The sequence below is a fragment of the Peromyscus maniculatus genome, chromosome 13 (genome assembly GCF_049852395.1).
Source record: "Peromyscus maniculatus bairdii isolate BWxNUB_F1_BW_parent chromosome 13, HU_Pman_BW_mat_3.1, whole genome shotgun sequence".
Taxonomy (NCBI): domain Eukaryota; kingdom Metazoa; phylum Chordata; class Mammalia; order Rodentia; family Cricetidae; genus Peromyscus; species Peromyscus maniculatus.
The window spans coordinates 19086195-19158283 of NC_134864.1; the positions used below are offsets into that span (position 1 = coordinate 19086195).

The following is a 72089-nucleotide window of genomic DNA, read 5'->3' on the forward strand; positions in this document are numbered from 1 at the left end:
TGAGGTTGTGTCTTTTAGTAATGACAAAAGCTATAGCCATAGGCACTAAAATGACTGCTTAGATATGGGCTGAACAAGGATTACATAGATTCAATAGACAATTGAAGTGAGTAAGAGATAGCCTATCATGCCTCATCCCTACACAAAGAACTATAAGCAACTATGGAAAACTGATTGGGAGAAGTTGTCTTCTATGGGGAAGAACACACCAATATCCAATACTGAAGCATCATTTCTGAAAACCTACATAGGAGTGACATTACAGAGACTGAGCTGGTTATATTGAGGATGTATGCATATTTGCATTTAGCAGCAATTAATGGAAAGAGGGCTATGTTTAAAAAAAAGAGTGAGGAGGCATGTATGGGAGGGCTTGGAAGGAAGAAAGGGAAGGGCAAAATGGTGCCATTATAATTTCAAAAATTAGAGAAAAAAAACAACTCTAAGAAAGCTCATCAAACTCATATGAAATTCATATGATCCACAAACTCCTTCCTGGGGTTGTATGAGCAGAGAACATTGTTGGGAATACAGGGGATTTCAAACTGTTCAGGAAACTTCAGTGATGCTGCTTCTGTGAGTATGCTATGGGAGTCTCGATGCTTCTGTAAAGTCACCACAGTTACTCCATTGTTTTCCAAAGTACACTTGCATGGAATAGTTTAGTCTGTTTGTCTCCTGTTGGTTTGCATTTGAGGGAATGCACATTCACTTAAAACACCTTAGGAAAAGTGACCAAACAAGGACCCACAGCACTGCCTCTGCACTGTTGTCTCTTCTATTCATGCCACCCTTTGGCATACACCTATGATCCAGCATAACACATTTTCCAAAATAAATTAGCACTCATTCTCAAGTCAGTTGACTCTTATTTCCAAGCATCATTTTTCCCACTAGTTCTGACATCTCAGTTACAGTGATTATTACTAAATTACTCAGTTTATATATTTACTATATTTTAAAGATTGTAGAAACTTCATGCTATATAAGAAACAACTTTGCTATTCTTTCTTTCCCTTCTAAGTTCAGTTTATAGAATCATGTATACGTACATATGACCTATTTTTCTTTTACTTATTCTGTAATAATATTTCCACCACACATAAAATTGCTCCTGTGCTGAAAATATTTTTATGAATGTAGTAAACTGGTATGCCATAATAACAAAACCATGACTTGCCTTTTAATCCATATCTGACTTTAATGTTGGCAGTAGTTTGAATGAAAATACCTCCCCTAGGTTCAGACATTTGAATACTTGGTCCCCAGTTGATGTGTTGTTTATGTAAGCTGAGGAGGGGGACATTGCAAGAAGCGAGTCACTGGAGGTGGTCTTTGAAGTTTCAAAGCCTATCACCAATGCCAGTTTGCTTGTTGTTAAAGATACCAGATCTCAGGGGTTCCTGCCTCAGTGTCTAATGCCTGTTCTATTGTGTTGAAGTCTCATCCCTCTGGAACAGGAAGCTCTTGTCTGTAAGCTCCCTTAGTCACAGTGTCACAGCTGCCTTAGTCATAGCTGTGATAACAGAGCAAGAGGAGACTAAGCAATGCACCTATTGATACCAAAGAGTTGGCTATGGTCAAAGAAAATCAAGCCTGACTGGGTCTTTGAGGAATGTGGAAGGCTAAACCTTGAACTAGATAAGTAGTTGAATACTTAAGCCAGAGGTTCTCAACATGTGGGTTTAAACCCCTTTGAAAGTCAAAGGACCCTTTCACAGGGGTCACATATCAGATATCCTGAGTATCCGAAGGATATATTACAATTCATAACAGTAGCAAAGTTACAGTTATGAAATAGCAATAAAAATAATTTATGGTGGCAGGTCACCACAACAGGAAGAACTGTATTAAAAGGTCACAGCATTAGGAAGGCTGAGAAACACTGCTGTAAGCAGGGCTTGATGGGTTATCATGTAGGAGCTTGAAAGACAGTGCTGAGAGCAACAGGGACTGTGGAGGCCAAACTCAAGTGGTTTCAAAAAAGGACCAATATAAGCAACTGTGGTAAAGACCTTCAGTAGGAAATTTAGGCAAGGAGGGTGACTGAATTTTTCTCTTGTCCCAAGTACTTGCCTGAGAACAATTTCAAAAGTAATGGAGTCATTTCTTTGCTGGAAATTTCAAGACAGCCTAATTTTGACTCTCTTATGCAGATCTACAAAGAAAATGATTGAACAGGAGAAAAGTAGAAAATGAACAGTTTGAAGAGAAAGGCACCAGAAAATTTAATGTTGCAGCCAAGACTTGTGCTAAAAGAACTAAAGAGATTAAGGACAGGCCAGTTGGACTTTTCTGCACCTAGAAAAGAAGAAGAAATAGAAGTCACGGCCAATGCAGTTCAAGAGACTCTGGGTCCCTGCAAAGTGACAGAACTCAGCAACATCATCCACATGGTGTTGGCTTTAGAGTAACGAAGGAAAACAAGAAGAGGACATGGAATCTTTTTCTGGGATTTTGGAGATCTGCTGATGGCAGGCAATGCATGATAGTGAAATTCAGCACGAAGACCCTGAGAGTGCAAGAGGCCATGAGAGGCTGTTGTGTAAAGTCGTGGAAATGAAGTCTGGGTTGCCTTTGAGACCCCAAGATATTATAAATGCCAGGCCTATGGGTTATCTGCCAACTGGAGCCCCACACAGAGAATGGAACTGTTCCAAAAGAGTGAATTATTTAGTGGGCAGTGAAGCAGTGAGGACAGAACCATCTAAGCCTTTTAACATGTGACATGGAGCTGCAGGATTTGGCATTTGCCCTGTTGAATTTCAGTTTTGCTTTTTTCCAATAGTTCTTTTTTTTTATTTTTTATTATATCTTTTGCCACAATCATCAGGCGATGAAATATTTTCTTCATGCTAATATATGTTAGAAGTATATTATTTGCTTTTTTGCTTTCACAGTGGTGTACAATTAAAAGACGACTTTGAGTCTCAGAAGAGAGTTTCTTTAATAAATGTTACAACTAAACTAATACTCAAATTTACAAAATTCAACAGATTATAAATCTTTGTGAATAATTTTACTATTTACACTTTTTCTGAGGTTAAGACATAAGTAAGGAAAAAATCCTTTTTCTTTCCTTCAGAAACTCAATGCCAAAACAGCAGTTTTATATATTAGAGTAGACCCAATTCCACAATATTTTACTATCGATATGGATTAAACATTCCATTATCAGTCAAAAGGGTCTATTATTGTGGGCATCAAATCAGAAACTATTTTATTATAAAACTATCAATTAAAAATGAAAAGTGTAACTTACATTTATGAATCTATAATATAATTTTAGAATAACTATTTCTTACTTTATGTTGCAAAGAAAAGAAGGAAGGAAGAAGGGAGGGAGGGAGGAAGGGAGGGAGGAAGAGAAGGAAGGAGGGAGGGAGGGAGGGAGGAAGAGAAGGAAGGAAGGAAGGAAGGAAGGAAGGAAGGAAGGAAGGAAGGAAGGAAGGAAGGAAGGAAGGAAGGAAGAATATGTAGAATTTTCTAAATAAGAAGTAAATCTCCAGGTGAGCATCATAGTCCATATAATGTGTCAGTTTCTTCAGAGATTGAAACAGTCCATTCTGAAGGGCAGTTCAATAAGTAAGACAGGAAGTAAACAACTCAAAATACCTTAAGTAAGCCTCTGAAATGAAATCACTAGCCACCTCCTCCCCAATAGTCTATAAACAGAAAAGACTGCTATGAATCACTTCTAGACAATACATGATATAAAGAGGATGCTCAGACAAGCCTAGCTGCCTGGAAGAAGCAGAAACAAACTGATGTACATAGAAGAAACAAAGACAAATAGAGCTGCTTGGAAGAGTCTCAGACCAACTGAGCCAACTAGAAAGGACACTCTCCAACCTATTGAGCTGCCTACCTATATTCTGTGCAGTTTGCTCCAGGTTTCCAGTTTTGGTGAGCTGTCAACAATGCTAGGGAGGCTTTGGCAATGCACCTGTCTTTGAGTCATTTCTACAACTGTAAGTGATCCCTCACCCATATTCCTGAAAGAAACCTCAATAAAATTCAGTGGTTCACCAAGGCAAACTTGGGTGATACTCATCCTTTGGTCTGTCCCTAATTCCCTATTCATGTGAGTAGATGTATGTTTTGTATCTCTCCAGGAAATGTCTGTCACACAACAGCCTACACCTTATAATCTAGTATTCTAGAGGGTCAAGCAAAATTCCAGCAAAGGGTAAAAGTAAGGCCTTGCCTCAACAAACAGACGAAAATTTCATCACAATTAGAATTATTAGTTCCAATATAATGATAAAAGCTTCAAAAATATTTTCTCATCCCTTACCTCTATTAGATTTCATTTTCCATTAAAATAAATTGTACTAATTGAATATAATCTTAAAAATGTATTTCAAACTATTCTACTTTTAGTAACTATAGTTATAATTATTATGAGAGGAAACTATATTAAAAATATTGCTCCGTGGGTTTCTTTTAGTGTCCCTTTATTAACCAATACCAAGGTGAGAAAAATTATCAAAATCTATTATCACCACTAGGTAAGTCTTCTGTATATCAATATCCACATGTTTTGACTTCTGTTGATTTCTTTGGACTTGTCCAATCTACAATGAAGTAAAAAATGTCAATCCTTTTTTTAGAGTCAGTAATAGCAACTTCAAATTTTTCTAAGTCCTTTTTTTCTCTTCCCATGTACAAAGAACAATAAGAAATTTTCTTTAATCTTGAATTTGCCAGCAAAAATCTACTCTCTGTGTCATTCAACAATAAATATAAAAATACACAAATATCTAGTGTGTGGACAAATCTCATTCATAACAGCTACTGTTTATGAAAACCATAATTTGAGTATATCAATGCTGATATCAGTCCTACTAATCATCTTATGTGAATGCATTTTTAATGATTTCAGACTTTCTTCTAAACAGATGTTCCTTGAAGAGTGTTCACTTTTTTCTGGTGTTAGAATGCTTAAATAAGTTGGCACCAATTTGTTAGGTTATAAAACTGGGTACTTTGCTTGAACCAATTTTATATTAGCATAAAACTTCTGCATACTCAGCCTTGAGTGTTTCCCCATGGAAAGGAAGTAGCCTTTCTTACCATTTTATTACCTCATTCATCAGTGTTTTATTTGCAAATTGGTTGCTTTCCATGGATGTCTTTCCACACTAATAAGCAACAACTTAGTGCTGCCCAAGAATTGGGCAGCCCTTAGGGTTAATTTCAGAGGCAAAGTATTTCAGTACTCTAGCAATTCCCTGGAAGAGACTAGGATGGGACAGGGTTAGTGCAGACATAAAAGCAAGCTTTAAATAGTTCTTCTGAGGTTGCTACTCATATATTTATCTCCACCCTTAAGCCTTAATTACAATGACTGTTAGAAATAATGGCAATATCATTACTTGTACTTGTTGATTTAGGCATAGTATGCAGGTTGTGAAGGCACAACTGTGCAATAACCCAGGTTGATTCTTCACAATAGGCAAGATAATTTTGTATCTGCTCTAAGTAATTGTTGATCATTATATACTGTCTGCCTTAAAAGGAAATACAGGATCTCACCAAGGCCACAATATTGATGAAAGACACTCTTACCTCATCACTTGTAACACAATACCAAGGTTTTATGATTGCATTTAGAATTATCTATTTCTCATTCCTCAATTATATAATAAGCAAAGTCAGAACTTATTATAAAGGTAATGTGTTCAAGGAAAATGTAAATATGTAAAGAGAAAGACATTTGTCTTTGAATTTGTACTCTCCTAGATACTACTGTCATACTAAAACAGACCCATCTGTTACAATGGTCAGACATAGAAATAATTCATTTCTATGGTATCTCCTACTATCATTACTTGAAAGTGATGGATGTAGTGTATTCAATAAGCTCTGTATTCCTTATAGTGTGCAATGTCCCTAGGTGTTTGGAGAAAATGCATCTTGAAATCAAACTAACATTTCTTTATGACATGGAGAAATTGTTTTAGCTAAGTGATAAAAAGTCACTCTATCTCCCCTATCAGATTAAAAAACTCACAAAACTATAACTCTATTATAAAACATTATATTATTAGGTTATAATCTAGGTAAAAATAAATCATTACCTTTTAGCTTTTCTGTGAGTTTTAAACATTACCATATTTTAAAGAGAATAATTGGTCAACTGTATATTTTTTCCAAATTTCAAAATTAATGGTAAATGTACAACACAAAATTTGTTTGGAAATATTTACCATGTCCATGTTCCAAAACATGCTTTTGCTCAAAAGAAAGAATAGAAAATTTATTCTGAAGTCAAATATGAGTGACCACGACTAAGGAACAATGATTCATATAATACCACATCGCAATGAGATAGCAGTTACTTGAAGTTTTTATAGTCAAAAACAAAGAAAGTCATAAATCAACACACTTTCAAATGCATTGGTGTCCACATCAGGTAGGCAGCTGACAGTTTTACTTAAACAAAGCCTGAAAGCTATTATTCTTTTTGAGAAGGCTTAAAATATCTTAAGACGTTTTATTACATAGCAGCTACATCTAGTCACATATTGTAATTATTTAATTAGTGTAAGTACCATACATGAAATTGCATAATCAAGAAACATAATTAAGTAAAAGTTAAGATGCATAATTAATTGACATCCATAATATCTATGTTTACACTTAATACCGTTAGTAACAACGGTAACTTGGTAATTCATTTTTATACTGAGAATTTTAAGAGTCTGATATGTTAGATTCTAATTAATCCGGATGTTAGTCATCAAAGCTATTTTTATATGAACAGGAAAACATGATTTTTCTTTCATTTTATAGGAATATTGAACAATAATTTGTTAGTGAGTACAATTTGTTCTTCTAAAATTTTTGTGACTATGTTATGCAATTTCTTTTGGAGAATCATTATTTACTTCCATATATCTTAATCTTAGTTACAAATGTTATAGTGCAAAACCAGAAATAAAATATTAACAAACAAATCTTTGAAATCCACTTAATTGTAATTAATTTCCTTTGGAGGATGGAGGGTGAGAGTACTGGGCGAGACAATTGGATTCTGGGGGCATCTCTAGGATGAGCTAGAAATCTAGAACAATAGAAACTCCCAGGACTCTCTGAGGGCAACTAAGATTTCTAGCAATAACGGATGTGAAGCCTGAGCCTCCCATCTCTTGTAACCAGGCAAGACATCCAGTGGTGGGACGGGGCATCAACCCAGACACAAACCCTTCAGCCTGTAATTTGTCCTGCCTACAAGTTGTGCTGCAGTAATGGCGGCACAAAAATTGTGGGAGTGACCAACTAATGACTGGCACAGCTGGAGACCCATACCCTGAGAGGGAGCTCCCCCTGAGGACCAGGAACCAGAAGCAGGATACCCCAGATACCTAGAATAGAACTAAGCATGACTGGAAAAAAAAGAAAGAAAAAGAGAGAGAGAGAGAGAGAGAGAGAGAGAGAGAGAGAGAGAGAGAGAGAGAGAAAGAGAGAAAGAGAGAAAGAGAGAAAGAGAGAAGAAGAAAGAAAGAAAGAAAGAAAGAAAGAAAGAAAGAAAGAAAGAAAGAAAGAAAGAAAGAAAGAAAGAAAGAAAGAAAGAAAGAAAAATTATTCCTAATGATATTCTGCTCAAAAGAGAGATTGGTGACTATCCCAAGTGTCATGAGAGAAGTTTCACCCCACAACTGATGGAAACAGTTGTAGAAACTTAAAGTGATACATTAGGCTGAGTTTGGGGAGTTCCATGGAGAAAGGGAAAAGAAGGATTGTGGGAGCCAGCAGTTTCAAGGTCACAAGAAAACCGACAGAACCAACTACCATGGGAACATAAGAACTCACAGAATCTAAGCTGAGAAACAGGGAGCCTGCGTGGGACTGACCTAGGCTCTCTTCAAATGCTACAGTTGTGTTTCTTACTCTTCTTTTGGGACTCTAACAGTGGGAGCAGGGGCTGTATCTGACTCAGTTGCTTGCTTTGGGGACCCATTTCTCCTACAGAGTTGCCTCATTCAGCCTTAACAGAGGAAGAGATGCCTAGTCTCACTGCAACTTGATATACCATGGCTGACAACATCCACGAGAGACCCATCTGTTTCTGAAGAGAGACAATGGAGGAGGAGTGGATGGGGGGGAGTTTTGGGGGAATACTTCGGAGGAGAGGAGAGAAGGGAAACTTTGGTTGGTGTATAAAAACAAAATCTAACAAACCAATATGTGTGTGTGTGTGTGTGTGTGTGTGTGTGTGTGTGTGTGTGTGTGTGTGTGTGTGTAGAAATGGCTCAGTGTTTAAGAGCATGGTTGACATTCCAGAGGAACTGGGTTTGATTCTCAACCACTCCCAACCATCTGTATACCATTTCTAAAGGATCTGATATTCTCTTCTTTCCTTCTTAGGTAGACACATGGTACACAGATATAAATTCAAACATGATACCTGAGATCATCTGTTAAGTTGTTGTATGTTTTAATGAAGAACAATGAAGCATATTTTCGTAATATAGTCAAACATTCAAAACATACTTCCCCAAAGTACATGTTCACATACCATTGAACACGAAAACGCTGGTTTAGTTAGTAATATTGAGTAGAATGGTTTCTCCATTGATATTTATGAGTTTTTAAATACCCAGGTTGACTTACATTTCCAATCTGATAACTATCTCTGGGGGTATGAATAAGATTGATCCCCAGGGGCTCATTTTTGAATGCTTAGTCACCAGGTGGTGGCACTATTGGAAAGGATGGGAAGGATTAGGGGGTGTGATGTTGTTGGATGGGGTGTCACTGAGGGTGACCTGCCAAGCCCAGTGACTCTTCATCTCTGCCTGGGATCAGGATGTAGCTCTCAACCATTTCTCCATCACCATGCCTGTCATGCCTTCCCATCGTTATGATGACGGACTAACCTCTGAAACTGTAACCAAGCACCCAACTAAGTGTTTTCTTTCATGAGTTGTCTTAGTCATGCACACTTCTATTCACAGCAATATTCACAGAGTAGTGACTAAGTCACTATCTTTGTCTATTTTTGTTGCAGTGTTAGAATATCTGAGACTGAGTAATTATAATGAAGAGAAAATCATTTTCTCAAAGCTCTGGAAGCTGTAAAGACTAAAACAAAGACTCCAGCGTCTGGAGAGTGTTTTCTTTCTTTTTCATCACATGGTAAGAAATGAAAAATGGAAGAGCACAAAGAGGACTAAACAGCTTTTATGAACTCATTATTTCTATACATGAGGGTAGAGTTTTCATGCCCCTATAACCTCTCGATAATCTCACTTCCTAAAGAGTAACTGTATAAAAAAATCTAGTTGTGATAACTAGACTAAAATATAATTAAAAAATATATTTAATTTCCTAAAATAAGATGGTTCCTACATAAGGCAATTGATCAGATAAATATTTATGTTGAACATATTTCTCCCACACCCTCTAGTCTCTTATTTTACATTTTTCCCTCTGTTAGTCTCCTTTGTCCATTAGATAGTTTTGCAAACATTTTAATGACATATATAATATAATATATATGTATATATTATGTTTCTCCATAAAATCTTGTATTCAAAAAGTGGTAGCATACAACTAAGTTCAAAAACAAAATAGGGTACTGCAATTGCTAGGATAATAATAGAAAAACAATTATTGTAAAAATTAGTTGGATAAGGAAACACCTAAGGCATGAATGAGCTATAAATTTAGGCATTTGCGGACATCTGTATAGATAATTAACTGTGGGGGAGAGACTTGCCTTCAAGGCAAAGGACACCATTCCTATGGGGTGGAGCTGAAGACTGAGTAAAGCAGAAGAGTGGGAAGGTCTCGCAGCCACTGGCATTTACTCCTCTCCTTTCTGAAACACAAGCAAGCGGTTAGCTGCCTCCCACTTCTCCACTGCAGAGCTACCAGCTGTCATGCCTTGTCCACCATAATAGTCCACATCTGCTCAAACCATGAGCCAAAATAGACCTGACCTCCCTTAATCTGTTGCTAACAGGTATATTGTCAGAGGAACAAGAAGTGTAGCTAGTAATATAATTCCTATGTTTTAAATGGAAAGTAAATGTAGATGTGATACAGATGCATAAAATAGTGTTCTAAGATATAAGAATCATCTACTAGGAAAATGAAAGTAGTATATGGCCTGGAAATATATCTTATTATAATTTAAAACAATGTCAGAAATATATGCACAAAACAAATAAATGGAAGATGATAACAAAAAAGTTGTCAATTTGCTTTGAGTACCAAAGTTTCATTTTTATCCTGTATCCTTCCTATATATTAATTATACAGAAATGTAGATTCATTTTACAATTAAAAAATCCTGAATATTTAAAACTTAAGCGTTCACTTTATATTTGCAGTTTAAATGGTGTTCTTACTATAAATGACAGTAAAATGTGCCAAACATTTTGAAAAAACACTAATTCTTTATATTTACAAAATGTTTCACTCTAGTACTAAAACTGATGAGATCTCAACGTATTTGCATTCCAATAATCCTGTGAATATAGTGTCCTTCTCATGTGACAGAGACCAGACTAGGCTCTGCTAGTCTGAGCACCTAATTGCACTAAAAGTTGGGTTTTAAAAGACTTATTAAATATAGATCTAAGTGTGGTTGTGAGAATCAAACTCAGAACTTCATACATTTTCAGCAAACTTCTGCTACTGAGTTATGTTCTCATTTCCATCCAACTAAAAATGATCAAGTTATCATGTAGGAAACTTGATTCTGTTCAAAAGAAAACAAAAATAGTCTATTGCAAAAAATACGAGAACAAATGCAGCTTCTGCACCTTTTTCCTGTCATTTTAAGAGAAATATGCTTCTCGTGACTATATTAAGCACACAGACAAGTTCTATATTGTGGCATGCATGTCCTTTCTATATTTTCTTGTACAAATGGTTGTATGCTTTAGGAACAACCAATAGGCCAATTTTCAAACTAATTAATTTTATATGTTAATAAATCTAATGCTAAAAAGACGAAATAAAAACTAAGTGAAATAAAGAAAAATGTTTAATGTTGATCACTTTCATCTATAAATCAGTATGTGAATGTAATCAAAAAATAAAAAAATATATATTAAAAGCTAACAATTTCCCATGGAAAATATTTTAGGAAAATTTTGATTTAGCATATTTTCATGATACTAAGAATATGATATTTTTACAAAGTATATCCTAGTATAAAGGTTGTTGAAATGTTCACTCACTTCAACATGCCAATATAGGGTCTCTGAATGATTTCAGGTTGAACATAATAACTTCTACAATTTCTAAAATGGTTGAACTTCTAAGCCAAGAATTATCAGCCTATCTGACTGACATTGTAAACTCTATGGTCTTTTAGTATATTTCACTGACTTACTTTTTGTGTGATCCAATGAACATTATCAGAGTTAGTTACAAGAATATGTGGAGAGGTTACTTATTAATACAATTAAATAATTAATACAATTTAAAAATGGGCTATAGAGCTTAATATAGAATCTCAATAGAAGAATCTCAAATGGCTGAAAGGCACTTAAGGAATTGCTCAACATCCTTAGTCATCAGGGAAATGCAAATCAAAACAACTCTGAGATACCATCTTACACCTGTCAGAATGGCTAAGATCAAAAATACTGAAGACAGTCTATGTTGGAGAGGATGTGGAGAAAGGGGAACACTCCTCCACCATTGGTGGGAATGCAAACTTGGACAGCCACTCTGGAAATCAGTATGGCAGTTTCTCAGAAAAATGGGAATAAGTCTTCCTCAAGACCCAGTTATACCACTCTTGGAATATACCCAAAGAATGCTCAATCTTACCACAAGAACACATGCTCAACTATGTTCATATCAGCATTATTCATAATATCCAGAACCTGGAAACAATCTAGATGTCCCTCAACTGAAGAATGGATAAAGAAAGTATGGCACATATACACAATGGAGTACTACTCAGCAGTAAAACACAATGATATCATGAAATTTGCAGGCAAATGGATGGATCTAGAAAATATCATCTTCAGTGAGGTAACCCAGACTCAGAAAGACAAACATAATATGTACTCACTCATAAGTGGATACTAAATGGGAGGGAAGGGGTGGCCAGACTGCAACCCACAACTCCAAAGAGGCTAGCTAACAGGAAAAGACCCTAGGAGGGACAAATGGATGATCCTGTTAAGGAGAAGTGGATGAGATCTACATGAGTGGATGGGGTGGGGGTGGGGGGAAGATGGCAGAGGGCGAGGAGTGGGGGATGAGAACATAGGTAAATGGGAGGGTCAAGCTGGAACAGGGACAGAGTGGGAGGGCAGGAAGGAAGATACCATGATAGATGAGGACATCATGGGAATAAGAAGAGGAAGGGTGCTGGGGAGGCTCTCAGGAATCCACAAGGTTGACCCCACCTTGGTCTACTGGCAGCTGTCCAGAGGGGGCCTGGACTGGTCTACTCTGGTGACCAGCCCAGCAAATAACCTAGCTGTTATCATAAAGCCTTTGTCTAGTGACTGATGGAGGCAGATACAGAGATCCACGGCCAGGCATCAGGCTGAGCTCCAGGAATCCAACTGATGAGAGAGAGAGATACTGCAAGCAAGGGACGTTGAGATCATGATGGGAGCATGTGCAGAGATGACTGGCCACACTAGTGGAAGCCCATGAACTGTGGACTGGTGGCTGTGGAGCTCCCATGGGACTAAACTAGGCCCTCTGGATATAGAAGATGTTTGATCGGCTTGAACTGTTTGGGGGGCACTCAGGCAGGGGAATCGGGATCTGTCCCTGACGCATGGGCAGGCTTCTGGGAATCCGGTGCCATTGGTGTGATACCTTGAACAGCCTTGGTGCAGTGGGAAGGGCTTGGGCCTGCCTAGGCTCAGTGTGCTGGGCTTTGCTGACTCCCCATGGGAGACCTCGATTTGGGAGATGTGAGGATGTCGGGTGGCTTGGAAAAGAGGTCTGGAGGGTGGAAGGAGGGAGAAGGGAGGAGGGGGGTCTGTGGATAGCATGTGGAGTGAGTAGAAAATTTCTTAATAAAGATAAAAAAGATCTTAACTGACTCAAAGACAGCTGCATAAAAAAAAACCCACCCTTACCCTAACATGTGTCACAGCTCACAAAACTTTAAAACTTAGAGCACAATGTACAACCTACAGTGAGCTCAACATTTGGTCTGAGCTTCCACATGGCAAGCAGGTCTGTGTTTCTTTCACTCACATTGGCTGGTCAGAATGAGTCATTCAGCTGTCCATAACTTAATAAACTTATTTATTCTTAGGGAAAGAGGACTGATATATCTCGTCAGTTTCATGGACTTTCTGGAGCATTGAGTTATTTACTTCGTGCTTTTAAGCATTTCCTTGCAAGAGTGAACACTTCACCACCTTTAGAAAACTCTTTTGTGACCCCCTTAAACATCCTCTCTTAAAAGATCCTATTTTTATCCTCCCTTTAACATCCTGTGTCTTACTGCTGTGTAGCAGTTTCCTCTGAGTTTAAAACCTTCTGTCTTCTTTACGTGGCTTATTAGGTGTCCTAGTTACCTAATCAACAGTGTGACAATAATTTGTGGCTTTTAAAAACATTTAAATTGGCCCATTTTTCTTATTCTTCTTTTTTAAACAGTATCATGTCTAAAATTTGGCAACATGTTAAATCTGTTATCCAATGTCTGTGTTATTATTCTGGAGACTTGAAACTAATCAGACTAGTAAGAAATTGTTACCCTTATGAAGCCAATAAAATAGTCCCATACAATCATGACTGTACATACAGAATCACACACACACACACACACACACACACAGAGAGAGAGAGAGAGAGAGAGAGAGAGAGAGAGAGAGAGAGAGAGAGAGAGAGAGAGAGAGAGAGAGAGAGCCTTGGAAGAACAATACAATTACTTAAAAATATTTTAGATTTTATTATTTTGATTCTATGAGTATATAGCCTGATTATATATTTGAATAACACATACATGTCTGACACATGCTGATATCAGAAGAGAATATTGAAGCCTCTGGGAGTGGAGTTTCAGGTAGATTTGGACCACTATGTGATTGTGGGGAAATTGTGCCCAGATCCTCAGCTAGATTAATATGTGCTCTTATCTACTGAGACAACTCTCCAGCCCCAGTGAAATTTCTTTAATTCTGCCTTTTCCATTCTGTCTTATCTGTTCTTTTCAGTTATAAAAAGCAAATGTAAAATAATATTTTCCCTTGAGTCTAGTAATTGATTCAAGATACATTAGTGGATCATGGCTCCAGCTCCAACTCTGCAAATCTCTGTTGATATTTAGCCTGATAGTTAAAAAGGAATTTGAGTTCTGGAGATGTGTTTGTTTACTTTTTAAAAATTTGCATCCCATCATCAACTTCTCTCATTATCATTTAGTACTATTTGATGAGATGTTCATAAAATAGGGATTTCAATCTTCACTTATGCAGCCAAATTTTAACCTTCATAGATAATCTCATAGTGATTCCTGTTCAATTCTTCTTTATTGGTTTGGTTCATCATTGCAGCATATCAAGATATTTGAACTATTCTTCTGTCATGAAATATAGTAGATAATCTTCCTGCATCTGTGTTGTCCCCAAATGTATCTCAATCTAAGTCACTGATAGAATTCCTACAAACTCCTGGAATTCCTTACTAAAGTAATTCACTCACTGGTATTTTTTCATGAGCCAACGTTTTAGTGTTAAATTTGCTTAGCAAACAGAGTTTCCTGTTTTATCCTGTGACTAATTTGTGTTTTGCTATTTTAAAAGATCTTAATAGGCACTCTAATAAGTCACTGGGTTCTTGATTTATATTTCTCTGACATATTAACCTACTCAAAACAAATGGGCACTCATGTTTTTGTTTATCCCAACTCCATCACACTGGAACTAATAATAGTCTTCAGTTTATAAGTTCAGCATCAGAGGAAAAGAAAATGATATCATGGGATATTGTGAGTCATTCTTGGATGTGAGGGGTGATCTAGAATTAGCTGTGGTGCATATTCTGCTTGGGTCAAGAAAGTTCTTAGTAGTCAGAAGATCATTTAATTGATCCTCTTGAATTTACCAGTGATGCTCAGCTGATAAGGCTCTGTCGTTCTGGTTGTTTGTAAGTACAATATTGATGAGACTGAGAATCTGTCTTTGTGTTTCCAGAGAGGTTTCACTAGTGCTTACAACACAGCAGGTATGAATATCTGAGGCAACATACTATCAACGTTTCTGGGGCCGCTGTGGCTAGAGACAAACCCCAGGTGATGCAGATCCCAGGTAAGCACTCTGCTACTGAAATACAATCCAGATTGGTTTAGAATTTGTTTTTGCTCTGTTGCTCTTCATACTCTTCTGTGCCAAGATCCAGAGTAATTTATATGTGAATGTGTTTTGTAATCATTTGCTGAAAGTACCCAACAGGCTGGAAGCAACACAGTACAATTAATGACTACTTTTAAGTGTTGGAAATAACATGGGAATACTACTTGATAATACTTGTTTGAAGTACTGTTTGCTTTTCTGAGTGCTTTGAAGACAGTAGGGGTCAGTGAAACAACTCGCCCTATATAAAACCCTGTGAAATATTTCTATAAAGTGTCTCTCATTCCTTTACCATGTGAGGCTTGCTGAGCTCCTCACTGCATACAGACCCGAGACATAGGAACAAGCATTAGAAAGCATTCACACAGGCAAAGATATATACAGAAGACACAGTACAGATAGGCCAGAAACAAACTATAGACAGACAAAGGACACTGAGAAAATAGAGAATTCAAATTTGGACTCACTTTTGATCAAATTAATCCAAAGAGAAATGTATGGTTTTATTCTTTAATGGACTCCAATATATTGTGCCTCTGAAATCATTTTCAATACATTAACTGGCATAGACCTTATATCTATAAATCAATGTTCTGTTATTCACGTGTTATATTCATATATTTAGCTCTCAACTACAAGAAAGCAATGTAGAAGTTATTGTACTTATTATAACCATTGTATTAACATAATTTCTGTCCTGGTATTTGTGGTATTATGAATAGAGAGAATCTGTGTTAAAAGACATCAGAGATTTCTCAATGAAGTGAAATTTCAGAAACTCTTAATACCCCTTTTGGACTTTTATAATTTCTCTATGTGATGACAAAAATCTATCCTTTGACAATTTATTTGGGCAATTTAGGCAAGCTGACACTGACAGAGATAATTTCATAACTGCATCATCATCATTGAACTAAGATTTATAAACAAAATTTCCCCACAAATTTCTCTACTTCAAAATAAATTTGTAATGGGAAACAGACTTGCAGTTATTGTTCTATTATTTTAACCAATTTAGTTACCACTCAGATGCAGAACCAGGGCTATGAGATGGCCCACCCAACATTCACCTCATGTATGAACTGCTGGAGCATGTGAAAGGGCTCGGACCTGTACATCCAAAGCACTATGATCTCCACAACACAGAGCAACACCAGGATATCCAAGAGGAGCCCCAGGGAGGACCCAGTATCAATACTGTAGCAGAAACCAGAGGCCTCAAATCAGACCAAGGACTCATTGCAATGAACACTTGCAAGTACAGATGTATGGGCAAAAGGGTATACTGTGAGACTCAGTGTGTAACACAGTACAGCTTCCACCATGCGAGTTTTTTTCTTTTAAATTTTAGTTAATTTTATTTTAGGGGGGGTATTGCAAAGGCAGAAGGACAGATGCGAGGGACAGGGTGATGAATGGGACAGAGATGCATGATGTGAAATCCACAAAGAATCATTAAAAAGTTTTTTAAAAGGTTATATAATTATTTGAATTTAAAAGCTAAATCAAAAATCTAAACTAATACCTACTAAAGATGCTGATGGGCAAGCGTGCTTAAAGTTTAACTTTACTGGGTCATTTTTAAGTAATTTTTCTAGAAATATTTGGGCAAGTCTGTAAAATTAATTTTAAAAAGTAAATGTAATAATGCATGTTTAGTTTAAAGCCAATGTATTCAGAGAAATGAAGTTTATGAAGGCAGTTGAAAGCCTTCATCACATCTACATGGTCCAGTTGGTTATTCATCTTTCACTTCATCTTAAAGCTAAATTGACTACATTATAAAGCAGATTTTTATAGATTATCAAAAATACTTCATATTATATGCTATAGCCAAAGAATAGCCTTTAAGGTCATTTTTCTGTTTTATACTAATAAGTTAGCAATTTCTCATACCTTTTAGCTAATTGGGACAGAAATATATCATCAGTCCATTTCACTCTAAGATAGAAGGTCAGCGCACATTCAGTAGCAATATGCTTTTTTTTTTTAATTTTTAAAACTGGCATGGATTTTATAGCTAATGATTTTTCCCAAAGTCAGCATACTACAAGCTCAGACATGATGATATTAGCATTATTGTATTAATTGTTATGAGTGGATTCCTTTCCCTTTGAGTTCTTATGCATATAGACATAACAAATGGCAAGCAAACATTTACACTCATTGATTTACAGTTCAAATTTAAATTTATCCATTACAGTTTTAGTTATTTTGACTTATTGATAAAAGAAGTTTATTTCTGTAATTTGCATGAGAAATGAATAAGCTTCACCTGAGAAGGTGAAGATTTGTGATTGACAGGGTGATGTAAACTATGTGGCCCAGCAACAAGATTAAGATAAGCAAAACAAAAATAACTTTTCAGTTATTAAACAAGATAGCTTACTGCCAAGAACATGTAAGTAACTAAGAAAAACCTTCAATCCTGCAGTCCTTCCTAATTTGAGAATTCTTCCTGCTTCCAATAATGGAAGCAGAAAGAAAGAGTTTCTACATGGAAAAAAAATGCAAGCACACAAATCAGTACTGCAGATTTCATGAAAATACGTGCACTTTAAAAGATGGTATGAACTCACCGAGGGGATTTTCTGTTAGATAAAGTTAAAATTATCAAGGTAAAATGGATCAGCTAACTTTAATGTGTTATATTGGACTGCATGAATTAAGTTAAACAAGACAAATTTGTCAAGGAAGAAAACAACAAAAAATTAATAAATGTACCCAAATCAAAGCAGCAAAACCAAATGTCTTCTTTGGGGTTTCTAATGCTACAATGAAACACCATAACCAAAAAGCAACCTGAGGAGAAAAGGGTTTATTGGGCTTATCCTTCCACATTGCTGTTTATTACCAAAGGAAGTTAGGACAGGAACTCAAACAGGGCAGGAACCTAGAGGCAGGAATTGAGGCAGAGGCCATGGAGGGGTGTTGTTTATTGACTTGCTTCCCCTGGTTTGCTCAGCCTGCTTTCATTATTATTATTATTATTATTATTATTATTATTATTATTATTATTATTATTTATTAAGAAATTTTCTATTCATCTTACATACCAAACACAGATTGTCCCTCGTTCCTCCCTCTTCCCTCAGTCCTTCCCCCCAACACACTCCCCATTCCTCTGGATAGGCAAGACAGTTGTTTAGCTTGAACTGTTTCAGGGGCCCCAGGCAGGGGGATTGGGATCCATCCCTGGTGTATGAGCAGGCTTTTTGGAGCCCAGTGCCTAAGGCATGACACCTTGTGCAGCCTTGGTGCATGGGGGAGGGACTTGGATCTGCCTCAACTGAATGTGCCAGGCTCTGCTGACTCCCCATGGGAGACCTTGACACAGTCTGCTTCCTTACAGAAGCCAGAACCACCAGCCTGGGGATGGCCACATCAACAATGGGCTGTGTACTTCTCCATTGATCACTAATTGAGAAAATGCCTTACAGTTGTGTGGTAGTTTGAATTTAATTGGCCCCCATAATCCCAAAGGGAGTGGCACTGTTAGGAGATGAGACTTTGTTGAAGTAGGTCTGACCTTGATGAAAGTGTGTCACTGTGGGGAAGGACTTTGAGATTTCTGGTGCTCAAGGTACCACTCAATGTCTGACACCATTTTCTCTTGCCTTCTGGTCAAAATGTAGCCAGCACCATGTCTGCCTGCATGCTGTCATGCTTCCTGCCATGATGATAATGGACTGAACCTCTGAAACTGTAAGAGAGCCACCCCAATTAAATGTTTTCTTTAAAAGAGTCATAGTGGTCATGGTGACTCTTCATAGCAATATAAACCCTAACCAAGACAAGCATGGATTTCTTGGAAGCATTTTCTCAACTGAGACTCCTTCCTCTCTGATGAGACTAGCTTGTATCAAGTTGACATACAAAACCATCCAGTACACTAGACATTGCCAAGCAATATAAATATATAAAAAGTTCTTGTAATGATATATAACAATTTGAATATGCATGAACATACAAAACATTACATGGAGAATGATGATTTCTGTAATCAAAATCATTATGAGAAATGAAATCAAGGCACATGTATGCTATTGAGTAGGAGGGGCCTTAGAAAGAGATTTTCTTGTGACATATGCCATCCCTCCTGCAATTACAGTCCCAGCTCACTCCAAAGCCACCATTCTAACCGCTCAGCCACTCACACACGTAGCCCCTTTTCCCTCTTAAATATCCACACTCCTCATTCATAGAAAGGTTGTAACTTAAGGCTCAAAACTCTCATATACAAGGAGACCTATTAATAATGGATGCCATCATAATAATCATCTGTTCCTCCTCCACGAATCAAGAAATAAACATAAAGGTGTCCCAGGAGGGCATTTGACACGTACCAACTGGTATGGATTGTTGTCATACCTTTTGATTACAACTAGAGCTTCCTCACTTCCTAACTCTGTGTTTTGGGGTAAAAGTGTACAACTTTTCTTAGCAGTTAAAAATTAAAGTCTACCCTCTGACCACCTTATTTATCCTTAATATTTATTCAATAAATAATATTCTATGCTTGTGGACTATATGAAAAAATGTTAAACAGATCCACATAGTCAAGGTAGAATAATAAAAAACAACAACAAATTACTGGTGGTTTTTTACTGCTGTCTTATTTTCTGGTTATTAAGTATAATCTTCTACGTACTTTCTGATAGCTCAGTGGAAATAGTTATTTGAAAAAGTCAAAGTTAAAGAAACCTGGATCCCAGGAACTAAAATTTTATGGAAGGGAATACTTGTTAGAATACTTGCTATTGACAAGCTAAGCACAAGTCCTCCATATAAACATCAAGACATATAAGCGCCTACACTTACTTACAGAACAAGGGTGACCTGATATGGCCGTGAAAAAGGAATCAGGCTGTTTGGAGGGGCCGCAGCACAACTGAGGCTGTGATAATTTTATGGAGAACGATTGGACCTTTTATACCTTTATCAGAAACAGAATATAATGGCCGTTGCCAGGATCAATACAGTTGTAGTTGCCGGGATATAATGACATTTGCAAGCTATACAGAATACACAGGATTCATGTCTAAGACCAATTGTCCGGTCAACTTTCCATGCTTCCTTGACATCTAAGGGAACATATAGAGAAATACAAAGTGGTCTGTAATGCTTCATTACCTGAGGGAACTAGAAGGGACATTGTGCCCCAGGAGCCATAGTTTCTAACCTGAGAAACCAATGACACATGCCTCTCAAGGCAGGTAGGCCAAGCCAACTTCATGGTTTTCTGCAAAGACATTTCAGCTCTAATTGTTTATCCAGAAATTCATCAAGACATTTTCCATTTATTTAATTTGTTTCAAGTGTGTGTGTGTGTATGTGTGTACATGATCATGTGTGTGTGTGTGTGTGTGTGTGTGTGTGTGTGTGTGTGTGTGTGTGTGTGTGTGTGTGTGTGCAGAACTGAGAGGACAGCTTTGAGAAGTCATTCCTTGCTTTTCCCTCATTGAGCCATGTCTTTCTTCATTCTTCTGTCTCAGGAATCTAGGCTAGCTGGCCCAGCTCTCTCCACCTCCCATCTCATTGTAAGGAATACTAGAATGGTAAGTTTGTGGCCCTGAGTCCCACTTTTCGTGTAGATCCTGGGGACTGCACTCAGGTTTTATGCTTGTATGGCAGCCGCTTTTACTTTCCTCATCATCCTAATGTCCATGGCTTCTCTTTGCTTTTTGATTTATGGGTTTTGGTTTTTGCTTGTGGTTTTTTAAAATAGAACAAAATAAACAATTTGTGAGTTAAATTTATAATACAGGACACCATAATTTCCGTACTGAAGTTCACAGCAATAATGATAGGGAAACATACAAATTTCTCCAGGGTTTTGTGATTTTTTTTAAATGATTCTTTCCTTGCTGTCTTGCTATTATTTTCTTCTTACAAGAACAATAATGCGGAGATAATTTTACTTTCGAGTTTCATATTTTTCAGTATCATACCCTTTAGGATCAAATAATCATGCATAGTAATATTACTTTTAAGGCAAGAATAGATCAGATCTTATTAAAAGGATGGAGGTTTTATTATAAGACAGCACAAGCCTTCTGTAAAGGCATATATCCATAACCCTACCCCTATAAGGCAGGGGCAGACAAGTCACTATAAATATGGAGGCTGTCTATTCTACAACATGAGTTCTGAGCCAGCCAGGCCTTAATAGCAAAAATATCAATCTAACAAGCACTCAATAAATGAATGGAAAGAATAATAAAATAATAATATATCTTATTATAAATATATAATTATAATTTTATTATAAATATATAATTATAAATATAAATAATAATAAAAGAACAAGGAAAGGGTGAAGAATGTGAGGCTGGTGTATTACTCTCATATTCACTTAGCTGCCCACAGACCACATGTTCTCCTTGATTGAGTAGTTAGTTGAATTAGCTGCCTGTTTAATTCCATTGGATAGAAGACTTGGGAGAAAAGGAAGTGAAATAAATGAGGGATATCATCATTGTTGCCTCTCTATCCCCTTATGAAAATTCCCAAAGCTACACCCAAGACAGGTACTGTAAAGAAAAATAGGAAGGATTTTTCTTATTAGATTATACCTTCAATTGTTTAGTATTTGCTTCCAAGAGATCGGTTCCCTCACACATGTCAGTTGTATTATCTATCCATCCTCTCAGAGCACTTACCAATGAGTATTATTTCAACATAGCAGTGCCAGTGCCAGAGAATTACCAAAGGATTCAAGGGAAGCCACAGGACTCGCGAGCTGCAATGATCCACAGCATTATCGAGCTCCAGGACCTGGAAAGGATATCCTTTTCTAGCTTTATTCTGGGTTTCTTCTCTTTTCTGGCAAATGGGAGCAGAAACTCCACTGGACTGCAGAACCCATGAAGACAGTCCAAGCATATAATTGCTGAGTTATAGTCCTGAGAACTGAGAGAGTTTGGGAACAACTGTCTTGCAGAATAGGGCCAGGCACACAGGCTGATGGTCAGGAACTTGGTCCTCTGAGGGATCCATACTATCCACCACCAGTGTCCTTGGTCTACTTCCTGGTGCAGGAAGTCCCTTCTAATCCTTAGAACAACCATCAGAGAAACATCACAATGGGGAATCCACAGGGCACATAATCTGTGCACAGAAATGTTGAGTTTTTATAGGTGAGAAAAGAGTTCAAAGTGTGTCCTTTCAGTTTCATGAAGAGTAGAAAAGATCTTGAGGGTAGTCTTCTCTTTCACCAGGCAGGCCTGCAATGCATTCTGTGTATGTGTGGTGTACAGCATTCATGGATTATAAAGGAGGTCATTCACAGAACTGAAACAGAAATAGACAATATGACATTTAAAAATTATTTATCATATTATTATTTAAATATATTCTCCATTATTTGTTGATAGAACCCATATTATTATTTATCATCTCTGGTCACACAAATATTTGAGAACTGTGTATAAGCTTTTGCATTATTTTGTTTTCATACCTAGCTATAAAATCAGATAGGGACTGGACACATAGTGAAGTAATTTCTTTAAATATCTAAATGTTTAAATTTTTTTGAGGAAAAACCTTCATACTTTCCAATAACAGCTCTTTTCCCACAGGTTAACTTTTCAAGAATGGGCATGAGCAGAAGGAGCCAGGATCTACTGCATGAGTCACAAGTTCAAACTCTTTTGTGAAGAAGCTTATTTCCCCCCCCCCCCCCGCAAATAAAAAGGTGAAGGCATCATCCATACTTCTCTTACTGTGAATAGAACAGTAATAGTGCTTGTGGACAAGAGTTGCCATGGTCTCTTGTCATAGCCAATAAAGACTGTGACCCAACAAGCTCCCTTTCTTCCTTTGTTATTAACATCCATATATGGAATGTGTCTAAAATTTATCTTCTGGTCTTATTGCTAAATGCAAAAGAAAACAACAAACAAACAAACAAACAAAAACAGGTGCACAGTCATGCCTCCAGGGACAAGACTGGTTTGCATTTTACATTTTAAAATAAAATACCTTTAAAGCATGAGAAAGAAATTTCTTTGTTTTTCTTTATTAAGAATTTTTTTTAATTCATTTTGCATACCAACCACAGATTCCCCTCTCTTCCCTCCCACTCACGTTTGCACCCCCAGACCCCCCCTCCCCCGCCCAAGCCACCTCCCATTCCCTCCTCCGAAAAGGTAAGTCCTCCTACAGGGAGACAGCAAAGCCTGGTAACCAGTCCAGACCTTTACAGGATGCTAACAAAAGCCTAGGCTTTTCTCAGTGGAGGTGAGGCTGAATTTCCTAGAATTAGTGCTAACACATTTCCCTCAACTTCTTTTGTCTCCCGTTCTAAATCTTGTCTCAGAATTCGTGTGTACTTTGTGTTCATTTAATCACCAGGTTAAACTTTCTTCTATCTAGGATCAGCAGTTCTCTTGCTACCAACCAATTGGAGATCTCACATGAACAGTGAACTCCTGGCCTCTTTACCAATGAAATTCATCTTTTGTGCAAAATCCTGCTGCCCTCTCCTTGACTTCTGTATACATTTGGGCATTAAACTTTGAGAACTGTTATAGAAATAACCTTAAACACCAAGATAATAATGTTTTAAATATTTATAACATCTATTTTAATAGTAGACAAATGAATAGTCTCCTCTGGTGCTCTGACTTTTGAAATGTTGCTTAAAATTAGGAGCTTTGCCATGCTCAACATAATCCTGAATAAAGCTGAACTATAACAGATGACAAGCACGCAGTTACAACCAAAACAGGAGTTACTTGTCATTTTCTTAGCTCACTGTAAACTCAATAGTGGGATAAATATTAATGTGCTTTAATTTTATGTGTTTCTGTCAAGTGCTAGGCATAAAAGCCTTCCCACTCAAATGCTAATACAACCTGGGAACTTCCTTTTAGAGAGAATCGCTCTGCCTTTCCATTTACTCCCCAGCTAATACTACTTTTATCAAGTTACTTTTTTAAACTCCCCTTTGAAAGAAAAGAGGATTCATTCACATGGGCATTGTCTCTGTGCATTCCTGTGTGTTTCCAGCGAGGAGCAGGATGGAGATTTGATAATCCTAACTCCTGGGCATCCGGAGAAAACTGTTTGTTCCAAATCCATACAAATGCTGAATCACAACATCTAAGGAGGGTGATGGTGATTTTGCTATGGAGATTCAGTGAGCAGTAATCTTAACATTGACTGAGGATTAAGTAAGTGGTGAGAAAATGGAGATCCCCTCATACCCAGCAGTCCTTATAACTGCTAATTTACTGCATGATTCTAATTAAATGAAGCTGGCTTCATAATGGCAAAGTATGGTGCCTGTGTAGGAAAGCTGTTAACATAATTATATCTCTAGCACAGGGAGCAAAGCAGATTACAATTACTGGAGAGCCATGGGATACAGATACCATGAGTGTTACAACATTAGCAAGGAGATTTACAGGCTAAATATCCCTATGACAATGGGCCTTTTGTATTTAAGTTTCTATTCATTAGGTGGCATCTAATAGAGATATTTAAATATTAAGTATCCTTCTCTTGGTAATCAATTTTCATATTCAGAGGAGAGCCAGCTAGGAAGAATGTGTATGTGTGGTATGTCTGTGTTGGGTTAAGTATCTTTCTATATTTCAGAGAGCAATTTCCTGCCTTGTCAAAATATTACCTCCTTTGTAAGAGATATAATGTGGCAGTTATATATCAACCTACAACTAAAATCGGCCGTAAGAATAAAAGAAAGCTAATGTTTAGTATTGGATCCCACTTTTTACATACTTTTGGCTGTTTATATTCCACTATAGTAACATACTATTAAATATCAGACTAAAAAAAGGACAAAATCTAAATGATATAGGTATTTCCAAAGCAAATTCCAGGCCAGCGTGGGCAAAATAAAAACGTGTAGTCCAGCTTAGGCCATGGAAGCATGATGCAGCCTCAAAAATGAATAGATCAATAGCTAAATAAATAAGAAATTAGGTCATCTGACTTGTTTAGATGGGCACAAAGAGCTACCCCTCGCTGAAGTGTTATTTGCGATTGCTATGCGCGAGGACACATAGAGCTAATTTTCTTCATAGTTGCTGCTATACTGACCATGCTCCAGAATATATAGGCAGCACAAATCAGACTCGGTATGTTTCACAGAAAGACAGGAGGACCCTAAGTCTGGTGCGTAGGTAAGGATGTGGTGGGTGTGGAAAAAATTGGATGAGGGGTTAAACCCATTCAAACACATTGTATGACATTCTAAAAGATCTAATAAAAAGTACACCTCAAAGTTATAACACTCCCAAAGACAGACACTTTAGAGAAACTTAAGTGAACCAGGCATTTGCTTTACTTTACTATTTACTATGAATAGTAAAATTGTTGAAAAAATAGTTCTTATTTAATTCAAAATTTATTATATTAAAATTGTACCTTATTTCCAATGCTAAATTAGTAGAACACATACTGTAAACAAATTAGAGTTCAAGTGAGAAATTGACATGACAGATTGGGATGCTTTCCAAAGGTGAGCTATGTTTTCTTGATACATGAGGACCTTCAGTGTTACATGTGTGGCACCATGTAAAATGGTTAATTCTCCATGTGTATATTGCAAACTGCACTGGACAAAAGGCATGTATATGCTTAGGAGTGTAAATGCTCAATTTGTAAGTATGATTTCTATAAAAATTCTGAAGCAATTTAGAAATAACTAAAATGTTGACCTGATGTTTTAATCTATCAATCAACCTCAAATGTGTATACACATGATGAATTCTTTAGAATTTAGAAAGCATGTATGTTGCATTTGAAAAATGCAGAGTCCTAACATAAATGAATTAATGGCTCTTAATTGCAAAGATCTGTAGGATTTAATTTTTCAAACATTGGTTTTATATCACTTATGCATTCCATTTTCTAAGTACTGAAACTACTGTTTTCATGAGGTAGCATATATTCCTTAAAATTTGCTTTGCTTTTCATAGTATATGAAAATCACTGCTAAGTCAGATCCAAATTTGTGTTACCAAAGGGTATCTGTGGCACTTTACCCCTTTCCCCCCCCCTGAATTACTAGTCTGAAAATTACTGGAAAATATTTAACTCATCTGACTAGGACTAAAACTAATTATTTTAATGTGATTGAATGAAATTAAATTTAGTGTTTCCTTATCAGCTTTCTGTGAGTGTATAATATTTTGTAGAAAAAGATATTTACCCAATTTTCTAGACCTGTGCAATATAAAATACTTTAAACAAATCTCTATTCGAGTATTTTAAAGTGTCCCTTCAATGGCTAAAATGGAAATTGATATTATACCAAATAGCATGTTCAAAGCCACATAGTAAAGAGACAGGTATATATATTAATGAAAAATATGGTCCATCTTCTTAGAGGACTTGATTATCAGCTGGAAAATTGAGACTTGGCAAAACTCAATGATTCTGTCAAGTTTCAAATTTATCTTTTAAGAGAAAACAAAACAAACAAACAAACAAACAAACAAAACAGGCTGCCAGAAGTGATTAACAGACTTTAGATGTTGTCAATGAGTCCTTAAAGACCAACTAAATGGTAGGCTTGGACTCATTGGAGAAAAAGTGTGATTCAGATAATAATAATAAAAAAAAAACTGTGCATTCCATAGCCTACCAGAGTTACTCAGAGACTTAAATAGAAGCAATGCCTTGAGTTAGCAAAACCAGTGCAAGGTCCTGAGGGCGAAAGCCTCTCAGCTTGAGTTCATGTGGAAGAAAGGTGGCACCAGGCTCAGTGGAGAGCGCGACCTCTTGGGAATTAGAAAAGTTGGATTTTATGTTAGGCACTTTTTAATTTTCAGACTTTTAAATAAAACTGATCATCACTTTTAAAAAACACATTGGAGCCTTGGAGTAGAGAAAGGGAAGTGGGAAAAGATGAAATTATATTATAATCTCAAAATAAAATAAAATAAAACACAGCCCTGCCAAGGACAAAACTTTGGAGTAGTAGTTCACCACTTCCAATCTGCATTGTTACTGGTATGAAATGTCACATTAGAATGCATAACTCCTCTGAGAACACCACAGAGGCTAAAGGAAGAAACAGTACTCTAAGCACAGCAGGGGTGCACCAGAGAGGGACACAAACTGGCTCTCTTAGGAAACCAGCTGCTGGGATGTGAATAAGAAACCATTTTCCATTAAATTATAAGAATGGTGATTAAAACATAGTCTTTCTTTTCCCAAAAATTTCTGTAGTAAACAAAATTCATAAAGAAAGGTATTGAGTCAAAATCGTCACCTTACAGAAAACAGTAAGATATTTTTTTCCAGCAGAAACAATTTACATATAAACTTCTAGAAGAGTTTTGCAGAAAAATATCTGTGTCACTTAATGTAAATGTCTGTGTACGACTTACACAAGATTTCTCATATTATTATGTGTCTTTCATTTAGTTTTTTTCCCCTTTATTCTACCTGAAGCCTCTTGGTCAATATTTAGTTGAAAAGAGAACTTTAGCAATCATATGTAAATAAAGCCTTACTGGAGGGCTGCTTGACCTCTGCTCCTACTCATGTGTCATAGTGATGAATAGGGACATCCATCTGCCTTTATCACTTCCTTGAGAAAGTCCCATTGACCTACAAATTTGTTTTGCAGACAGACTTATTTGTATTTTTTAATCCCCAAACTGAACACTTATATTTATTAGATAATAATGATAACTTATAAATCTTAAAATTATACATTTTCAGCTAGAAAGTAGTCGGCAAAAAAGAAAAAGAGGTGAACTTCCTAAAGAGTAACCAAACTGTTGCTTTAGAATAATTAAGATTTCTATTCATACATATTTGGTTTTGTTCAACATCTATTGTTTATTATATTTATTACATCAGATTGTTTATATAGGTACGACTCAAAATAGAGGCATATAGGTCATTTGATCCTAGAAGAATCCTTCTAATAAAAATGACTTTTAATAAATTTATTTAAAGGTCAGCTTCATTTTTATTGCTGCATATTCTTTTGATATTTGCCAGATTTCCCTTATGAATCCAATATTGTCACATTCGTATTAAGAGTTTAACTGTTAAAAAATGGTTGGTACAAAAACAAAGATCATATCTCCAGGGTAAAAAGAAATGGTTGATTCTTAAGCAAAAAAAAAAAAAAAAAAGTGAGGAAAAGAGATTCAAGTTTTCAAGTTGATCTCTCCCCTGACCAATATATATATATATATATATATATATATATATATATATATATATATATATATATATATATATTCCAAAAACAATTTCACAAACATGTTTTTACTAACAGAAATAAAAAAATACTTATGAATAAACACACTTTTTGAATACATTGGTGAGAATATCAGATGGGTTACACTGAAGCAAAGAAAGCTCTGTTGTAGGCTTCATTTTATATTTTTCTGACAACATTTTTAGCTTTGAGGTTGATGGGAACTGCCGATCTCTTGGTACCTTCAAAGTAATTTACCTACTAGCCATAAGGGGATTAGGTACATACAGTGGTCGGCAGTAAATGACTGTTAGGTGGGCGAGATGTAACCCAAATTTATTTGTCTCTGGACTTGCCACATTTTGATGTCTGTACATCAATAACTTTCTAATCTGTCAGTAGCCTTTGTAGTCACAGGTTTAGTCCACAATATCCTCTTCCTCCCCTCCCTCCCTCCCTCCCTCCCTCCCTCCCTCCCTCCCTCCCTCCCTCCCTTCCTCCCTCCCTCTCTCCCTCCCTCCCTTCCTTCTTTAATCTTTTCATTTTACTTCCTCATTATTGTAGGAATTCGTTCTGCCAGTGGCTTTGGGGGTACAAACCCTAGGGCATGGCTTTCTGTGTGCTTACATGACTCCTTAAAAGTGGAGGGAGTCCAGTGTTGTGCTCTTTCTTGGGTAGTGAAGACCAGGTCAGGTGGTGTGAAGCAGCATAGGATCGGTCCCCAGTTTTCCAAGGATTCTGCATCTGGATTTACCGGATCCTGTACTCATGCATGTATTTCCCCACTTCATATCTTAATAAATTCCTAATAAACAGACTCTCCTGGATTTCTCTTACACTCTGTTGGTCTTTCAGTTTCTTCCTTCTTTGTTTCTTTCCTGTTGTCAATGCTGTAGAGTGTGAGAGACTGAACTCCCATACTTTGTTCTTGAATTATATCCCCACGATTACTAACCCATGCATTGTGTCTAAGGTTTAGTGTATAAAATTACTGGAAATTTGATTCAAGGAAAATTAGAGACAAAACTGATGAATCAGAATAAACCAGTTGGAAGATGAACTGAACGCCTGTTGACAGTGATGATTTAAAGGATATTTTACTAGATACAAAAATAGAGATTGCTAAGAGTGTACTTTCATACAGTTCCACTCCCAGGACTAAATGCCTATATAAACACATGCATACATACTGCTTTATGAGGAATTCAATAGCTAAAAAGGTAAGCAAATTCACTGAAAAACCTATACATGATTTGAGAGGTGAGAACAAGGAAGGAACCTCAGTGGAAGCATCAGAATTGAAAGCAGAACTTGAACAAGTCAATCAAGGATGTTATTTACATCAGAGGCATTTGCTAATGGTCCTATAAATTTACTGGCTATGGTACTAAAGAAAAAAATAAAATTATTAAAGAAAAACAGCATAGCTAATACAAATTAGAAAAATATATAAAAAGATAATATTTTCAAGGATGAATAAATATTTATAGACATTATAGAATTTTTCAATAGCTCTGAAATGAATGGAAGGACATAAGGGAAATAACCAGATAAAATGCAAAAACTTTCTGTGTTATGAGTATAATCCAAGATGTAGTTCTGGGTATGTGTTTATGAGGTGCATACAAGGTTACAGCCCTGAAAGAGCTTAGAGCTTCCTCCCACTGTGGCTTTCACATGATCAAAACTGGATAACATGTATTCACGCAAAGTTGCTTCAGGTAGCTCAATTTCAGTATATTGCATAAGCTTGTAAAAAACAGTAAAAATAGTTTTGCAATAAAGTTAGAAAGCATGATTTTTTTTGCCCAGCATCATATTTTTGGAAAAAGGATTTTGCTGTCGGCATACTGAATATTTCCATATCCCTAATGGTGAGTAGATTGATTGGAAAGAAAGATGGCCAGGTGCAGAAATCGAATGGCATTATCCAGCTGCACTGAATTATGTGCTTTTAAATAGAGAAGAAACTATTTCAAAGTAAAGAGTACCTATACATGAGGAAGAAATGTATACTGAAATTGTGTAAAAAATTTGGCTTGAGTCAGAACTCTTGATATTGCCATAAATTAAGTATTAACAGCATTCACACTATTTAATGTTGACACTCAAGGATTATATATATATATATATATATATATATATATATATATATATATATATATCACATACAATTGTGTGTGGATGGGGCTGAAAAGTATGCAAGAGGCCAGTAGATATTAAGTCATTGTGTAGACATGAAATAATGATTGGCAATAATAACAAATGTGAGATGCATATTAACACATGCTACAGTTTCACTATGTGTCTTAAATTCAGCTAGCAGCATTTCACTTTCTATGTGCAGAGCTGTGGAAAGCAACGACACCAGGAGGCATTTGAGTTATGGAGCTTGAAACCTCCTGGGTGAACTGATGCTTTTCCAGACTAGTGGTGGACTAGTTACCATGTGCATTTGGTGCACTTTTCTCTGTCTTTTTTCCTGTGAGAACTTGCTCTTAACTACTTGGATATGTAACTCTGACAAGTACTCTTAATAAAAGGCAATATATCTGTATGACCTGCAAATAGAAAAGCTAACACATAGGATAAGATGTATGATCTGTGTTACAGTTTTGGTTCAGGATAACACCAAATTACTCTAAAGAAAATTAAGATGTAAGTTTTATTTAAGTTGTGTAGTGGGCACAAGGTACTTATGTTCACAGGTAAGCATTAGGAAAACCCGGAATGTGAACCACACAATGTTTTCTCTTTAACAAAAGAGGTGTATACCTGTTCTCTGCTTAGAAGGTTGGGAGTGGATTTAGTTAACAGCCTGGTGACCTGCACTATTTGTAGGGCTAGGCCACATTGAGTCTCCTAGATTATTACGTTTATTCTAGAGTTTTCCTCCACAGTCCTTTATATTGAGCATGGTTTCTTAGCCAAGAAAACCTATCCTTACGGGAGATGTCACATGTCCTTTATAGCTCGATGACCCTCTATGCTATCTGTATGACTGAGACTGCCCCAGATATTCCCCATAGATGCTTAAGCTAAATAACCCATCTTTTTTGGAAGAGATCACATGTACCTTGCAGAAAAAAATTTCAATGTAGTCATGCCTTAAGCTTTATTACACACCTGGGATTGAAATAATTGCTACCAGGAAAGGTCCCCCCGCCCCCCCGAAATTGTACTGTACTTAAATATGCCTAAAATAAACTGCCTGGAATCAGACTCTAGAAGTTGAACCAACATTGGTTACTGAGTCGTATTGAACTGGATTTTCTTCTTATCTCACACCAACCCCTGTGTTTGCAGAGACCCCCACAAAGTTGCCCTTATAATAACACTATATTTAATAGATTACTGTAAATTGGTGCTTTTGAAACACTAATTTTAAAAGTACAGCATCGTCATAGGTTTTATAAATGGTACTTTTATATTTTGATAGCCATGTTCTTATATATAATGATCATAAACTTTAGACACAGTGTTTACAGTGTGTGAAGTTAAATTCTTACTAAGGACATGCACTAATATATTAATGATATTTGAGCAGGGCCATGAGAATTCAAGGTACTGAAGAAAGACTAGGAGGAAAAAAGGACTCTACATTTATATATATTTATATGTCCTGATTTAGGACAGGAGGAAACTGTGGGAATGGTTGTTAAAATGACTTACAGTACAGATACATATGAGAAATATTTGTGAGCTGACTTAGTTGATTGCCATTGTTGTGACTGACTGACACTGACCAACCCAACTTGTGGAGGAAAGAATTTATTACACATTACAGGTTAGAGTCTATATTGAGGGAAGTCAAGACAGGAACTAAAGCAGAGATCATGGCTGTTTACTGGCTCCCTTTTAATGGCTGGATCAGCTTGCTGTCTTTTACAACTCAGGACTATTGCACTGGGGGTGTCATCACCCACAGTGTTCCAGACCCTCCAATATCAATCACTAATGAAGAAAATGCTCCTTTCTACATATCAACATGCCTATGTTACACGGCAATTTCTCAGTTGAAGTTCTCACTCCATGCTGGCTCTAGTTTGTGTAAAATTGACAAAAACTAACCAGCACAACTTGTCAACTTGACACAAAAATACATTACTACTAAGTTATGTTTGTCTTTCTTGTTTGTTGCCAAGATCTCATGTTAATATCAATATCATAACAACGGCATCGTCCAAATTTGAGTGTCCCACAGTCTTCAAAATCTTTAACACTTAAAAGTGCAATGTCTCTTTAAAATATCCAGTTTCACTCAAATGTGGGCCCCTCTCAACCCAAAATCAATTACACTTTCTTATTCTAAGGGGTATAATTATAATCAGATCAAAGAAAACCAAACTCAAAAGTATAAGCAGTTCACTATGTGACATTGGAGACTCACTCATAGTCTTCTGGGCTCTGAAGAGCTTTCACAACACTGCCCTAGCTCAGCCATCTGTAATACACACTTCCTGTCTTGAAGGCTCAGTACAGCTTAAGTTTGCGTATGCTGCTGTCCTTGGTGGATACCCCACAGTCCTGGTGTCCCCAATATGTTGGACTCAGCTGTGACTGAGGCTTCGCCTTACCAGTGGCCTTGTGGACTCTCATAATGCAGGCCGCAGCCCCTCTCCATAAATCCTTCAATCCTAGAGTCTTCACTGGATCCGGAGGCTGTACCTTCACCAATAGATTGAACTGGGGTCACTTTAGGACCCTGACTCTGGATCACAATGCCAAGCCTCAACTTTTGTCCATAACCCCTTCAAACCTGAGCTTTCGGTTGGCCAAATCAAGTAATGTATGGAGACTGTTAAGCAACACTATTCAGTAAGACTATTAAGTTTGACTCTCACCTTAACATAGAGTCAGGTCCCCTGTTAGGTCACAACTTCCATATACTGATCCTAAGGAAATATTTCTCAGAAGACTGCACTTCAACAATGTTGGTTTCATCTTAATTATAGCTGATTTTTCAACATCAGCTAACCAGCATCAACTGTCCCAGTAATGTAAAGGTTTCACTTTTGCAATGTTGGTCTCTTGTTAGATTCTCATTCAGCCCATGCTAAAAGAAAACCACAAATTCTTAATTTAAATATTGCATAATTTTATCCCTGGTAGAGTCTTTCATTTCATCTGAAACTTCACATGCCAAGGCTATATTGTCTGCATTTCTGTCAATGTTATTATATTCCAAGCTCCCACAGAGTAGCCTGTAACAGAGAGAACTCAATCACTTTTCCAACCCAAAATGTTAAACTTCCAGTCTTTACCAAAACAACTTGGTCAGGTCTGCTACAGCAATAGCCAAAACTCTGGTATCAATTTCTGTTTTAATTACTTTCATTTTTCTGTTGCTGTGGGAAAACAAACAAACAAAACATTCACTGTCCTAAATAACATACAGAATAAAGGTGTAGGCAGAAGTTTCCTGTCTTGACTGCCTGCTCTCCATCCCAGCAGCTGCTTTCCAAGTATTTGACTCAAAGGCTTAATATTACTTATAAATGCTTGGCTCTGTGTCAGGATGGGGACTCCTGACTTCACGCTTTCTCTTCCCAGAATGCTCCTAGTTTCCTCTTGCCACCTATACTTCTGGCCTGGCCCATCAGCATTTTATTAAACCAATATGAGTGACAAGTCTTTACAAGAGATTATTCCATAGCAGAAGTGTTTATTTGGCTTGTACATCCCAATCCCTGAGGAAAGTTAGAACAGGGGCTCACTTATGAATCTGGATGCAGGGAATGAAGAAGAAAATATGGAGGAATATGATGCGTACTTGTTTGTCCTACAAAGCATACACAGCTTTCATTCCTATACAACCAGTACCAACTGACCAGAGGAACCAACACCTACTGTGATTCGGGCTCTCCTACATAATTATTAATCAAGAAAATGCCCTTCAGACACACCCACAGGCCAATCTCTAGATGCAACTCCTCAACTGATGCCCCTGCTCTCCAGGAACTTTAGTTTGAAACTAAGGAGCATAAAGCCATAATTTTACTTTGAGAATATCAGATTCAAAGAGATCTTTCTTCATTATCTAAACATTGTTTGGAAGTAATGAGTAGGTCGTGGAAAATTGGCCTCACATAACTTCACATCACAGTGGATATTTAAAAGTATAGCCGGGCAGTGGTGGCGCACGCCTTTAATCCCAGCACTCGGGAGGCAGAGCCAGGCGGATCTCTGTGAGTTCGAGGCCAGCCTGGGCTACCAAGTGAGTTCCAGGAAAGGCGCAAAGCTACACAGAGAAACCCTGTCTCGAAAAACCAAAAAAAAAAAAAAAAAAAAAAAAAAGTATATATATAAAAACAAACAAACAAACAAATAAATAAATAAAAAGTATATATCTACCAGCTGTCAGATCATGGTAATAAGTCCTTCACATCATAGCAATTATGTAGAAATATGGATATGTGTTCTTTAATACTACTACATAATACCTTATACTGAAGAATGGACAGTTAGTTTGACTCATAGAAATGAATAAATTTAACAATATGACAGTAATTAAGAGGAACTTAAGCTGTACCTCGATAGATGAAGAAAAATTACTTAACTAAACCCTACATGCTAAAATCGTTTATTATTTTTAAATCTTTCACCGAAGTTAGAAGGAATCATCCCCAACCCAGTAAAAGATATCTATGCAACCCTATCAAATCACATGAAATAGAAATTTACTCATGTATGAAAGGTAAGTCAGTATGTGTCCATTCCTTCTTAACATGCTCACATCATCACCAGATAAATGAGTCAAGAAAAAGAATAAGTAATACACATTAACAATTAAGAAGTTAAATATATACTTTTTAAAAATCTTGCTAGAACTAACAGCCCCAGACATTATTGCTGAGAACAATAATCACTTTGGAAGATAGTTCCCTGGAATTAAGCACTTACTTGCCAAATAGTCTAGTAATTCACCTCACAAGAGTTTCCTTGTGTCCAAGTAAACAAAATAACCATTGCAACACTTGCACACTAATATCCATGATGGATTCATAACTGCAAACTGGTATTGACCCAAATGCCTGTCACTGGTAAATGGGTAAACAAATTGGGAAGCACTTGCCCAATTCAACACCAGCAACAAATTAGAATAGATCACTCAAAATGTTGCAACATGAATAATGATCAAATATACAAAGCAAAATTTGTCACAAAGTCTACAGAACATGCATATTTTAATGAAACTTGAAAAAATTAATAGTGGCAAAATATTCAAGGTTTACACTGAAGGAGAATATCATTCTTTTGAAAATAAGTATGATTTTAAATTAAAGGTTTCAGATCATAGGAGATGTCAAACAGCTTACACTGACAGTAGAAATACAGGAGCAAATATTTATTTAATGTCTATAATTATGTCTTAATAAGTCAGATTAAAGCAAAAATATGCTACAAATCACTGAATGCAAATTAAATGTTTATTTCTTAAAAGTTTTAGAAATGTGATAAACTTTATGTAGAATAAATAAGTACAGAAGAAAAAGGACAGAAAAGTGCAATTCCTGAAAGAAAAGGTTACTAATCAGTACTGATCATTGCAACTAAGTGATAGGCAATAAGTAACTTGATAATTTAAATAAAATAACCTCATGCTTTGAAAGATTCCATTTCCTCAAACACACAATCAAAGTAGCTAAATCCTGATAAACGCATATATAGTGAATAAATTGAAAGATAAGTAATATAAAAATAATAGTATTAAGCCCAGACTCACTAGTTAATTTTACCATGCACATGAGAAGGAGTTTAGGGAAACTGAGGCCCCAAAAGCCAAAGTCCATAATACTGGAGATGGTTATTAACTCTATGGCATGCTAAAGAGAGTAAACACGTCTCTGAACACTGGTAGGACATGATACTTTATATCATAAAATAGCAAAAATATCCAGAGTTCATGATTTATTTTTAGCCATTATGTCTTATATAGAATTTGCTTCATGTATGTATGCGTATATGTACATATATGTGTTTTTATGTAGATATCTATCTATATATATTGTGTTATAATTATGTAATATTATGTATTAATAAAATTTTTCATTTATCATCTATTTCTTTTTTATTTCTTTTCTTAGGTTTTTGAGACAGGGTTTCTCTATGTAGTTTTGGTGCCTGTTCTGGATCTCCCTCTGTAGACCAGGCTGGCCTTGAACTCACAGAGATCTGCCTGGCTCTGCCTCCTGAGTGCTGGGATTAAAGGCGTACGCCACCACCGCCCGGCTATCATCTATTTCCTTTTATTCTTGTGTTGATATTATAAAATGTACACTGTACAGACCCTATCATTTGTCCCACATTGTCGTTATACTACAATGTTCAACACAGTCACTGCACCTATGACAGAATACATGCATACATTCTGAAGTGGCTCTTAATTGACAACTACACAGTTCCCAGTGTGTGGAGACATATGCTAATCTTAATAAGTAGAAGTTCACAATTTCTGCATATCCAGAACTTATTTTCTGTTTTTTTAAATTAAGTATATTTTGTTTTATTTAAAGCTATAAGAAAAGAGAGTCTACTAACTTTTTCTAGGCCATACAATCCTCAATATTAAAATTATTCAGTAGAAATTGGCCAACAAGTAATTCCCTATTTCACTCAACATGATTTAATTCTCCTCTATCTCTTGTTGCCTCCCTAGTGCGTCCTTCTTCGTCCCAGTATTCTTCATAGTCAGAGAGTCTTGTCTTTATCCCCAATCTTCTTCGTTATATTTTCTGTTTAATTCAAGGTAGCCCAATAGATATTTATTGACTATGGAATATTCCAGGATGTTCAGCTGGGCACATGTTCTTTTTACTCAATTACTATATCCATTTCCTCCTCTTATGCCATGCCAATCAAGAATCCTGGATCATTCCCTTGAGACAGGAGAAAAGTTCAATATTTCATTAAAATGTTACTCCATTTTCTTTAAGATTGTTTGATGACTATATCTGTATAAACAATTGTGTGATAATTTATCCGTCATTATCCTCTCATATCATATTCATTTTCTACTCACAACTTTCTTCTTACCAACCTGTAGTCTCTTATTTTCCTGTGTGTGTGTGTGTGTGTGTGTGTGTGTGTGCATGTGTGTGTGCATGTGTGTGTGCATGTGTGTTTACAGACAAACACAACTTTAAGTGTTTGTTTGTAATTGCAGTGATCTTGTTATATCCAGAAAGCACTGTTTCATAGTACCCTTCAATATCCTCCAGCTCTTAGAATCTTTTGGCCTTCTTCTCTGTGGTGTTCCTTGAGCCTTGGATCTTATGGTAAATATCCCCCATCTATAGCTGAGAACTCACCTCTAATTTATTCTCAACAATTTGACTTTTTTTTTTTCAGAATTTTTTATTTTATTTTATTTTACAATACTATTCAGTTCTACATAACAGCCACAGATTCCCTTGTTCTCTCCCTTCCTGCCCCCCTCCCCTTTCCCCCAGCCCACCCCTCATTCCTACCTCCTTCAGATCAAGGCCTCCCCCGAGGACTGAGATCGACCTGATAGACTCAGTCCAGGCAAGTCCAGTCCCCTCCTCCCAGATTGAGCCAAGCGTCCCTTCATAAGTCCCAGGTTTCAAACAGCTAACTCATGCAACGAGCCCAGGACCTGGTACCACTGCCTAGATGCCTCCCAAACAGATCAACTGTCTCACCTATTCAGAAGGCCTGATCCAGTTGGGGGCCCCTCAGCCTTTGGTTCATAGTTCATGTGTTTCCATTCGTTTGGCTATTTGTCCCTGTGCTTTATCCAACCTTGGTTTCAACAATTCTCGCTTATATAAACCCTCCTCTTTCTCGCTAATTAGACTCCTGGCACTCCCCCAGGGGGCCTAGCCGTGGATGTCTGCATCCAGATTCCTCAGTCCTTGGATGGGGTTTCGGGCACAACTATTAGGGTATTTGGCCATCCCATCACCAGAGTAGGTCAGTCTCGGCTGTCTCTCGACCATAGCCAGCAGTCTTTTGTAGGGTTATCTTTGTGGATTTCACAATGGAATACTACTCAGCAGAGAAAAACAATGACATCATGTGGTTTGCAGGCACATGAATGGATCTAGAAAAAATCATCCTGAGTGAGGTAACCCAGACTCAGAAAGACAAATATTGTATGTACTCACTCATAGGAGGATACTAGATGTGGAACAAGGATGACTGGACTGCTACTCATATCACCAGTGAGGCTACCTGTAAAACAGGACCCCAAGAAAGACATGGGGATCACCCAATGACGGAGAAATGGATAAGATCTACATGAACAGCCTGGACATGAGTGGGAACAATGAAGGGCGAGGGTCGAGGGAAAAAGTGCGGGAGATCCCAGCTGGATCAAGAACAGAGAGGGAGAACAAGGAATAGGAAACCATGGTAAATGAAGACCACCTGTGAAAAGGAAGAAACAAAGGACTCAAGAGGCCCACAGAAATTGACTTTTAAATAGTGGATGTCATATTTTTGAACAGTTTCATATTAAATTGAGATGATAATAGAATGTACATAGATACTACCAGTATTTCCTAAAACATCAAGACTTTATAGTCATTCATGTATAATAAATCAATATATGATACACTATTATGATAAAAATAAATAAATTCTAGGTATAATGAGAGCTATTATTTCAAATAATAGCAATGAATTCTGTACCTAAATTCTTTGCAAATGAACTGGCATGCAAATATAGACATTGAGTAGATATGATATAATCATTCTATGGGATATATTCTCTGAAGATATTTTGGTTTATAACTTAGAGTTACTTCTCACTATAGGAAAGGTTATTATCTAGTTTTAAAATGCATTGAGTATCTATGGAGTACTTCCCTTTTGTTCAGCTATATAACATTACTCCTGTGCTTTTCTGACACAGTTGTTATAGAAACTGTATGTTATCTAATAGTGAATTTGAAAACTCAAAATCTTTTGGAAATACAAAGGTTAGAAATCTTGTTTGGTTTGTTTATGGTTTCAAATGCATCATGGAAAAGAACTGAATGATTCTAATCATGAAAGAAATATTCTTTTTTTATTAAGAGATTTCTATTCGTTTTACATATCAAGCATAGATTCCCCTGCCCTTCCTCCTCCCATCCTCCAGCCTCCCCCCCTCCCCCCATCTCATCCCCCATTCCCATGTCCTCCAAGGCAACGTCTCCCCTGGGGAGTCAGCAGAGCCTGGTATATTCAGTTGAGACAGGTCCAAGCCCTTCCTCCCTGCACCAAAGCTGAGCAAAGTGTCTCAGCATAGGCACTAGATTCCAAAAAGCCAGCTCATGCACTAAGGACAGGTCCCCGTCCCACTGCCTACGGGTCTCCTAAACAGTTCAAGCTAAACAACTGTCTCACTTATCCAGAGGCCTAATCTAGTGCTATGGGGCCCCTCAGCTATTGGTTTACAGTTCATGTGTTTCCACTAGTTTGGCTAGTTGTCTCTGTACTTTTTCCCATCATGGTCTCGATATCTCTTGCTCATATTATCCCTCCTTTGTCTTGTCGATTGGACTCCTGGAGCTCTACCTGGGGCTTGGCCATGGATCTCTGCATCTGCTTCCATCAGTCACTGGATGAGGGTTCTATCACGTCAGTTAGGGTGTTCAGCCATTTGATCACCAGAGTAGGTCAGCTCAGGTACCCTCTTGACCATTTCCAGTAGCCTATAGTGAAGTCATCTTTGTGGATTCCCACTAGCACTCTGCTAGAAAATATCATCCTGAGTGAGGTAACCTAGACTCAGGAAGACAAATATGATATGTACTCACTCATAAGTGGATACTAGATGTAAAGCAAAGGATAACCAGACTGCAACTCACAGCTCCAGGGAGGCTAGCTAGTAAAGAAGACCCTAGGAAAGACACAGAGATTGCCCAGCGATGGAGAAATGGATGAGATCTACATGAGCAAGCCAGGTGTGTGTGGGGGGAGAGTAATGGAGGGCAAGGGTCGGGGGAAAAAGAGCTTAGGGGAGCAGGAGGTCCTAGCTGGATCAGGAACAGAGTGGAAGAACAAGGAAAGAGATACCATGATAAATCAAGAAAGCAATATTCTTATTGTTACTGTTTTTCTCATGCACTTGCTAACACAGAGAAAATCAGAAGACAGTGATGAGAGAACAGCAAGTAAAGAAATAATATTACATGGACAAAGTCTAAGTTTACAAATAATCTATGCATGACTGTATGTTTACTTTTATATCTTCAGTTGACTATAATGAAAGATTTACTTAATATATTTATGAACATTCTATATATTATACAGATGAAGGTTCAAAAACACAAATAATTAACCTGTTATTAGGCCCTGGTATACATATTTCTAATATGTTAATAATTCTTGTTATATTAGTCTTTCTATTTATTTCTGTATTTTATAAGAGATATATACAATGATGTTATATGTGAATTTAATTAATACAGTTGACAAACATAAGATTATAATGGTTGTAGCAGTCTATTATCCATGAAATTTTCTATTCCTTAAAAGTTAATAGCTCTCTTTTAAATACCTACTTCTAATTCAAAACACACAGATCAAGCCTATACTGCCTCAGTGAAAGGAAGGTAACATAATTACCCGATGAAATCAAAGCCTGCTTTTGTTCCTTAGTAAGAGAAAGGAGCCATTTAATACCTTTGAGGCAGCTACAACAATAGCATAGAGAAAAACTAAAATGGACAGAAAATTCAATGGAAAGTAAGAAAATATGAAAATTTACTAACTAAATCTGGGACGTTTTATGCCCATTAAAAAAATTAATATTAAAAACTTGCCAGAATCACAGAACTACAAAGTAAAGGAAAACCTTAGCATATTATTAATATGTCTATGAGCATTAACATGTAAAATAACTTTCTGAAATGTTACAGAAACACACAAAACATATACAAGCATAGATTCACTAGTTAAGCGTTTCTTGTCCAGAGCAACCGTCATTCTCAACTGTATCCCTTGAATGATAGATAGTATCTTAGAACAATCTAGTTTTGAAGAAGTATAAACTGCAATTACTGTTAAGACATAGAGCTGTTGTTTGCAACTCTGTACTCCAACATGGAAAATAATAGCTGATATCAATTTTCTGTTAACAAATGGGAAGTGATATTTATTACAACTAGATAACTAGATGTACTGGAGTTTGACTTGGGGCAACCAACTCAAACCAGAGTTTCCCGCCCCCCCCCCTTTTTTTAGGATTACACTTTTGTCTGTTTTTTAATAGGAAAAAAAAAGACTTTTATACAATACATTTTGGTTATGTTTCACCTCCCAAGATCCTCCCAGATCCTCCCCACTTCCCTACATACCCAACTTTATGTTCTTCATTTTCTCTCTCTCCTTAAAACAAAACAAACCAAAACAGAGAGAAATGCACACACACAAACACTACAAAAACACAAAAATGGAAATCAAAAGAAGGTTAGAGTTAGGGTTAGGATTAGATCAATAAGACAAAACCCGCAGAAACAAAATGAGATGAGTCTACTTAAATAACAGAGTATATTTTGTGTTGGCCAGATACTCCTGAACTTAGGGGGCTGCCCTGGGGAGTACATTGGGGAAAACTGGGTTTCTTTATCCAATAGGTACCAATTGTAATAGCTTCTTAAGTAGAGGTGGGAGCATGTCCACTTCCCTGTATCAGTGTAGCATGACATCTGGTTTGAACTTGTACAGATTTTGAGCCTGCCGTGACAGTCCTGTAAATTCATATGTGCATCAGTTCTGTTATGTCTCAAGATAATTTTACTTGGAGTAACAGGATCAGATCATTCACTTTTCTTTCTGCCTTATTTTCAGTACAGATCTCTGAGTCTTGATGGAAGGAGTGTAATGAAGACCTCTGCACATTGTCCTGTTGTGGGTCTCCCATCGATTTCAATAGCCTCTGATGTTTGGAAATGTCAATGGAGTAACTTTGGCCAACAACTCAACAAGATGTAATCCATTCCTAACACTGGAGGTTTTACTTGGTGGCATACGATGATGAGGTGGGACATTGTCTCCCCATATTTGGTAACTCCATTTGCATTATTTTCATATATGAATATATTTTAAGGAACTTCTAGTGTAGAAGGTTTCCATATGGATTTTCTTTTTTTTTTTTGGATTTTTCGAGACAGGGTTTCTCTGTATAGCTTTGCGCCTTTCCTGGAACTCACTTGGTAGCCCAGGCTGGCCTCGAACTCACAAAGATCCACCTGTCTCTGCCTCCCGAGTGCTGGGATTAAAGGCGTGCGCCACCACCGCCCGGCTTCCATATGGATTTTCAAATGGCCTGTGATATTAGTCGTCCCTTCCATTATTCTCTCCTTTAGTTTTCTCACTCATCTATCTTTTTATTTAATCCTCCTGTTAAGTTTCTCCCCTATCTCTCTGTAACACCATAATCTCTTTTCCCTTCCTTGAGAAATCTTTCTTCTCTCTGGCCCCTTTCTTTGTACTTAACTTCTCTGTTTGTTTGGATTGTAGCACACAGATGGAAGTCATAAATGGTAACATTCACATATAAGGGAAAATACAACATTTGTCTTTTTTGGTCGGAGTTACCTCACTCAAGTTGATTGTTTTAAACTTAATCCATGTAACTGCAAATTTTAATATTCCACACAGATGAATAATATTCCATTTTATGACTGCACCATATTTTCATTATCCAGTCATTAGTTGATAGACATCTAGGATGGTTCTAAGGTCTGACTAATATGAATAGAGCTGCAATGAACATGGATGAGCAAGAATCTCTGTAGTTTACAGAGAGAGGCCTTTGGGCATATGCCCAAATGTAGTGGGTAGCCATTCCAGCTTTGATCTGGAAGTTCCAACCCCCATGGAGACTTCGGCAACTGTCACACCTACAAGGCGGGCCAAAGGAGGTGCCTGGAGACCCGAGATCTGGATGAGTCTCCTCTTCCTATGAGTGCTGAGCCCTTACCCACCCCAGGTCTGGGCTTCTGTAAGGAGAACTGGAATGAACCCGCGACCTTGGCGTGTTCAGCACCATCCAGATCTCGGGTCTTCAGGCTCCTCCCTTGGCCCCACCTTGTAGGTATGACAGTTGCCGAAGTCTCAATGGGGGTTGGAACTTCCAGATCAAAGCTGAAATGGCTACCCACTACACCCAAAAGCTATGCAGCTAGATCTTCAGGTATATCTATTCCCAGATTCTGAACAAAATAACACATTGATTTCCACAGTGGTTGTACAAGTTTGCACTCCCAGCAGCAATGAATAAATGTGTCCTAACATCTGCATACTTGCCAGGATTTGTACTCATTTGTTTTATTGATCTTGGACATTTTGACAGGTGTCAGATCATATCTCAAAGTACTTGGAATTTCTCTGATGGCTAAGGATGTTAAACATTTGTTTGGTTCTTAGCTATTTGCATTTCATCTTTGAGAACATTCAACACTGCCTGGTCCCCATTTTTAAATTGACTTCTTTTCTTGCTGTTCAGTTTTTTTTTCCCAAATTCTTTACATACATTAGATACTAATCATTCATCAGATGTGTAATTGTTAAAGAACTTTTCCTGTTCCATAGGCTGTTGCTTGACCTAAGTGAGTATGCCTCTTGCCATACAGAAGTTTTCAGGTTCATTGGGTCCCTGTGCTTTGATGTCCTATTCAGAAATGTTTTTCCTATGACAGTATATTCAAGCTTATTCCCAGGTTCTCTCTTATCAGATTCAAGAAGCCTGGTTTTATATTGAGATCCTTGATGCATTTGGTGTTTTGTTCAGGGTGATGAATGTTGGTCTATTTGTATTCTTCTACCTGCAAACATCCCTTTGGATCACGACAATTTGCTGAAAATATTGTCTTTTCTCTAATGTGTAGTTTTATTTCTTTATCAAAAACAAAACAAAACAACACAAAAAAACCAAACAAACAAAAAATCAAACAAAAAATAGTGTCCACAAGTGTGTGGAGTTATGTTCAAAGATAACTGCAATTCAGTTCCACTGAACTGTTTTATATTCAAATACCATAGTATTTTTATTACAAAATCTCTGTAGTACAACTTAAACTATGGGATGGTGATACCCTAAATCAGTTCTTTTATTATTCAGGATTGCTTTAGCTTTCTGGATATTTGAATTTCCATATGAAGTTGAAATGTTTTTTAATTGATGTAAATTACAGGGATTTTATTAAGAATATTTGTATCTATATTCATAGAGATATAATTTGTGTCTATATTCATACTGGTCTATAGTTTTCTCTTACTGGGGTCTTTCATAGTTTTTGGTATAAGCATAATACTGTTTGTGTAAAAAAAAATGAGAAATGTCCCTTCAGTTTTTTTCATAATAATTTGAGAATTATTGTTGTTAATTCATCTTGTAAAGACTGGTAGAATTCTAGACTGAAGCTCTAAGGCCATGTGCTTTCCTTGGTTGAGAGACTTACACACTACATCAATTCCTTAGGATTTATGGATCTTTTTAAATTTCTCACCTGATCTTCATTTAATGTTAGTACAAGGTTTTTTGATGTTGTTGTTTTGTTTTGTTTGAGGGACTCCTGACAGTGGAGGCAGGTGTGTCTTTGACTCTTTTGTGTGCTCTTGGGACTCTTCCTTCTACTGGCTTGCCTTATCCAGCCTTGATATGAGGGCTTTCACTTTGTCTTATTTACCTTGTTTTGCCCTGTTTGGCTGCCATTTCTTGGAGTCCTGCTCTTCTGAAAAGGAAATGGAGTGGTGTGAATCTGGGGGTGAAGTAGGAGGAAGCTGGAGGAGTTTGGGAGGGAAAACTGGGCCCAGAACGTATTCCATGAGAGAAAAATCTATTTTCAATCATCATCATCATGATCTTCATCATCACAATATTCACTTTTTCCCAAGTGTGGTGAAGTAGATATTTTAAGAGTATGACCTTAAAGTTCCCTGAATTTCCTCAATGTCTATAGTAATGTCCCTTTCCTCTCTATTTTTATTAATTTAGACCTTTGCTATCCATCTTCTGTTTAATTGGCTAAATATCTGTTAATCCTGTTGACATTCCTGAAAGACAATATTGTTTTATTTGTTTTATTTATTCTTTGGCTGTGGTGTGGTGGTGGTGGTAGTGGTCGCGGCGTGTGTGTGTGTGTGTGTGTGTGTGTGTGTGTGTGTGTGTGTGTGTGTGCATGTGTTAGCCCCAGCTTATTTCTGGTCATCTAATTTCTTTCAGTTAATTTCCTCTCATGGCTCTAGAGCTTTCTACTGTGTGTTTCTAAGTTTCTAATATGAAATCTGTCCATGACAGTCATCATGTCATGCTACTCATTGATGTGGTTCATAGACATTTTAGCTGAATAGGACTTTTGGCTGCCTCCCTTCTTTGGAAGCTTATAAGCATATTGCCTTTTTGGCACCATGAAGCCCAGTACTTAGGAAGGGAACATTTAGGTCAGTTCCATGCCAGGTGTTGCTGGATCCTGTTTCTGAAGTGCATAGTTTCTTTAGCCATAGAGACCTACCTTCCACCTCCAGGAGTAACCAAGGGCAACAGCAATAGGCTTTATGTTTTGGGAATCTCTTGGACAGCCCTGGCCAACAACTCAAAGTAGAGCTGATCATGTCTGGTATTAGGGCTTTTTGTTAGGTGGTCTTTTGGATATTTCAAGGTGCACCTTCATCCCAGATGAGAAAAGCTCATTAAAACTAAATATGTATATTTATATGCTTATACCTGTGTTATAGGTGTTTTAGGTTAAATATCTAGTGTTTAAATATTTAATGGTATGGTTTCTTGTGATTTTTTTAGAAATTCTTATTGTTATTTCATCTACCTACCTCCTTCTTCTGTATTTACCTCTTTCCTACTCTTTAAGAGGCCCTCTTCTCCCATTTCCCTGATGAGATCACATTTATGCTGCTATTCTCTATAAAAAAGTGTTAATAAAAGATAATTAAATTAGATGAATTACTAATGAAGAAAAATAAAATAAAGATATGGATCCTAACTAAAAGGTAGGCAGAACAGCACTACAATTGATCTTTAGTTAATATCCAAAGAAAAACAAATTGTGAGTGCTATATTAAATCATATTTATCTAATCTATTTTTCTGTTCTTGGATGGTGCTTTCTACTAAAGTTATTAAGCCCAGTGAAAACACACTGGTAAATAATAAATGTCCTTTCATCTAGACAGAACTTTCTCCACAAATAAATAAGTAAAGACACATTTTCTCACAAAGGAGAAGATATCTGATCAGAGTTCCTCCAAAAGTCACCGTTATTTGTTTTTATTATTTCATTCTTATATCCTGCTTCCCTTTTCTTCTCTTGTGGAATAAGAGTGAGTCTACAATGCTTGGAGGTGAAAGAGAAAAAGCAGCCACAGTCCCTCTGATCCAATTATATATGTGTTTTCCTATTTCTGTCAGGCTAGAAGCTGAAAGAGAAATGCACTTCCTGAATTTTTAATAGTATATTTGTTTATTTTTCACTCTGGACCTTTTCTTCATACATTGCTAAATGTTGCTATAACTAGCAGGAACAACTTTCCATTACATGTTCATAATTCTCATCAAAGGAGAAAAATACAGAATAAACTTTTCAATATTATCTATTTCTCACTACTTACCTATGGGAAATTATATGAATCATTTTCAACAAATGAAAAATGGTGAGAACTCATTTTAAAAGCAAAATTAAATATTGCCTTCTAGATTTCTGTCAGAGTCCTTTATTTCTGATTCATGTTTAAACACATTCACACTCAAAGGGGTACTATATCTAAAAATAAATAAGCTTACCGTGTATGCCAGCAAACACAAGCACTGACGGATGCCTGCATGTACACATGGCATGAACTCAAGAATTATGGCTCTGCTATGAAGCACAAGAAAACAATATAAACTTTTGAGGCTAGATTTTCTTATCTGTTTAGAAAAGTAACAATTCCTGTCTACACCAACGAGACAGCAGTCAGTCCTGAGTGAGATATAAACTTCATTGTCCAATTCCCCAGGACAACAAAATTTCTGTTGACATCAAAATACTGCAAATGTATTCTCTAGGGTATTTTTTTTTCTTCTTTGCCAAATTGCATTGAAAACAATGAATAGTCCTGTTGTGAGTTACAGTGTAAAAATCTTTAACAGGATAACCATGTCACAAAGCATGATCAAGGAACTAAGACAATTATTACACCTTAAGCTATCTTTATCTAGTAAATGCGATTGTTCATGCCACATGAAATAACGAGGAAGCAGTTAACAGATTATGAACAGCCAGCAGGAAATTCAAGTATAATAGTCTTCCTCAGGGAAGTGCACACCAATTGGTTACCCTATACCAAGTGGTCTGCATCAAAAACAAACATGCAAGTAACGTTATGTACACTGAGCAAGTTACATTTAGGGATATACATATTATATTATATGTACATGTATATGTATATAGTATAATACAATATTATATTATATATAAAATGCAATGTGTGAAATAAACAGTTGTCAACAAGTAAGAAAATATTTATACTTTCATATATATCTATAGTTCTCTATAATAGTAAATTTGGCATTAATTTATATTATGTATCTACTATATAGTTTGACATAGGATGCAATTAATGAAAAAGAAATCCAAGTATAACCTAAATCACTTATTCTAAGTAAATACAACATAAAGTAACTACAAGGTATTGTCTTCGGTTATGACACTGGCAACAAGTAAACTTCATAATGGCATGTTGACTATAGTTTGGAAAGTAACCAATCACACATACAGGATAGCTATGCCTTAACAGTTTATCTTGTGTCAGAAGTGCTATTTCCTTTAACTTATCCTAAAGATAGGCTACAATAACATTTTGAGCCTCTACCTACAGAGAATTTTTTTTTTGAAAATCATTAATAACATGCATGGTTACCACCGTGATAAAGGCTTAATTGCTGTAGCATATTACGACCTTGATGCAGTCAAACTTAGTACTGTGCAAACATTCAAAAACGTTAGAAAAACCATCTACTTCTCTACAGAAAGAGGGATGAACCTTGGAGCTCAACGAAAATTGTGGGAAACTTAGAAAGTGCAAGTATAATAATACCTTACTAAGAATGTAGCCTATTTGTGCTTGATTTATTCCCTTATATATTAGAAAAAAACAGTAATAACAAGACTCAAATGAGGGTTTGGTAAAACTATTTATGAATAAACATAGAGAGCACTTACCCTAGTATCTGGATGTACTCAGTGAAGGTTTGAGTGGTATTATCATCATGATTATTATGTCTATACACTTGAAGCATACAAACATGTAAGAATAATGGTAAACCACAGGAAATGCCTGAAGAGAGAATAAAGAATTTCAATTTACCAAGTTTTATACTCAATGAAATATTAGTAGTAAGTGTAAATCATAAGTATGAATGCTAAATCTTCGTTTCTCAAAATATTTGTCCAGGGTCTAGGCTGAACAAGGAAGAGTTCAAAACAATAAATGGTATAAATTCTACAAAAATCCTCTGATCTAATTTTTTTTCCCTTTTCAACTTAATCAAAGCATCTCATTTAAGTTTCTAAGAATGGGAAGCTGAAATCTTGTGTTTGTTTATGTTGAAAAACACCTATGAATAATGCAATCATGTGTGAGAAACCTAAAAGGCTGAAATTAACAATCGTGCCTGCCCATATTCTCTGTTCCCAGACTCCTTCCCCTCTTTGTATGACATTTATAAGACGTTTTCATATTCTCATTTTGCTGAATAAGAAAAATGCAGATGTAAGACTCTAAACTACAGCATGATTTCTCTTTCATTACCACAACTCTTACACCTAAAAAAAAAAAAAAAGATCCCCCAAAGTATATTATCTTTCTTCCTTTGAAAACCTTATATGAACGGTTCTTCTTTCTAAAGATAGAACATTGTTTTCCAAGCTGAGCTGATGAGGCACTTTTGGGCACAAGACTTCCCTTTAAGTATGCTCAGGTAGGGCTTTCTTCTGCAGTTTATAGTGATGCAACTCAGCTCCCAGTCAGCTCATGTCACTTCCTGGATCGGCCTTAATAAGATATATTGACACATCCCTCCTCAGAGCACAGCACCTGGACAGAAGAATACTTGCAAGTTGTGATAAGCTCTCCAATTCTTTGCTTTAAGTGTTGCCAAGGCTTTTATCCACTCTTCTTTGTCCACGGAACAGCCTCCTGATTGAAATCTGCTTGATTACACAGGGCATTCAAGTATGAGGTGAGGCACAGTGCCAAGGTTCTAGTCTATCCCTGGTGTACTGTTAGCATTTGTGTATGTGTTTCTCAGTAATTCACTGAACATCCTATCTGTTGGCCAGCTTCTTACAGGTAAACAGGTATGTTGTGACTATATTTAAATATTGCAAATGCTGACAGGTTTTCCCAAAAGAAATTAAGGAGAATTTTAAAGCGACTGTGACCATTTATTTGGCTTACAGTTTTCTCTAAAGTTGTTTCTGTCAAAAGCAATACTAAAAATACGTAGTTCAGCTTCTAGACATTGATAGTGATATAACTCTCAAATCCAAGTAAACAGAACTCCACTAGGAAATGATGGGTTCCAGGATTGGGCCAGAAGATTATGCACTTTGTACCTCTGGCACAGCTGGTCCCGGAGCAGTTTGGACTGTCATATTACAATGTGGAGCCACACATCATTTGACACCTCCACATCTCCATTTATGCAGAGAGAGGCAGAGACAGAGACAGGGAGATAACAATATACAGACAATTCACCGTACAATTATGATAAAGGTGATGATGGTGATGAAGATGATGATGATAATGGTGAAAACTGGGGAACTAAACAACTTGACAGGTTTTCCTTGCCTGATAGGCAGCTCAGCCGAGAAATAGCCTGCCTTGCAAGCAGGAGAACCTAAGTGTGACTTCCAGAGCACATGAAAAGCTGCTGAATGGTAGGGCACACTCACAATTCCAGAGTTAGTTAGGTAAGAAAAAGCAGATCTCTGAGGCTCCCTAGTCAGCTAGTCTAGACTAATTAGTGCCCCCCCCCCATGTCATGTCATGAGGGAACCTGTCTGAAAGGAGTTTGCTGGCTGGCATTTGTGAGGACGACACCTAAGGTTTTCTTCCAGTCTTCACACATGCACAAAATGTGCAATCCCCTCCCCATGATGAACACCTTTACACACATATATAAACAGGCATAAAAACGCCGTCATTGCGACGATATGAACTCTTCAATCGAGAAAAGAAGGTCATATTATACTATAACTCAAAGTACCAAGAACTATCCATGGGCCTTCCTAGGTTATATAACAGGAGATGAAATAATTAAATTTCAGAGAAGAGAAAAATCTTCATAGGCTTTGCGGATAATTTATTTAGTAACTTTGTACAGTAAACGAATGACTCCTCAGCTTAAAAAAATAAAAAATAAAAAATAAAAAACCACAAATATATCTCTCTTCTTGCCCTAACAAATGCCGGTCAATATTTTAAATAAGTGTAACACCACAGAAAAAATATTTGCTGATATAGGACAAAAGAGTTTTCAAAAAAAAATGTGATAAATTAAACATGAGAGGAATGATGATGCTTTATCACATTTTTTTAATGGTAGAAAAAAAGAGAGTAAAACAAAAACAGAACCTGCCATTGACTCCCAGTATCAACCACAGGAGCATGGGGCAGGAGTACACATGATACTCTTCAGAATCTCAGATCACTTCATTCTGCCTGACTTTCAACCATATGCCTTCCCAGTGGCCCTGGTAGGGCCCTATCCACAGAACTGCCCTGACTCATGAGAGTCTGCTGGGATCAAAACTGTGTTGCAAAACACTTGCCACTGTAAAATGTAGGTTAGGCCCTCTCTTCCTGGAGCTCACAGATGAAAGAAATACCTATTCTGTAGCTTAACCTTTGGATAAGTTTATAACCAGGTTGCACTCCTATGATTTATCAGACATGGAACTTTTCCCAGTTGAAGATAATTCAAATGTAGAAGTTATAAAAAGGAAAAACATCTTAAAGATCTCATTTGATATAGCTTTGTCTCTCAAAAAAATCTAGAATAATGACAAATAGAAAAGATAATATAAGAAAGATTTTTTTCAATCATACCTACATATCTCTGGTAGGAATTTAGTATATTGAGTGAGCTAAATTTGATCCATTGCTTATTTTTGCAAAGGCAGTTTTATTGAAAACTGGCTATGACAAATCCTTATCTATTTTCCATGTTTTATTTTGTTTTGTCTTAAGGTTGCAGAATCAAGCACCTGATAGAAACTATGTGGCTGTCGGAACCACACATATTAAAAGCAAGGTTAAATTTCTAAATGTATTTATAATCATTTACAGAAAAAATTTGAACCTTGGTCTAAGTTATGATGTTATATAAACTAAGAAGGTCATGAGCTTTTCAGACATTGAATTCTAATCATGACACTCATGTTTTACTCTGTAATGATTTAGTGGATGCCTTATCACACTGGACATCAGAAATACTTGATGCCTAGCTTTTCTACACTGGGTAACCTTAAGTCATCTCACAAAAACTGGTACTTCTTTGAATGTAGACAAAATTGTAGAGACAATCCCCCTCCAATGAAAATAGTAAGGTTTCCAAACTGGGCCTCACTATTTGCTTTACATTCAAGTTTCCACTTGGAGATAAAGACCTTGACATGCAAATCAGCAGCACAACATTTAAGCTGTTATTGTCAATAAAATTTGTGACTGCTGAAAGATACCCAACTGCAAATTCTACATACATTTTATCATATATTTAGATAAGTAAAACTACAATTATTTATCCTACAATTTAAAGAAATGCAGAAATGTAAGGCAGAAAACCACAACAGAGAAGTAAAGAGTTGGTGCTTGCAAATAGTTCTAAGTTTTATAAGCAAGAAGAAATATTTTAAATATTTATTAATAATCATTATCTAACAACACAGTAATGTATCCTAATTTTAATTATAATAGGGAACAACTAAATAATTCATAAAATTTTCAAAAAATGTACCATATAATTTAAATCCATTAACTTAGTTCAAAGAAGTCACATATGAAATAAAGAGAAGACATGGAATAATTGGGATAGAAAGGAATAAAATCAAAATCCATTGCCTGCATTTTAAAAGAGATACATGAAACATAAATTATAAAAGAATTTTCAACAAAAACATAAAAAGAAGTAGTCTAAGTAAACTAACAAAAATTGACTGGGTAAGACAAGAAATAACACAAAAATTAACACTCCATTTCAGTAATTTCCAATACTTGATAAAATTTGTAAAAAAAAAAATTGTTAGGTTTCAGCTAGCAAAGAGAAGATATACAAACACTCTAATTTACAGAACACTAACATATACAGTGAAATATTTTAATTAGTGTGTGATTTTAAATAGAAATAGTAGGAATATTTTTTGTATTTACACGTATGTCGTCCAAGAAAAAAAAAGCTGAGCCAGGCATCACATATTTGGAAGAGAAATGAAAAAGGCAATTTTAAGAGCAGGAACTAATGAAACAGGCAGGAAATGCAGCATGGAGGCAAATAAAAGCAAACACAGACGACTGTGAACACTAATTAAATCAATATGCCTCTGGCAAGGCAGATAGGTTTAAGAGAAAATGAAAAGTCAGGGCTTTCTGGTTTAGAATTGAAGAAGGTATTACCATAGACTAGACATTCGAAAACCTAAGACTTATACACCAGTTTGCACCATAAAAATTTAAACTAGATAAAATGCAGCATCTGCTGATGCTCACACCCACAATTCTGTTGCTTCCCATCTTGGATAAGAAGCTTCTTTAACTGCGTTTTTTTTTCATATAAGCTCTGCACACCTATATAAAACAGCCACACAAATGCAATAAATGGCAACTTAAAGCAGACAGATTGGGAAATCGACACTCCAGTCAGAAAAATTCTCAAGCATGAGGTGGAAGTTGCCTTTTAATAAAATCAGAATGGTACAATTCAAGATAAAATTTTCAAATTTGTTTGAATCAAAATTGACCCAAACTAGAAAAAAATCATATGTTTTTAATCAGCCAAAGAAATTATAACTGATAGTCTCAGAGTGGTAAAAGGCAGAGTGGAAGAAATTATAAACAGACAATGAGAGATCATGAAAAACTCCACACACAAGGAGGGTGGGTCATGCCTGAAACTCTAGGAGGTTCTACAAATTAGAGAGAAAAATACATGGAGAAAAAAATTCTAGGTTCTCTTGTTCGGGTGTAATGATTGACAAACATAAAAAGCATTTTCTAGAATAAGCATATTAGACATTTTGAAATTGTAATACAGGTGTATATAAAAAGTCTGTGTGCACTTAGAGGTTGGAAATTTTAATTTGTGTGAGTTTTATTTAAAATTCATAAACTAATCTCAAACTGATAAATGATATATACTCTAAAGTTTTAGGTAGATGCCATGAGAAGGTAGGAAAATTATTAAGGTATGTATCTAAAATAATTTATTAGCATCTCAAGAGAGAAGGCTGAGTGTATATGAGCACTTACTGCTCTTACTAAGAGCTGGGTTCAGTACTCTGTATCATTATGGTAGCTAGATTTCATTCAAAAATCCAGTTCCAGATTCAGTGCCCTCTTTTCACATTTAAAGGTACCGTTGTGTGTGAAACATTGTAAGATCAAATCAAATCAAAACAAAGCAAACAAAAAAATTAGGGAAATACTCAGATAAAAACCTCTAATTTAAGTACCTAGAAAAAGAAAATAATACAAAGCCAACATCAGTAATAATAACAATAGCAGAAATAAACGAAGTTGAAAGCAGAAGCTGACAAGTAAATAAAAAATAGCAATCATTAATATTAGTAAAAGGTAGAAATTACTGTAGACGTTGGAGATGTCTAAAGAATAAAGAAGTAAAGCAAAGACCTCTATAGATGATGACTGCATACATGAGACAAAGAAGTTTCTTAGTTAAGTACCGATAATCATACTCTTTTCCATAAGACATCATTCAATTATCATTATTCTTATTAAGAGAACTGAATTCATAAGCTTCAAACACTTTAAAATTTGTAGCATTAAAGAGCTCCATTGGATTATTCCATCAAATGTTTAATATATAATTTATAAAGTTATGTACACTCTTTCACAAAAATAAAAAAGATAAACTTCCCAATTAATTTTATAAAGATAATGCTACTGCACTCTCAGACCTACACAAAAAATGTACCAAAAAGAAGACTATGGACTGATATCCTCATGAATATAGATTCAGTAATCTTTAACAAAATATTAGCAAGCAAAATGAAACAGTGTAAATCATTGTACACTATTAGTATGGTGATATTTTATTTGTACTGATATGTGATTTTAATTTTATGTTAATAAATAAAGTTGCCCTGGGGTCAGAGCTATTAGAGCCATAGCAAGAGCGTGGTGGTTAGAAGAGCTAGGTAGATTTCTGTGTGTTCAGGGATACAGCCAGTATTGGAGACATATGCCTTTAAGACCTGGAGGGTGGTACTTACAGGCAGTGATGAGGCAGTCATGTGGTTGGGTTTACAACCAATGAGAAGGCAGAACAGAAAGACTATTTAAACACAGACAAACAGGAAGAAGCTCTCTCTTGGGGAAGCTAGGAGCACTGCAGGAGGTAAGATTTATCTCTGAGCTCTGACCTCTCGGCTTTCTATTTTACATTGGCTCTGTGTTTCTTATTTTAAAAAGACGATTGGTTACATCTACATATTAGTTGGGTTTATATCAGTGATGTGAGCTTGGATCATAGTGCCAAAGAAGTCAATGCAGTTCAGCAAATAAAAACAAAAAAATAAGAAAAATAACAATAAGGATCATATCAATTAGTACAAAAAGTATCAAAAAATTTAATGAAGATTAACCATAAGATTCAGAAAAAGATAATAGAAACTTGAAGATAATTTTAAAGCACCCATAAAACCTATACATCTAACTTTACACTGGAGGTTGGAAGGTTGGCTTCCTTCTGATCTCAGGAGCAAGGAATTCATGTCTTACAGGACTCATTCAGAATAGCACAAAATACAAGCAGGCAATTACAATCCAAAAGAAGACAAAGAAACCCAAACTGAACAAAAGATATGCAAGGCAGACATAAAGAAATGCAATCATCTGTAACAGAAGATTCGATTTTCTACATAATAAAATTCTTAGGGATTTTATTGAAAATACATGACTTATAACCTAGTGATTGAATTCAGTATGATGACAGTCTATAAGGTACACACTCAAAGTTAATTGTATTTCTGAGTATTAGAAGTGTTTATAAAGATACCACTACAAAAAATATATAATAGCATTTACAATCATTCAGATTAGAAAGTAGACAAAAGATAAGAACAGCTATTTCTATGAATAAGTTTTATCAATCACAGACATGTGAAAACAAATTTAATTTAACATTCCCATTGTTTTGTTAAAAGATTACCATTGTGAAAAATGCCAGTTCAAACCATGCATCCATCATACTAAATGCCATTGTAAATCAGAGACATCAAATTCTGGCAAAATTGTGGGGACAGTTAATTATGCAACCATCACAGACAACAATGCAAAGTGATACAGTTACTGTGGAAAACAATTCGATATCTTTTTTTTTTCAGATTAAATATAGAGATAATATACTTCACAGCTGTGAACTGCTGTGTTTTATCTTAGAGAAACGGAAAGCCAGTTATTATTATTATTATTATTATTATTATTATTATTATTACTATTAATTTTTTTTTTGAGACAGGGTTTCTCTGTGTAGCTTTGCGCCTTTCCTGGAGCTCACTTGGTAGCCCAGGCTGGCCTCGAACTCACAGCGATCCACCTGGCTCTGCCTCCCGAGTGCTGGGATTAAAGGCGTGCGCCACCACCGCCCGGCTTATTAAATTATTTTTTAAACTCAATTTTGAAGGAAACTTCATTTGTGACACTAAGGGTTAGAAACATTCATTTTGTTCATTTCTTTCTTTCTTTTTTTTTTTTTTTTTTTTTTTTTTTTTTTTTTTTGAGACAGAGTTTCTCTATGTAGCTTTGGAATCTATCCTGGAACTCATTCTGTAGACCAGGCTGGCCTTGAACTCACAGAGATCTGCCTGCCTCTGCCTCCTGAGTGCTGGGGTTAAAGGCGTGTGCCACCACCACCTGGCAATCTTGTGAAATCTAAAGAGCATCTGTATAAGGGCACAGTGTCCATTTTGAAGGAAAATGGTGATAAGCATTGGTTATCAGTAACCTGGCTGAAATGCCAGAATTTTATTACTGAGAAAGTCAATTTGAAACATCATACAAAACAAATCCATTTATATAAAATTTTTGATTCGACAAAGTTATAGATATGGAAAATTGATTAGGAATTTCTCGGGAAGACAGGTGCAGCTATAAAAGAGCAATATGAAGAAATTTTATGATGATAAAATGTTTCCAGTCCAGGCTCTATCAATATCAGCATCTCAGCCGTGATATTATACTATAATTTTTTAGGACATTATGATCTGACAAAACAGTGTAAAAGTTAAGTGATACGTTCTGTATTGCTTTTAATTTTTATTAGCTTTTCTATTTATTCTTTGCAAGTGGGGTGAGGTGTGCGTGGCATTCACAGGACAACTCTGCAGTTCCGAGTTCTTTTTTCTCACTATCCGGGTTCCCAGGCAGCAAGTTCAGGTCATCAGTTTGGTGGCGAACGCCTTTACTCAGCATTCAGTGAACCACCAATCCCTCTCTGTCTCTTTTTATCATTGGGACTATAAAGTCCTCTCAAGATGAAATAGTTTAACTGAAAGTATGATTTTACATATCGTGTAGCATTATGTCAGAGCTGAGATTATGTAATTATTGGTCAGAAAATATTTTCTTCAACTTCCGTGGATTTGTTTTTTCTTTAAAATTTTTATAATACTATGTTGTGGTGGTTTAGATTTCTTCCCCCAGAGTAGATTGTACCCTGAAAAATGCCATGGTGTTGGTTGCCCCTTGTGACAGTTCTTATTGATGATAATAAAATGATAATAAAATCAAGTTTCTAAAAAGAGGATTCAATGTTTATAAATATACCTTTCTTTGAAATTTACATATACATTGTAAATTTAAAATACTTTAATTACCTAATAAAGGATATATTGCCAATGTAATATGATCATAGTTTCACATGTAAAGATAATTCATGGCATTTTAGAGCAAATCACATAAAAAATACAGAGACATATCTTGAAAATAGATGTATGTGTGCACGCTTGAGCACATATGTGTGTGCACACATGTGTTTGTGTATGCCTATGTGTGCCTGTGTGGGGGCATGCAAGAACAGCCGCCCTTGGTGTCATTCTTCATGTGTAAACTTTTTTTTTTTTTTTTTTTTTTTTGAGACATGGTCTGTCACTCATCTGCAGCTTGCAGAGTAGGTTAGGCTGACTGGCCAAGGAACCCCAGGGGAGTTCTATCTGCACATTGCCAGCAATGGGATTACAAGTGTGTCATCATGCCAGACTTTTCAATATTGATTCTGAGACTCATGGGTCATCATGCCTGCAAGGCAAGAATTTTCCCAGTTGAGCTATGTTATGAGAGAAAGTTCTGAGAATTAACAACATGACTAAGAAGTACATTCAAATGGTATTAGAGTAGTGCTTTTTTCATTCTGTCTCTGAAGTAAGTACAGAATATTTAGATAGACTTTACGTCAATGGCACAAAGTGATTAAACAGAAACATATTCTGTAATAACTGGGGACCTATGGACCAAGGACCTATGCCCTAAGGCTGGATCCTCTCCAGCCAAAGAAATTATTGAGCTGTTTTCACTGAAGCTTACAGATACAGAAGCAAACTAATTAACAAAAACAGGATGCAGATGAAGAATGATGCTAAAGTTTGGATCCTTTCAACCAATACCCCAAGCTCAAGTATTATCCAAGTATTATCGGGTCATTTATTATTTTTCATGCCTTAATACTCTGTTAAAAAAGTCTCTCATAAATGATAAAATATACAGTGGGGTTAGCTCTATTAAAGTGTGTTGATTTATACAGTGCAAACCTTTAACAGCACTTTCTTAGCCACCCACTTCTCCAAGTTTTATGTGGTCACTCTTTGTTGCATGATGTAGAAGTGGCTGCCACTGTAGATTTTTGCCTAGAACCTACATCACCCTGTTATCACAGCTTAAGCTGTTTTTATTTGTTTTTTCTTGAAAGGATAGTAACAGTTTTTTCTTAAGAACAAGTTTCCATTTCTAAAACAATCTGTTCCTATTATCTATTTGTAAATGTGAGTAACTAGTTTACAGACTTTATATTAAAAACACAGAGGCACAAAAATAAAATAAATAACACATGAATAATGGCTTGCTTGAAAGGTTAGGATATATTTCTTGAGATTATTCAAGATTTTTATCAAGACAGTGTACAGCTGGGTGGTGGTGGCACACGCCTTTAAACCCAGCACTTGGGAGGCAGAGCCAGGCAGATCTCTGTGAGGTTGAGGCCAACCTGGTCCACAGAGCGAGATCCAGGACAGGCACCAAAATAACACAGAGAAACCCTGTCTCGAAGACAGTGTAATTGGAAGAAAGGTAACTAGGTTATTACTGTTTATTTTTGTTCCTTTCTAAGGGCAAAGTACAAAAAAAAATTCTAATTGAGGTATAGTCACAAATTCACTTCTCCACCAGCGAAAAAGCCAAGATACCAATATTAGAGATGCGCCCCAATCTCCAGCAGTGCAGGGAGGGATGGTTCCCAATCTGCAGCCCTGGATTACTGTCACTCAGCAAAATGATGTGGATGCTGGGCGGCAAGAAATCAGAGCCTTTGCTACAGTTAGTTGAGCTGGCTCTGTGATCTGAGAAAATAATGTGACATCTAATTACATAGCGCTTAGAGTCAGTGTGAAGAATACACCAACCAGTTATCACATCAAATGGTCAGCCCCGAACACGTGCCTACGAGTGGCATTATATAGACCGAGCAGATATTTAGGAATATATCTGTATATCTACATCTACGCATGTAATAAAAGTTAATGGAAAGAAAGTGGCCATGGATTTGAAAAATAGAAAGGAGGGGAGGACTATAGGTGAGATTTGAGTGGGAAGAATAGGAAGCAAGAAATGTAATTATATTGTAGTCTTAAAATTTAAGGAAAAAAGGAAGTTCCTCCACTAATTGTTTTCCTGGAGTTGTTGATATATAAAAACTATCTGATGGAAGTACAAGAGGGACCATACTTTTTAATAAAATGTGTCCTTTTCTGACAAAAGAACGATGGTAATTCTATAATTACATTCTGGGGCCAAGTTGGAATATGATCTTTTCCTTGTTCGTTTATGGGTTCACTCTCTAGGATCCCGGCCATGTGCAGTAGTGGAAATGCCCTGCTGACTGGTTGGCTTAACTGATTCTGTGTGGTCTATCATAGAGAACCCCCAGAGCACTCCAAAAATGCCATTTTCACTGTAATTTCATAATCTGCAACTCAAGAACACCCTTTAAAGATCAAGCTGGGGGCAAAGGGTACATATACTTTTTCTTGTCCATTTTGTATCATCTTGTTATCCTAGAGGTAATCAGAAATAAGCCCAGTGGAGATGGGTCTATTCTTACAGAAGCTTCTCAATTTCAGGAGGACCCATATACATAGATGTATAAGCAGAAGACTTCTTCATGCATCCAATTTGACCCTCTGTATATGTTTTCTAACTCACAGATGCTGCAATTACTTGACATTGATACTTGGATTCTTAATATTTAATTTTAATATACATATCACAACCAATGATTTCAACACAGAAACTCAGTTTCTTTCCCTAAACATAGTCCCTTTTCTATTCTTCACTCTCGGACAAGGAGAAATTGTTTTAGGCCACACAGCAAAGAGTCACACTTCACTCTGTATTGTATGTCTTATACCTTGAGTCATTTTATTTTTTGACAGTGCTCATCATTTTCAGCAACCACTGCATTTTGCAGTCTGCTCATCATTAATGGATAATATATTTTATACATTTTCCTTCATTGAAACAAATGTTCCAAAGTCAAGAAGTTGATCCATTTCATAAAAGAAATATGTCATTCCCCAAGACAAATGGAATTTATAAATATTCAGGCAACATTTTCTGTCAATAAATTTGAATGACAATGCAAATGGGCCCTTTAGAGAGACAGAAAAAAGGTATACAGAGAGAAAACTTTTAAGAATTATTGTCAGGAAAAATCTGAGAAATTCAATTCATTAGAAACTGATATTTATCAAAGAAATGATGGACTTATACTCTCCAATTCATTGCATCACTATTTACAATGACCAAGAAGAGCAAACTAAGTGCTTATTAACTGATAATGATTAAAGAAGAATATATATAATTCATCTATAAAATCATGGATGGACTGGGGATGAGTGTGTTATGAGAAATAGCCAAGGTCTAAAAAAGACATTTTATCATTCATATATATGATCAATAACAGTCTATTTTTCAGAAGTTAAAATTAATTAAATTATTTCCAGATACTAGGGAGAAAGGTTGTTAATTGTATCAAAAATTTAAAATTAGGTAGAAGCAAGAACCAACCTACTGTTGGGTGGCTGTAGATTCCAATAATGTACCATACGTTTCAAAAAGCTCAAAGAAATTTTTAATACTTTTGCTGTAAAGAAATGATAAATATTTGAAGATAGAGATGTTTTTGTCTGTTTTAAAACATATTAATATGAATGCAAACCTCAAATTGTTACCTGGCACCCCTAATTTTGCATTTTTTAACTTGTTTGTGCTTTCCAAAAGTCACACTAAAACCTAACTGGATGTAAGCTTTCAAGTAACTTTTTTAAATTAATTTAATTTTTTGTTTAAGATTTTTTTTATTCATTTTACACACCAACCACAGACCCCCCTCTTATCCCTTCTCCTGTTCTCCTCCCAGCCTCCCCCCCATCCCCCTCATTCCTTCTTCCACAAAGCTGAGGCCTTCCATAAGGAGTCAGCATAGCCTGGTACATTCAGTTGTGGCAGGTCCAAGCCCCTCCCCCCTGCATCAAGGCTGTGCAAAGTGTCTAGCAGCACAAACACTGAAAGCAACAGTTAATAAATGGGTCCTCCTGAAACCTAGAAGCTTCTGTAAAACAAAGAACACAGTCAATAAGACAAAATGACAGCCTACAGAATGGGAAAAAAACTTCACCAACCCCACATCTGACAGAGGGATGATCTCCAAAATATGTAAAGAACTCAAGAAACTAGACATCAAAATACCAAACAATCCAATTTTTTTAAAAAAGGGCTATAGAGCAAAACGAAGAATTCTCAACAAAAGAATCTCAAATGGTCCAAAGACATTTAAGGAATTGTTCAACATCCTTAGTCATGAAGGAAATGCAAATCAAAACAACTCTGAGATACCTTATATCTTATGCCTGTTACAATGACTAAAATCAAAAGCACTTATGGCAGCTTACGTTGGAGAGAATGTGGAGGAAAGGGAACACTCATCCACTGTTGGAGGGAGTGCAAACTTTATAACCACTTTAGAAATCAGTATGGTGACTTCTCAGAAAACTAGAAATCAATCTACCTCAAGACCCACTGATACCATTCTTGGACATAAAACCAAGAGATGCTCAATCATACCATGAGGATGATTGCTTAACTATGTTCATAGCAACATTATTTGTAATAGCCAGAACCTAGAAACAGCCTAGATGCCCCTAAACCAAAGAATGAATAAGGAAAATGTGGTACATATACACAGTGGAGTACTACTCAGCAGTAAAAAACAATGACATCATGGAATTTTCAGGCAAATGGATGGAACTTGAAAATATCATCCTGAGTGAGATAACTTAGACTCAGAAAGACAAATATGGTATGTACTCACTCGCAAGTGGATACTAGATGTAAAATTTTTTTCAAAAATTTGCCTTTTTAGAAAAAAAGTCAAACAAAACCAAAAGCATCCATTGTTATTAATATATGTGATATTTGGTATATTTTATCGATTGATTATGTAATTGGCTCTTCAACACAGTGTCTGCTACCTGGTGAGAATCAAAGCAGGGCCGTTGAAGAGAAAAACCACAAAGAACCAAAGTTAGGGATCTCCAAAGAGCAGATGCCATTTTAATACAACATTTAATATCACACACCTCAATCATATCGTCAATGTTTGTGCTTTTGTCTTTTTTGTTGTTTGTCCCTTGCTGGATATGACTGAGAATATTTTGTTCTCCTTAAAATCTCCAGATTTGTAACCATGGTTATATACCATTTACTTGTTAATCTGAAGTCCCCAGATGCCTGAACATGAATGAATGTTTTCCTCGGTGTAATTTTGGGGACTCTGTTGTGCTGAGGATTTTCCTGTTTGGTATATAGTTAGTTAAGCATGTTTTCCTCTGTGTATAAGCGATTGGTCTGGATAGACTACAGTCATGGTGAAAGCTGCTGGCGTTTTGCATGAGTGTGTCATTGAACACATAAACCTTTAAATTCTTAGAAATAAAAGGGCAATATGCGATGGGCATTCAGCAGTGAGTAACTAGGAGTCATGACCCTGCAACGCCAAAAAAGTAAAGATAGTTTTTTTTTTTTTTCACCTAAATGTTCTGTGGACATTTTGCACCAAAACAACTCTAACAGCCAGTTCCCAAGAGGCAACAATGCAATTCCAGCAATGATTGTGTTTCCTGAACCTCACTATGCAGTTGAACAGCCGGCTGAGCTCAGTAAGTCGAAACCTGCCAAGTTAAGTCAGGTTTGTACATTCTTTGGAATGGTTTCCACACTTCCATTAAGGCTGCTTTTCCTCCCTGGAAGAACTGATGCACAAGTTCCTCAGCTGCTTTTATTTCAGGAACACTTAAGTTGTACCAAAAAAAATGTAAGCCAATGGATAAATAATAACAGAATCATTTGGAGTAACACAAGTGCTGGATAAGAGCAATTTTTCCCCACAAGTCAAACTGAAAGCATCGTATAGACACCAGTCAGTGCCTTTGATGTGAGAACTTGCTTTTCAAATATCACTGTCGTAATTTTTTTTCAGCAAAGGGTTTTACTTCCATGGCATTGTGAGGTAAAACCTGTTTTAATCCCTGTCCTGCCATCACATTTTGCTTTGTATGTCTCATCTTCTAAGCAAGCCAAATGATGAGAAATAAAAAATGCTTCAAGGACACTGAGGGAAAGAAAATGGTCCAGTCTGTATCTATTATAAAAATAGTTTCTTATAAAAAGTATAGTTGTGTACAGGCTTCTCAAACAAGGCAACCTCAATCTTTGACTGCTATTTCAAGACTGACAAGTGTTAAAATAACTGAGCCACCACCTTCCTCATCAAATAAAAAAAAAAAACTGAAGACAAACTTTGACTTTTGGAATTTTCACATTACTTTTATATTTTTCTACTAAAGCAAAACTCAGTGCATTTTCTTTGTATAGAGTGAATTTATTATTATCCATCAAATGCCACTATAATCTAATCCTATTTGATATCAGTATTTATTTTCCTTTTGTTGATTTAGAATTCTGAAATTATTTAAAGAATCTCAAATACAAAACTGTTATTTTTGAATTAGTGATGTGTTTAGGATTTATATATGGTTTGCATATTCATATCCAAACCCATTTAAACAAAAATGTTCCATTGCTAAAAAGAAATTATTTACATATTAATAACAAAGGCCCAATTTCCTGTTTGTTTTAAAGATAACATAAAGTATACAAAGATTATTGTTAAATTTCACAGGGAAAAAAGGAAAAGAATATGAAATGCTTTCTGAGGTTAAAAAAAACTAATTATGTCATTTTAGAGATGTGCCATGTACATGTACTTAAATCTAACTTGCAGTCTGATAAGAAAAGTGATCTGAATGATTCATGGTTCATGTTTTTATATATTTAGGGAAATTTGTCTTTCATGTTACAACACATTTTCTTATTAAACATTAATGCAGAAGTGTCTGAATTTTAATCATTTATTACATTCACAATAGTTTATCTATTTCTTCTTCTTAAATTATTTAAAGCAAAATCCTTTCTCAAAGATTTTCTTTGAAGGACTTTCAGCCTGAAAACATAGCTGGTGGTCAATATTTGAAAGCAGACACTTACACTGCTTCTTAACAGAGATCAGAGCAGTACTCCAACAGGTGTTTAGAGATGAGTGGCCATGTGGGCAACAAGCACAGCTACCTGCATCCCTCGCCAGGATTTTGCAGAATAAATGGAAAAGTGAATGTTAAATTCACTATCTTTCTTACCAAAAGTTTAGTCACATAATTTTGACCAATGCTATGAGTTGAGAAGTTTTGTTATTTTTTTTTTTTTGTGTGTGTGTGTACATACATATGTCTCTTTGGGTTTTTATACATAAAGAAACTATTCAGCTGATAGTGATGTTAATACAGCTGGTAAGCCAATGGGTTTGTATTGTAAACATAGGTTTAGCTTAAGTCTGGCTAGGTCCACAAACAAAGAAGCTGTGTGTGAACAGAAGCTAAAGAGATTTAAAATACAGCTTTCCCTGCATTGAGAAGCATTCTTTGCATCAGCAAAGGTGTGTTTGTGTGTGTGTGTGTATGTGTGTGTGTGTGTGTGTGTGTGTGTGTGTGTGTGTGAAAGTCACTAAAGATACTTTGCCACAAAGATCATGATCTTTGCTAATAAATGAGAAACAGAAGAAATACAGAGACAGATTGTAGGGGATGATACACAGAAAAGAAAACAATAATAATTTTTAACTAGAGAATATAGCAGTCTGAAACCTGCCTTGCTCACAAAATCCATCACTGAGAGGAGATGAATGGTGAGAGATGGAGGAGAAAAAATGGCAACAGCTAAGCAACTATATCTCTTTAAAAGAATCAGTTCTGAGCTCTTTCTGATGGCCCTGTTTCCTCTTCCATCCTTACAGTTACATCTGGACCTTACAGTAAACCAAGGAGCCAATGGCTCTTGTTATCTATGCAATATCACAGTCCTATCAACTTCTAATGGTGGTACCTAGGAAAAACTTTTGAATGTAGCTGATTTAATTGGGAATGTTACATTAGCACTTGCAAATCTATGCTCCTTTCTGTTACTATATACTTTCATTCCTGTTGAGTTTCCAGCAAGAGGGACGAGTAACACTGATATTATTAATACTTAATTTATCATAAGTGAAATGTATCATTATTTATTCTATATGTATCATGAGATTAGATATCCTTTAGTGTGCAATATAATTCTGGGATTTGAGGGCAGCATTGCATTGTCCTGGCTAAGGCCCATATACATAATCATAAAATCCATAATGAGTAAATAGCATAATGGCATGTGCTAATCCTGTGTTCTTTGGACAAGATACATTGAAAGATCATATTACAGGTGTATTAGGCAGTAAGAAAACATGTATTTGATATTAATCAACAATGGGTATTCTTCAGCTGACATTGGACATGTGATCAAGCAATACTCTGATCAGATGTAGGAGGTAGATGGTGGTTTTATTATGAGGCCTTGCATCATAATAACATTGTACTATATATTAGCTTGTGATAATTGTAAATGAGAATAATCACATTAGGATAATATTATTATGTACTGTGGGATGTCTTTCTGTATGCTGTGAATATGTGCTGCATTGATTAGCAGATAAATAAAGCCATTTGGTCTATGGCAAGTCAGGTTATAGCTAGGCAGGGAATTGAAGAGAGAAACAGGAAAAAGAAAGACAGAGAGAAAGGAGTCACCAGCCAGACACAGAGGAAGCAATATGACAAGGCAGAACTGAGAAAAGGTAGCAAGCCACATGGCTAAATATATATAAGGATTATGGGTTAAATTAAGTGTAAGAGCTAGTCAGTAATAAGCCCGAGCTAATAGCCGAGCAGTTATAAGTAATAAAAGCCTCTGTGTTTACTTGGGGGTTGTGATTGGGAGAGATTTGTCGGGACCACCACCTAGCCAGCCAGGACACAAGAAAACTTCCAACTACAATTGGTGCTTCACCATTGGGCATTGATCCACATAGACCTAAGAAAGCTTAAAGATTCTGAGTGCACAGAAATGGAGCCACACTAGGCTTCCTAGTCTCACTGTCTCATGCCGGTAGCAGTGCAGATTCGTCTCCCAACAGATGCCTACAAGATAGAGCTGGCTGCCAGCTGCCTTGAGCTAAGTGACATGGCTCGCTGTGGATTTGCACCTCAGTACACAGAGGTATCTGCAATCTGCACAGCATAGTGCATGGTGGATACAGTTTTTGCTAGTGCAGACCAAAAAAAAAAAAAAAAAAAAAAAAAAAAAGGTTTCTTGGGTACACACTGCTTTATTTATTTATTTAATTGTTTGTTTGTTTATTTATTTATTTATTTTGGGTTTTCAAGACCGGGTTTTTCTGTGTAGCTTTGTGCCTTTCCTGGAACTCACTTGGTAGCCCAGGCTGGCCTTGAACTCACAGAGATCCTCCTGGCTCTGCCTCCCAAGTGCTGGGATTAAAGGCGCGCTCCACCAACGCCCAGCACATTGCTTTAATGTAGGCATAAACCCACTGCTTCCAACAGCTGGTGGCATGCATGGCTCCCAGAGCTGGTGGTAAATATACCACCACCATGTTAAAAAGCTCAGGTGGGCAGAGTCAACAGCCAAGGCTGCTGCTTCTGTTCTAATCACTGTGCCTTTTAAAGCAATAGATTCACAATAAAACAGATTCAGATAAAATAAAACTTTAAATGGTATACAATATGTACAAAAATATACTTAGGCTTGGAAGAGAGAGGAAAAGGAATATGGAGAGTTATATAAAGAAATAGAAAGGTTTTTTCTTTTTTAAATTTTACAATACAATTCAGTTCTACATATCAGCCACAGATTCCCTTGTTCTACCCCCTCCTGCCCCCCTCCTCTTTCGCCCAGCCCACCCCCCATTCCCACCTCCTCCAGGGCAAAGCCTCCCCCAAGGACTGAGATCAACCTGGTAGATTCAGTCCAGGCAGGTCCAGTCCCCTCCTCCCAGGCAAAGCCAAGCGACCCTGCATAAGCCCCAGGTTTCAAACAGCCAACTCATGCAATGAGCACAGGACCTGGTCCCACTGCCTGGATGCCTACCAAACATATCAAGTCAATTAACTGTCTCACCCATTCAGAGAGTCTGATCCAGTTGAGGGGCCCTCAGCCATTGGTTCATAGTTCATGTGTTTCCATTTGTTTGGCTATTTGTCCCTGTGCTTTATGTACTCATAGGAGGATACTAGATATGGAATAAGGATGACTGGACTGCTACTCACATCACCAGGGAGGCTACCTGGAAAACAGGACCCCAAGAAAGACACGGGGATTGCCCAATGATGGAGAAATGGATGAGATTTACATGAACAGCCTGGACATGATTGGGGATAATGAACTGTGAGGGTCGAGGGAAAGAGAGCTTGGGGGAGCAGGAGATCCCAGCTGGATCAAGAACAGAGAGGGAGAACAAGGAATAGGAGACCATGGTAAATGAAGACCACATGAGAATAGGAAGGAGCAAAGTGTTAGAGAGGCCCACAGAAATCCACAAAGATACCCCCACAATAGACTGCTAGCAATTGTCGAGAGACAGCCAGAACTGACCTACCCTCGTGATGGGATGGCCAAACACCCTAACTGTCGTGCGTGCTAGAAACCCCATCCAATGACTGAGGGATCTGGATGCAAAGATCCATGGCTAGGCCCCAGGTGGAGCTCCAGGAATCCAGTTAGCGAGAAAGAGAAGGGTTTACATGAGAGAGAATTGTTGAGATCAAGAAATAGAAAGTTTTAAAAAATACAGTCTTTAGAGAGAAAGTAAAAGTAATATAAAAAATAAGCTATGTAAATGTGGAAATCACACAGTCGGGCTTATATTGTCTTTGTGAGTTTTAACTGCAGAAAGACATTTGATTGTAAAGGCTGCTCAGCTAAACCAATATGTATATTTTAAAGGTATTTTATATAGCCTTTATATTTTATAAAGCCCAAAAGTGTCTGGGGTCTACAAAAACAGACTTTAATATAACCATCTATTACTGTTAAATGCTCTCAACAATTGATCACCTGAGTCTCCTAGATGCTAAACTAGTAAAGGAAACAGGTGCCTTAAAATAATCTATCTCTGATAAAGCTTAAAAAACATGTTCCAATCTCTCTCATTAACACTAACCAATATAAGCAGAGTACTAAACACTACAATGGTCACTAATTTTCTCATGGCTGCTCTCTCTGTTCCCTGCTCTGCTCTGCTCCCTCCCCACCACCATCTTTCTCTCTCTCCAGGCCTGGCTCTCTTCTTTCTCCTCCCCCCATTTTCCTCCTAATAGAGCTCTGAAACCCCACACTGGGTTCTGTCATGACCATGACCTTTCCACATGGTAACCAGCGCCGAAACCAGTGCCATTTATCTTTCATTTTGACTTCAAAATTTGGATCTAAGGATATGTTGCTTTGGAAAGAAGGCTCTGTTTTTGTTTCCACAGGAAGCAAGAGGCTATGGATTTGTTCTAGGTTAAGATGGATAAGATTTGATCAAGCCAGACCACCTGAAACATAATAGATGGTACCTATCAACATAGATTATGTTGTACCTATCAATATAGGTTATGACTTGACAATTATCTCGAATTTTCTCAGGATCCCCATAAGTCTACCAGTGCCCCCTATCAGCAGGAAGTAGCCTAGAACACTATGCCCACATTCCCCCAAAAATAGATTATGGATGTTTGTCTTTGTTTAGGTTGTTGGTTACAAATTGTCATTGTTCATAGTCAATCTCTGTTTAAAGAAAGAAAGGGGGATATGATACAGAAATATAGAATATAGATATGATAGGCTAGAAGGTTAGATTATTGAATCTACTTTTAAAGAGCAAGAACTTGCTTAAAACATTTTACATTGCTATGGATTTTAGTTTATTAATATAAATTTAAAGTTAATTTTATCATACTGTATGTATATTTCTACTCTTGTTTAAGGCATTATGTTTGTGCAGCTCATTTGAAATTATATTGTACAATTAAGTAATGCAGATTATTAGTCATCTTTGATAATTAAACTTATAGTCATGTTAGTTAAGTTTTCTAGGTATACATAGGTACCTTTCAATTAGGTAGGTAATCTTCAAACACATAAAGACCTACAGAATATGGCATTTAAAATGTTTTAAAAACTTAGACTTTCCTCGACAAAGAGACACATCTGATCCTGGCAGCACCAATTACTTCAAAGAGAAAGATGGATGTCAAAGACACTCTATATAGAGTTTATCTTCTTCTTGGAACAAAAATAGTCATTTGGGCAAGAAATTGCTCTTACTTGGATTGCTTGACAGGATGTTACATAAACTGGGCATACAGGACCCAAAGGAATGTGGCCACTGAACATTGCAAAGCAAGATGGTCCTTTAGGTTCCTGCTTCTCAGAGGAGACTGCCAGACATTCTGCAGGACTCAGCGAGGAGCGACTAAAATACTCTAGGCCTGTGGGCTGAAAATGGATGCCCCAACATTGCAGAGAAACTTTTCATGACTGTCCAGCAAGGCAGTTGTCTCTGTTATTTCTAGAATTTTGGAAGTTGCTACAAAGTATTTCCTGTTTACTTAGATAGTACTATATCCTTCTGGGATCTTGATGTGGTTGAAGACTAGACAGTTATAATTTTCCTTGGTTGTAATAAAAGATAAATTATATATGAAACTTTAGAGTCGCAAATATAGGATATATGGTAGAATATTTTCTTTAATTTTGCCAAATACAAATAGACTAGATATTGTAATAATAATTCTTGCTTGATAACTGTTTTGTTATATGTAATTTTATTATGTTAAAGTTAAAACCTTCCTTTTTGATTAGATAGAAAGAAGGAAGTGCTGTGGGATGGCTTTCCGTATGCTGTAAATATGTGTTGCTCTGATTGGTTGATAAATAATGCCATTTGGCCTATGGCAAGTCAGGTTATAGGTAGGTGGGAAATTGAAGAGAGAGACAGGAAAGAGAAAGTCAGAGAGAAGGGAGTCGCCAACCACACACAGAGGAAGCAAGATGACAAGGCAGAACTGAGAAAAGGTACCAAGCCACATGGCTAAACCAAGATAAGTAGTATGAATTAATTTAAGTATAAGAGCTAGTCAGTATATGTATATTTGAAAACAGTAAAAAAATTATTGTATGTTTGACACACATGTACATTAAAGATAAATGAGATTCTGAGCAAGAACATAAATGCTATTTCTGTATAAATATCTGAATTCATTTTAATTTTTAAGTATTTATTCCATTACTTGTGTAAAATATCATTTAAAAAGATGGATAATCTGCATCATTTATTAAGTGGTATTTCAATGACAATCTTTGCCCTTATTTTTTCTTCTCCTTTCCAACTCCTTCACTGCCTGTATTGCCTTTGGAACTGCATTATTTGCTATTTAGACTAATTAAAATATGATTGCTAATTTGGGTGTGAAAGTCTATATCAGAATGACACATGGCTATTTAACAATATTTGATGTTGGTTTAGGGAATTTTCAACTTATAAGAACAAAAACAAATAAAGGATAAATTTGTTTTCATTGTATTGGCTCAAATATTATTGTTCTAAAATTTTAAAAATGCTTCCAGAGCCAGTGTCAAAGCTCCTGGTGACAGCTTTATGCAGAATAAAGGAGATTATAATACCTTACACATGGCCATCTGGGAGAGCTTTTAGGTGGAAACTGCACTTATCCAAACAAATGTCAAGAATTTCCCTTAAAGGGAAATACTTAAAAAATATCCATTTTTTTCTTCTTTTTATTTTCATTTTTCTTTTACTATTCGTAATAGGGAAATGAAACTTCAATGTTTGGTGTTGTCTGTCCATCACCACTTACGATGCAGCCCTGCTCATAATTGGCTCAGGGGAAATTATACTCTTCATTGGGGTAGATTGTCATAGCCCTGAAATACACCTTTCTGGGAAAGTCAGACCTGTTCACTCACACAGTACCAGAAATGTGTACCATATCTAGGACTAAGGGCATAAATCCCACACTGCTCTGCACTCTTTGGTTTCATGAGATCCAACAGATGGATTTGAGTCGTAGACACACTTCTGTAAATAACCCATGAATTTTCAAGAGAGAATGATGTCGTCAGCATGCACTGAAGCAAAGCAAAGCAAAACAAACAACAACAAATCATTGTAAAGCAAAAGGAAACAATCAAACTCGTGAACAGTGTGAAGTCATTCTCATTCCAAGACTGGTGGTTCAGAATAAAGGTCAAATTTTCCTGTTTCAAACTTTGTCTTCTTTTTGTTAGTTTTATTTCAGTTACTTTTCAAAGAACACAAGGGGACATTAAAACAAACAAACCAATAAGCAAATAACTCTGTCTTAACTCTTGGTTATCTCAGAGTTACCTATAAAAAAAGCCCAGCAGAATATACAGCTGCTTCCTCAAATACAAGGTGAGTATTATCTTATGGAATTGAAAGACCCCCAAAGGTAGTCTTCCCTCTGGAGAGACCCTCGCCCAGAGATCACACCGAGACCACAAGTCAGATGCAAACAGCAAGAGGCTTTATTCAGGAACACGGGTACCCGGGGCAACACAGTCCCTCAAGAGGCTCAAGAGACTGGCGCGCCGACGGGCTGGAGTGGAGGGTTTTTATAGGGT

The 72089-nt window shown here is 36.5% G+C and overlaps 1 long non-coding RNA gene across 1 annotated transcript; it reads left to right on the forward strand.

The window, feature by feature from the left end:
* The first annotated feature begins 14980 nt into the window (after positions 1 to 14980).
* LOC143268353 (uncharacterized) lies at positions 14981 to 23289 on the forward strand. The gene is made up of 3 exons (XR_013044205.1): positions 14981 to 15254; positions 20795 to 20857; positions 22880 to 23289. It is a non-coding gene; the product is annotated as an uncharacterized LOC143268353 (long non-coding RNA).
* Positions 23290 to 72089: the final 48800 nt, after the last annotated feature.